Consider the following 54,464-nt stretch of genomic DNA (forward strand, 5'->3'; position numbering starts at 1 on the left):
CGCTGCGGCTAAGTTTCTGCGTTCTTCGATTAGCATAAGGTCTGACCGTCTTTCCGCATCATTGTCTTCTGGTTGAGTCAAGACCCTTGGTGAGGGTAGACCAATTTCGACCGGGACCATGGCTTCAGTGCCATAGGTGAGGCTGAACGGGGTTTCTCCCGTACTTGCATTTTTTAGCGTTCTGTTTGCCCAAAAAACGTGTGGAACTTCGTCCACTCAGCCGGATCTATGTTCCAAGAGACTTTTCTTTATGCCGTCGACGATGCTCTTATTTGCTCTTTCCACCTCACCATTACCCTGCGGGTGTGCCACTGAGGTAAAGGTGTGGGTGATTTGAAGTTCTTCCAGCCACTTTTGTAGCTTCTTGTCAGCAAAGTTGGTGCCGTTATCACTCACCAAATTCTGTGGAAGTCCAAAACGACAAATAATAAATTCCCAAATAAATTTTTTGATATGTTTTGCGGTTGTTTGGGCTAAGGGTTTTGCTTCTATCCACTTGGTAAAGTAATCGATAGCTACCACTAGGAACTGAACGTTCCCTGCTGCTGTGGGAAATGGGCCCGTCACATCGATGGCCCACTTCTGAAATGGCCATGAAGAAGTGACTGGAACGAGTTCATTTTTCGGGCGATGCGTGTTGGGTGCGTAGAGCTGACAGGACCTACATTTTCTGATGTATGCCAGCGCATCTGTATGCATCCCCGGCCAAAAGTATCCGGCGTTGTTTAGCTTAGCTACAACAGCGCGTGGGCCTGCGTGTACTCCACAGATGCCTTCGTGTACTTCCCTTAGGAGGTAATCAGCATCTTGGTCGTCCACGCATCTTAGGAGTGGGCCAAGAAAATTACGCCTGTAAAGTATGTCATCAACGAGTTGATAGTTCAGTGCTTTACAGCGTATCTTTCTGGCATGTGCTTTTGACTCTGGTAGTATACTCGCCGCAAGGTAATTTATGATTGGTGTCATCCACGTTTCCGTACCGGTTTGGATGACACAAATTTCCTTGTGCGGGACTGACGGTGCTCCAAGGAGTTCAACGCGGATGTCCTTTCCCAAGTGGGTGAAGGCTAACGATGCAAGCTTGCTTAACGCGTCCGCAGATTTGTTTTCGCTTCGCTTGATGTGCATGACTTTGCAATCATTGAAATCGCGCATAAGGATTTTTGCTTGTGCGAGGTACAGGGCCATTGTGTCGTTAACGGCCGTGTACGTCCCGTTTATCTGGTTGGCTACTAACATGGAATCCACGTGGGCTTCCAGGTTTTTCACCCCCATCTTCCGCGCAATTCTCAACCCGGCCAGGAATGCTTCGTACTCCGCTTCGTTATTCATACTTGGAAAATCCAGCCGAATAGCGTAAGTGTACTCTTGGCCTGCTGGGTTGGTTAGTTTCAACCCTGCGCCTGAACCCTCGTTGTTGGCTGCTTCATCAGTGTAGAGTCGCCAGACATCATCAATGTCCTGTGCTGGAGAGGGTTGAGCCTCTTCCTGGCACTCTTTCTCCCGCGAAGCGGGGACTTATGCAATAAAGTCGGCCAAGACCTGGCCTTTTATGGCTGGTCTTGGCTTGTACTTTATCGCATATTCTCCCAATTCTATTGCCCATTTGGCTAGGCGTCCTGACAACTCGGGTTTGCCTAGAACGTTTGCAAGTTTGAAGTTGGTGAGAATGGTGATTGGGTGACCTTGGAAATACCGTCTTAGCCTGCGTGAAGCCTGTACGAGCGCTAAGACTATTTTTCCAAAGTAGAGTACCGGGTTTCTATGTCTGTTAAGACACGGCTAACATAGTAGATGGGCATCTGGATGCCTTTTCGTTCTACTAGCAGAACTGCCCCGGTTGCTCTATCTGTGGAGGAGAGGTATATGATTAACTCCTCCCCCGCTTCTGGTGCTGTGAGCTTTGGGAGTTCGATCAAGCGTGACCGGATCTCTTGAAAAGCTGCTTCCGCTTCTGGTGTCCAGCGGAAGTGCGTTTTCTTTAAACAATTTCTCAATGTTGATACGAATGGGACGACCTATCCGCATGATTCGCCAAAAAGCGGTTAAGTGCAACTAGTCGTCCATTCAGTGTCTGAGCTTGTTTGATGGTAGTAGGTGATTCCATTTTGATAATGGCTTCGACCTTTTCAGGGTTCGCTCTGAAGCCATCTTTGGTAACGATGACTCCTAAGAACTTCCCTTCTTCCATTCCAAATGAACACTTGCTCGGGTTGAGCTTCATGTTTATCTTTCTGAGCGTGTTGAAAGTTTCCTTGATGTCTTTCAACATCGCTTCTGGCTCAAGGCTTTTGATGACTAGGTCATCCATGTAAACTTCCAAGTTCCTCCCAATTTGGGCATGAAACTCATTGTCCATCAGGTGTTGTGTCACACCCGGCCCTGAGCGGCGGAAACAGCCGGGCGCGCGCGAGTGGGGATTGATAATTAAGCACGGGCCATTGCAAAGTTTCAAAGATTTTCATTGCGCATGAAAAGTTTAATACAAATACCTTACATTGTTTAAAAATTACATAAAAACATCCAAGTATAAAAACTGTTGAGGATTTCCACGCCATATCCCCTTGCGCGGCGGGAACAACCACGCGCATCGAAGGGATAGAACTAAAATCTTCCAAAAAGCTAGTTTTAGATGTTCAGCGTGAGGTGCTCTAAGTGTGACTCCATGCGCTACATAGTTATCTCCTGAAAGACACGTAAAAACATTTGAATCAGTATAAACTGAGTGAGTTCACAAGTTTTAGTAACTTGATAAATCGCATTGCATCATAGTCTTGATAAAATCATATTGAAACACATTTATGATTTCATATCTAAACATATACTTGATAATCCGTATGAAAACATAGATCTGACACATATTTCTGATAAAAGTCGTTCCGCGGGCTACGCGCGATCATTACTGGAAGTGTGCTCGTCCATGCAAAGTGGCGCTGCCACTACGAGCTAAATAATATAATGCCGTCCAGCGGTTTACGCGTGGACATTTCTGAAAAACCGTGCTCGTCTATGCAAAGAGGCGCTGCCCCTACGAGCTAATCAATAATTCCGTCCCGCGGGTTACGCGCGGACGTTGTGCCGGAAAACAAGGCGCTCGTCCATGCAAAGAGGTGCGACCCCTACGAGCGGGCTCAAACCCATAGTACTGCCCCATGACCATACTAGGCACTCGTCCATGCAAAGAGGTGCGACCCCTACGAGTGGGTGGATCAAACCAGCAGTCCCTACCCTTAGAGTTCCAATGGTAAAGTGATCACTTACTCGAATCTGGTGCACTAACATCGAAAAACCATAGATAACCGTTCGCATTACTCATCATGAAACATAAACACATAATCGCTTGCATAGCTTGTAAGTATACCATGATAAAACATTATTTAAGTACGTGTCCCTCGCCCCGAAAGCAGTTTAAAAATAGTGAAAACAGTGAAAATAGGGGCTATGAGACTCACCTGTGGTTCTTGTTAAGGGATTAAATCGAGATTCGGGTTTTCTTGGTGTTGGCCTCGGAATTGAAGGTCTAGAATACGATTAAATAACAAGAAGTATATATATTAAGATCAAGAAATAGGAGAATATAAGGGTTGGAAAGTAGATCTCAAGGTTATATTCTCGGCTTACCTAGTAACAGGATCGGAAATGAAAACAACGGATGCTTGGGAGAGGATTAGTGCAAGTTTGCAGTTCTTTGAAGTGTGTTTTGGGTGATAATTTAGGTTACATATTTATAGGCAAACTCAAGGGAACACAATCCCTTGCTTTAGGGGATTGTAATCTTTTCATATCTAGGGGTAATGATGATAAAGTATGGAAATTATTATTATTTATTTAAGAGTGGAGTAGTGGATAAAAGATTTTGATTTGATTTGGTCAGGACATGCAGGTCTGGGGTTGGTGAGAATAGGGTGGCTGACAGTTGACTTTTCATGTTACAGTGTGCTTTTTCAGGTACTTTTGTTAGTGTACAGTAAAAAGTGGAAAAATCTCTGAAACACGCTACTGTTTCCTTTTGGGCGGGAGTAATCTCCTTACGTCTGGAGAATAGACTAAGTGTTCTGTGCGTATCACTTTGTGCGCATAGCTTTCTGCGTGTAGGACATTACTTTGCTGCGGGTAGGCACGTAACCTTCTCGCAGTTAGGGACATTGAGTTTCATTTGTAGATTCTCCAGGTGGTCTTGGTATTTCAACATAGTGATCAGTTATGTTGAAGTCAATTCCATCTTGGAGCTTCAGACAAACTAGCTCTCAATGTTCCCGCCATGCGGGGAGGTTAGTTCCCTTCCGCACGCGCATAAACGATTTAGGATGCACCCGCCTTAGCATCATGCGGGATGGTCAGCCCATTAGACAACATAACGTTAAGGTACATAAAACCAATACACTCGCGCATGGCGCATATAACATATGCCCACGCAGGTTCTTAACATGGCGCGCTCGCGCAGGGCGCACATAACAAATGCACGCGCTGACTAACATGGCGCGCTCGCGCAGGGCGCACATAACAAATGCACGCGCTGACTAACATGGCGCGCTCGCGCAGGGCGCACATAACATAATTACCTAATATTTAGGTTGATTACTTGGTTTAAGGGATTGGGAATTTACCGGGTGTCACATTCTCCCCCTGTTAAACTAATTTCGTCCCGAAATTTAGGAGACGTTGCTGGCAGAAGCCATGTTCTGAAAGAGGTGTGGGTATTTCTGGCGCATCTGGTCTTCTCTTTCCCAAGTGAATTCAGGCCCACGCCTCGAGTTCCATTGAACCTTTACTAACTTGATTCTGCTTCTGCGTAACTTTTGTTCTTTCCAATCGGTTACTGCTATCGGTTCTTCTACGAAGTGCAGCTGTTTGTCGATGTGAATCTCTTCCAACGGCAAAATCAACGTTTCGTCAGATAAACACTTTTTGAGGTTGGACACATGAAACGTATCATGAACTCCACTGAGTTCGGCGGGTAAACGGAGTTTATAAGCAACCGGACCGATCCTTTCCAGGATCTCAAATGGTCCAATGTAGCGCGGATTCAACTTTCCTCGCTTGCCGAAACGGGGGACTCCTTTCCATGGAGAGACTTTCAAAAGTACTCTATCCCCTACCTGAAACTCCAATGGTTTCCTTCGCACATCTGCGTAGCTCTTCTGTCTATCGCGCGCTGTCTTAAGGCGATCCCTTATCTGAAAAATCTTGTCTGTTGTTTCTTGGATCAATTCTGGACCAGTCATTTGCTTGTCACCCACTTCAGCCCAGCACAGTGGGGATCTACACTTGCGCCCATACAAAGCTTCGAACGGCGCAGCCTTGATGCTTGTGTGATAACTGTTGTTGTAAGAAAATTCAACCAATGGGAGATGAGTATCCCAGCTACCACCGAAATCGATTGCGCACGCGCGTAGCATGTCTTCCAATGTCTGGATTGTTCGCTCGCTTTGCCCATCCGTTTGGGGATGATATGCCGTACTCATGTCAAGACGAGTACCTAAAGCCCCTTGTAACGATCTCCAAAACCTTGATGTGAACCGACTATCTCTATCAGAAATGATGGACACTGGGACTCCATGTTTTGAAACTACTTCTCGAATATACAATCGGGCTAACTTTTCCATCTTATCGGTTTCTTTGATCGGCAGGAAGTGTGCTGACTTAGTTAGCCGATCCACAATAACCCAGATCGTGTCGTAACCCCCAGGTGTCCTAGGCAGTTTGGTGATGAAGTCCATAGAGATTTGTTCCCACTTCCACATGGGAATTTCTGGCTGTTGAAGCAACCCTGATGGTTTCTGGTATTCAGCCTTTACCTTCGAACACGTCAGGCATTTACTGACATACGTCGCGATGGCGCCTTTAAGATTGGGCCACCAATACAGCGTTTTAACATCTTGGTACATCTTGTCTGCGCCAGGATGTACGGAGTACCTTGTCTTGTGAGCTTCGTTTAATACTTGCTCGCGCAGTCCTCCCTTGAGAGGGACCCATATGCGGTTAGCAAAATATAGATTGCCGTTCTCTTTAAGTTCCAAACTCTTAATCATACCCCCAAGGCATTCGTTTTTAACAAACTCTGGTTTCAAGGCTTCTTGCTGAGCGTCTCGGATGCGGGTAGAGAGATCTGCGTGAATGGTCAACCTTAGAGCCTTGACTCGTAGCGTTTTTATTCGCTCCTTCCTACTTAGCGCGTCTGCTACCACATTCGCCTTTCCAGGGTGGTACTTAATTTCACAATCATAATCATTCAACAACTCCACCCATCTTCGTTGCCTCATGTTTAAATCCTTTTGATCAAATATATGTTGAAGGCTCTTGTGATCCGTAAAGATTATACACTTTGTACCATAGAGGTAATGGCGCCAAATCTTTAGCGCGAAGACAACCGCTCCAAGTTCCAGATCATGCGTTGTGTAGTTCTTTTCATTGGTCTTGAGTTGGCGCGAGGCATACGCTATGACTTTGTCTCGCTGCATAAGGACACATCCAAGTCCCTGATGTTAAGCGTCGCAGTAAACGACGATGTCATCCGTCCCCTCGGGCAGAGATAAAATTGGCGCACTACATAACTTCTGTTTCAACATGTGAAATGCTGTTTCCTGATTTTCGCCCCAAACAAACTTCTTGTCTTTCTGAGTTAGCGCGGTCAGAGGTAGAGCTATCTTGGAGAAGTTCTCAATGAAGCGTCGATAGTAGCCAGCTAGTCCTAGGAATTGCCTCACCTCAGTTGGGGTTTTTGGCGCTTCCCAGTTTTCGATGGCCTTGACTTTGGAAGGATCAACGTGTATTCCTTTCTCGTTTACAACGTGACCGAGAAAGTGAACTTCTCTAAGCCAAAACTCGCACTTGGAAAACTTCGCATACAACTTTTCTTTCCTCAACAGTTCCAAAATCAATCTCAGGTGTTGCTCATGCTCGGCCTTGGTCCGTGAGTAAATCAGAATATCATCTATAAACACAATCACAAACTTGTCCAAGTATGATCTGCACACGCGGTTCATCAGATCCATGAATACAGCCGGCGCATTAGTTAGCCCGAAGGGCATCACTAAGAACTCATAATGGCCGTATCTAGTTCGGAAGGCTGTTTTCGGCACATCTTCCTCATGGACCCTAAGTTGGTGGTATCCTGACCGTAGATCTATCTTCGAATAAAAACTGGATCCCTGCAACTGGTCAAATAAGTCGTCAATCCTCGGTAAGGGGTACCGATTCTTGACTGTCAGCTTATTCAGCTCCCTGTAGTCAATACACATTCTGAACGAACCATCCTTCTTCCTAACAAACAGTACTGGAGCTCCCCAAGGTGAAAAGCTTGGGCGTATGAAACCCTTATCCAATAGTTCCTGTAACTGATTGGATAGCTCTTGCATCTCAGATGGAGCTAATCGATAAGGCGCTCGAGCTACTGGCGCAGCTCCTGGGACTAAATCAATACGAAATTCGACTTGTCGCGGCGGCGGTAATCCGGGCAAATCTTCAGGAAAAACTTCTGGAAATTCGCGCACTACTGGTAAGTCTTCAATTCTTCGCTCATCTCCTTTCTTCTCTACTACATGCGCCAGGAAGGCGTAGCACCCTTTCCTTAGGCACTTGCGCGCTTTTAGGCACGAAATTAGTTTCGTCGCAACTCCCCTTCTTTCTCCTTGAATCACCAAGGTTTCTCCGTTCAACAGTGGGACCCGAACCTGCTTCTCATGGCAAATAACTTCCGCGTGGTTCTCGACTAACCAATCCATACCTATCACAATGTCAAAACTTCCCAAGTCTATTGGCAACAAGTTAATATTGAACCCGTGACCTCCCATGACTATTACACATTGTTCAGTTCTTTCGCTTGCGCATAACTGCCTACCATTGGCTAGTTCTATAGTATAAGGTGTGTCTAGCCTACTGGTTGCTAGGCCTAGGGAGTCTTTAAACTCAGCGGATATAAAACTCAGGTCAGCGCCAGTATCAAATAAGACAGATGCAAAATGTCCGTTAAGCAAAAACGTACCGGTTACCACATTCGGCTCTTCTTTAGCTTCGCCTGCGCTGATCACAAAAGCTCTCCCGCGAGCTTGGTTTCCCTTTTGCGGGCAATCCCGGCTAAAATGCCCTGGCTTCCCGCATGCGTAGCAGTTGTCGCTCGCTCCAGCTTCTCTGACACGGCAATTCATCGTCTTGTGCCCTGGTCTGCCACATTTGGCACAATCGATTCTTGCGCATTCACCCTCGTGGTGATACTTGCATTTGTTGCACCATGGGCGAGGCCCGCTGTATCCTTTTCGTGGTGGCTCCGCGGCCTGAATCGCGTAAGTCCTTGCGCTCTCCTGCTTCTTGAACGGTGGCTGCTTGGAGTCGGACCCTCGGTGGTGAGAGTTCCACTTCCTCTTGGGATCAGAGGTTCGCTGCTCGATTCCGCGCGTAGTTAACATACCCGCACGGACCGTATCCCTTGTAAGAGTGATGGCCCGCTCTACCGCCTCATCAAAGGTTGGAGGCGCTGCGGCGTTGAGCGGAACCCTAACAACAGGAGGTAACCCAAAGATATACCTCTCGATCTTCTTTTCCTCCGTGTTTGCCATGTCTGGCACCAACTGGCAAAGCTCGTTGAACCGGTTGTTGTAGGCGTCGATATCCGTTCCTACCATGGTGTGGTTCCAGAATTCCTGTTGTAGACTCTGGATTTCTGCGCGAGAGCAGAACTTTCTCATCATCATCTCCTTCAGCTCCTCCCAGGTTTTGTGAAGAGCAACTTCTCGCCCCAAGGTCTTCATTTGAAGCTTCCACCAAGATGAAGCTGCTTCTTGGAACATGCAGGTCGCGTAAAGGACCTTCTGGTTCTCACTACATCCGCTAATGGAGAGAACTGTCTCCATCTTGTCAATCCAGTTGTAGAGCCCAATGGCCCCTTCGGTACCCTTGAATGGCCAAGGCTTACAGGCCATGAATGTCTTGTAGGAGCATCCTTTATCCAAGGCTCCTGATTCGGGTTCTGGGGTCTCATTCTGACGACCCTGACTTGATTCGGCCTTGCTGGCCTCATGTGTCGCAATCGCCTGCGCGATTATTTCCGCGAGTTCCTCGGGTGTCATGGTAATTCCTTTGGCTTTAGTTGGAGGCATTCTCGCTTTAAAAGAGAATGAAAATATATTAATCTTAGCGCATTTACTCTGAGCACATAATGTTATCATTATTTACTAGACACTGTGTGACCCGTGTTTCTAAGTGTGTGTATAGTTTCTTTTGAAAATATTTTCTTTGAAAAATATTTCATGTGATTCCCCAACGGTTATAGTCTAGGTTAAAACTTCTTTTCCTAGTTCGCTATAACCAGTGCTCTGATACCAATCTGTCACACCCGGCCCTGAGCGGCGGAAACAGCCGGGCGCGCGCGAGTGGGGATTGATAATTAAGCACGGGCCATTGCAAAGTTTCAAAGATTTTCATTGCGCATGAAAAGTTTAATACAAATACCTTACATTGTTTAAAAATTACATAAAAACATCCAAGTATAAAAACTGTTGAAGATTTCCACGCCATATCCCCTTGCGCGGCGGGAACAACCACGCGCATCGAAGGGATAGAACTAAAATCTTCCAAAAAGCTAGTTTAGATGTTCAGCGTGAGGTGCTCTAAGTGTGACTCCATGCGCTACCTAGTTATCTCCTGAAAGACACGTAAAAACATTTGAATCAGTATAAACTGAGTGAGTTCACAAGTTTTAGTAACTTGATAAATCGCATTGCATCATAGTCTTGATAAAATCATATTGAAACACATTTATGATTTCATATCTAAACATATACTTGATAATCCGTATGAAAACATAGATCTGACACATATTTCTGATAAAAGTCGTTCCGCGGGCTACGCGCGATCATTACTGGAAGTGTGCTCGTCCATGCAAAGTGGCGCTGCCACTACGAGCTAAATAATATAATGCCGTCCCGCGGTTTACGCGTGGACATTTCTGAAAAACCGTGCTCGTCTATGCAAAGAGGCGCTGCCCCTACGAGCTAATCAATAATTCCGTCCCGCGGGTTACGCGCGGACGTTGTGCCGGAAAACAAGGCGCTCGTCCATGCAAAGAGGTGCGACCCCTACGAGCGGGCTCAAACCCATAGTACTGCCCCATGACCATACTAGGCACTCGTCCATGCAAAGAGGTGCGACCCCTACGAGTGGGTGGATCAAACCAGCAGTCCCTACCCTTAGAGTTCCAATGGTAAAGTGATCACTTACTCGAATCTGGTGCACTAACATCGAAAAACCATAGATAACCGTTCGCATTACTCATCATGAAACATAAACACATAATCGCTTGCATAGCTTGTAAGTATACCATGATAAAACATTATTTAAGTACGTGTCCCTCGCCCCGAAAGCAGTTTAAAAATAGTGAAAACAGTGAAAATAGGGGCTGTGAGACTCACCTGTGGTTCTTGTTAAGGGATTAAATCGAGATTCGGGTTTTCTTGGTGTTGGCCTCGGAATTGAAGGTCTAGAATACGATTAAATAACAAGAAGTATATATATTAAGATCAAGAAATAGGAGAATATAAGGGTTGGAAAGTAGATCTCAAGGTTATATTCTCGGCTTACCTAGTAACAGGATCGGAAATGAAAACAACGGATGCTTGGGAGAGGATTAGTGCAAGTTTGCAGTTCTTAGAAGTGTGTTTTGGGTGATAATTTAGGTTACATATTTATAGGCAAACTCAAGGGAACACAATCCCTTGCTTTAGGGGATTGTAATCTTTTCATATCTAGGGGTAATGATGATAAAGTATGGAAATTATTATTATTTATTTAAGAGTGGAGTAGTGGATAAAAGATTTTGATTTGATTTGTTCAGGACATGCAGGTCTGGGGTTGGTGAGAATAGGGTGGCTGACAGTTGACTTTTCATGTTACAGTGTGCTTTTTCAGGTACTTTTGTTAGTGTACAGTAAAAAGTGGAAAAATCTCTGAAACACGCTACTGTTTCCTTTTGGGCGGGAGTAATCTCCTTACGTCTGGAGAATAGACTAAGTGTTCTGTGCGTATCACTTTGTGCGCATAGCTTTCTGCGTGTAGGACATTACTTTGCTGCGGGTAGGCACGTAACCTTCTCGCAGTTAGGGACATTGAGTTTCATTTGTAGATTCTCCAGGTGGTCTTGGTATTTCAACATAGTGATCAGTTATGTTGAAGTCAATTCCATCTTGGAGCTTCAGACAAACTAGCTCTCAATGTTCCCGCCATGCGGGGAGGTTAGTTCCCTTCCGCACGCGCATAAACGATTTAGGATGCACCCGCCTTAGCATCATGCGGGATGGTCAGCCCATTAGACAACATAACGTTAAGGTACATAAAACCAATACACTCGCGCATGGCGCATATAACATATGCCCACGCAGGTTCTTAACATGGCGCGCTCGCGCAGGGCGCACATAACAAATGCACGCGCTGACTAACATGGCGCGCTCGCGCAGGGCGCACATAACAAATGCACGCGCTGACTAACATGGCGCGCTCGCGCAGGGCGCACATAACATAATTACCTAATATTTAGGTTGATTACTTGGTTTAAGGGATTGGGAATTTTCCGGGTGTCACATGTTGGTATGTGGACCCGGCATTCTTAAGTCCGAATGGCATCATTTGATAACAAAACGTGCCATCGGGCGTCAAAAATGCGGTTTTGTCCTGATCGTCAACGGCCATGTGGATTTGATGGTATCCCTTATACGCATCAAGGAAGCATTTAAGGCGAAACGGTGCTAACGAATCTACCTTAAGGTCAATTTCGGGTAACGGGTAACAATCTTTGGGGCATGCTTTGTTTAGGTCTTTGAAATCTATGCACATGCGCCATTGTTTGTTCGATTTCGGTACCATGACGGGATTTGCAACCCATGTTTGATATTTACTAACGCGTACGATGCCTGCGTCAAGGAGTTCCTTGACTTGGGTTCTACACGCGTTAGCCTGTTCCGCTCCCATTACTCGACGCTTTTGTATGACCGGCGTAAAAGCCGGGTCACACTTGAGCTTATGCTCTGCCTTACTTCGAGGTACACCGGTCATGTCAACTGGTGTCCACGCGAAGATGTCAGCGTTATTCTGCAGTAAGCGTTTGAGTAAGGTGCGTGTGGGATCGGTGATTGTTGGACCAATGGTAACAGCCTGGTCAGGGTATTTGCCATTGAAGGCCCATTCTTCTGGTTCGGTAATGGTTGGTTTAGCTATCTTTGGTTTGGGTTTAGATAAGACAGATGCGATGCATACCTGGGGAATACCGGTGATCATCGCTACACCCTCAGTTGTTAGCCACCCCATCATGTCGTGGACTGAAGACACCACGGCATTGAATCTTGCCATCCCATCTCTTCCGAAGAGAATATCGTATGTGTGGTGTGGCTTCCTCATTACGACGAAGTCCACGTCTTCTGTGCGGGAGTGTTTCCCGTCCGTGAGAGTGACAGGGAAAGATAGGATACCCAGGGGGTGTTTGTGCTGCCATCGAACCCTTCCATCGAGGCGTAGACCATTTCCAGGCGTTCTTTGTCTTCGTCGTCTAGCTTGTCGAAGAACTGCCTGTACATGACCGTTGACGAAGCGCCGTTATCAGCAAGAGTGCGGGAAGTGATGTAGTGCCCCAGCTGGCTTTTGATGACTATAGGGCCTTCTTTGTTGGGCCCTCCTGGCACTCGCGGGAAGCGCACTTCAGCTTCTTTCCACGCACATGGTTCTGTCATTCGTCGTTTTCTTCCTCTGACGTTGCCATGAACCATGTGGATGCTGATGTCGACGGGCTTTCGTCCGTTGCCCTTGTACCGATTATCATTCCTCCCTCCATTCTTGATTGATGCCACAAGGTGTGTAAGTTTTCCATCTTTGACGAATGTTTCGACAATATCCTTCAAAGATGTACACTCCTCAGTGGTGTGGCCCTTTGTCCCGTGGAAGTCACAGGATTTGCTCTGATCAGCGTTATGGCGCTGTCGGATCATTGGAGCTTTTGGCCATGGGAGTTTCTCGGTGGCAAATATCTCTGTGACGCTTTTGGTGAGTGGCGTCCATCTAGGGTTCCGGTTTGATGGGTGCGTGTTATCCCTTCCGCCTAATAGAGGGCGAGAGCTGGATGAGGTGTCAAAGTTTACCCTTGACTGCCAAATACCAAGCTTCCTCTTTTATTTTGCCGGGCGGTACGGACGTTGTTTTCTCTGGTCCTCTGCGTTTAGAGGTTTGTACTCTGGGTAAGATTCCTACCCAGTTGTTTCTCCGTTTCGGCAAAGCGCTTGGCTGCCGTCATGATGGCATCCCATGTGGATGGCATGCCGTCTTTACCCGTCAGCGTGCGGATAAGCTCTGGGTATTCGGCGCCCTGGATGAAAGCGGCGCGAACAAGATCTTCACTTATGGTGCCCAGACTCAGCTTCTTTGAGTTGAAGCGAGTGATGAAGTCTAGCAAAGATTCATCATCCTCTCTAACGCAGTTGAGGATCGTCCACTGCTCTTCAGTATATTTTCTCTGTTGACTAAAGTGTTGGCTGAACTTGTGTTGGAAGTCCGTCCAATCGTAGATGTGGTGGACCGGTAGACGATCAAACCACGCCCTGGCCGCTCCGACCAGCGTCATCTGGAACATATAACACCACGTGGGTTCTGTCCAGTTACTGACGGTTGCCCCGCTATGAATCTGTTCAAGTGATCGTCTGGGTCGGATATGCCATCATAAGTGCCGATGTTGGACATCTGTTTGACACTCTTCGGGGCGATTGCTTCCGCAATGTCCCTTGCAAACTTGGACGTTCCCGCATTTGCAACAGTTGGCCTGAAAGTTTTGGAGAAGTCACGTGGGTTTCCCCCCGCGTTCCTTGGTTTAAAGGTTTCTCCAAAATTTCTTTTCGGCTGGAAGTCCGTTTCTTTACGCTTCCCTTTCGCCCTATGACGAGGGTTTGCGTCGCTGTCGGACTCCTCCCAATCATCATCTAAGTACTCGCAATCATTGCTCATGTTGAGTTGTTGTCGAGTGCTTCCGAATTCGTCATTAGCCTGTTGGAGTGAACGTAAACGTTCATCCAACTCAGCTTGGAATTCTTTCTGACGTGCTTCTACCCACGCTTTAACTTGATCAAGTGTTTGGCGGGGGAGCCTCGTCTGTTGTTTCTCCAACTGGGTATCAATGAATCCCAGGGGAGGATTGTTTACTGCACTTGCCCCGGCTTGGGTAACCGGGGTAGTGTTCGTAAAAATTGTGTACTCGCCGGTGTTCTTCCCCAGTAGCTGGGGTTGTGGTTACCGGAGTTTCTTGGTCACTCGCTGGCCTTGGCATCGGAGTAACCTTAACCATCTTTCGAGAGGTTTTGAAAAAACTGAGAAAAAGAATTAGTTCTAGCTTTTATGCACGGATGGCACCAATGAAGAAACATTAAATGGCCCCGGCAGATTAAGGATAATCTTAGGGTTAAGTAGATGTTTTCCATGAGGGTTAGGTCCGGCAAAGATGGTTATTCTTCTTGACCTGCAAAACAGACACCGTGAGCTCGTCACTGAGAAGGGGGGGTTCCTCCTTGTGACCACCCTCCGGCGTGAGAATCAGACTAGATTGCTCTGAATATAAGTGTATATTGAGAGAAGATAAGATAAGATGATGATACCGTTCCAAGGTGTTGGAGTATTATAGCCGAAGGTAGGTTTCCAAACAGGTACGGCCAGCTGTATAATATTCCTTTTCCACCAACTACGGGCTATGTACGTGCCACGATGGGAGTTGGTGGGTAGGCAGCGGCTGATAGTGACATGGCCGGCTGTATACTATTCCTTTTCCACCAACTACGGGCTATGTGCGTGCCACGATGGGAGTTGGTGGGTAAGCAGCGGCTGATAGTGACATTTTGTACTAGAGCGTGCTCCTTCTCGTACTATTGTCGGTGAGCTGTCACCCTGTGATTGGTTCATGGGCTGCTTTGGTCAGATCTTGTCTATTTTGTCCATACCTTGGCAGGTATAGTACAAAAGTTCTTCCAGAAGCGTACGGACTGGCTCTTTTGGGCGGGAATATTCCCGCCTTGCTCATTCCTTCAGGTGACATTGCTGAAGTATGAGTTAGTGCCTTATGCGTGTAGCCTTTCCGTTAGTGCGGGTAGCCTTCCTTCTTGGATTGTACCCATAGCTGCGGGAACAGGCAAGGTACTGTACCAAGGGAGGCTTTCCTGCGGGAACAGCTGGCTTACTGCGTATAAGGTCTTCATCTCTGAGCATGGTGGGTCCTGCGGGACCAGTTAGTCTTTGCGCAGACGTACCTCTTCAAGGTGTCTTGCGAGTCCAACTGGGCTTTGAGGGGACCTACCTCTTCACAACTGTTCTTGAAAACATGGCATATACAGTACTAGAGATGGTATACAACACCTCAAGCTCGACCTAAAAGGATGTATAAATCTTTTTATAATATTATATTTAATGTAAAATATATATGACTTCGTTTATGAGAATTTTATATATATATATATATATATATATATATATATCTTTTTCTCTATCACGTATATTCTTTATTCAGCATGTGTATTACACGGGTAATAAATATAATAAACCGTTTTGAATTGACGTGCATATCTAACATTTAAATATCAACAAAAACACTAAAAAACTTGAATGCATGTTAGGTAGTTGAGTTACCATGGATTATTTTATTATGTTTCGAGAATATGTTGTTTTTTTTTCTTCTTTTTGTTGTTGTTGTTAGGATAAGCACACACCCATAATTAAGGCAGCGACTATGACGTGACATCCTATGTGGTAGTGAGTTGAGATCACATCATGTAAGTATGTAACTTTCTTAAAATTGTGTTAATAATGTAAATTTTTAAAGTGAATGAGCTAAATAGTCATTAAGCCAACGGTCCTCTCAGGGCTTACTCAACGGGTCGCTGAGGGTGGGGGAGTTCGGCTATAAATAGAGGTCGTGGGCTGCTCATTTGTAGCATCCAGATTCCCATACTCTCATTCGATTTTTGTTCCCGACACCCGATTTTCAAACCCCGAGCCCTGTTATCGAGATTTGAAGTATGTGTCGTGTTTCCGAAATCCCATATATTATTCAAGCCGAAGTTATGTCTGGTCCAGTGGCGAAGCCAGGAATTTTTTCTTATTGGTTCGGAGTTTTTCAGTGTTCGATTATTTTCGTCGTCAAAGTTTTCGGGCCCGTATGGGCCAAGCCCGTCATTCGGCCAAATAAATAACATGCAATATCACAACCATAACCAAAGTAAATCGTAAACATTATATATTATAATTGTTTCATACGCGTTTTCATGTATTGAAAACGAATCATAAAATCTTCGACCGCGACTATTAGAAAGAACTTATTTTCAATATAAAAAATGCAATCATTGTTCATATAACCGCTACACATACGATTAGTTCATATATATTTTTTTTAAATGATGATGGAGGAAATCAAAATTAAAGGAGTATATTCTTATGGATAAAACTAGGGGAGACGAGAGAAACTTGATTGGTCGAGCTTGTGTAAATTTAGAAAAAGTGAAGTTTGGTGTTGTACATTCATTCATTTCTAGCTTTTTGCTAGGCATTGGAGTTTTTAATAATATTTAGCCGTTAAAAATAATAAAAATAAATATAGATCAATGATGACGACCATTAAACTGAATACGGTGCTACATATATTATTTTAACAAAGACAATGAAGACAATATTTGTCTAGAGTTCTAGACATATATTTTGTGAGCGCAAAGAAATTGACAAGACTTCCCTCATACCATCTTCTACTCCATGGATTCCTTAAAATTAAATGACATGTACTCAAAGCTGAAGAAAACGACATCGTTGTCTCTCTCTAAAATTCAAGTTTTTGTTTTTTCAAGGCGAACAGTGAAATGTTTCCAGAGATTTCGTGACACCGGGTTTGTTCGTCGAAAAAGAATGGGTTCGCTCATTAAATCGTACCTATAAGTTATATATAAAACCGAAAATGAACCGGGTTCGGCCGAACCCGGTGGTTTGAATGTGGCTCCGCCACTGCTCTAGTCACTGGAATCTTATAACCCCTCATATAGCAGTTGTTAAGTTATTGGTTATCGCTTAAGTAACGCAGTATTTAGCTTAGGGCCCAGTCTGAAGTATAGTCCAACTTTGTAAAATTTTAGTAGACTAAACTACAAAAGCAATTAGTATCTTTAATGCTCACACACCTAAAATACAAAAGCAAGCTTGAAGTATCACAGTTCACACTAAAAACTTAACAAAACTAAACAATTAACGCACGAAAATACACGACTTAGACCCAACCATCAATAACTTTCAACGTAAAAAGTAAAAAACGTTGTGGTGGTGGACCGATCAATTCCGGGACCGAACGAGGAGTCGATATCCCCGAATTGAACGAGGAGTCGGGAATTGCATGTTATAACGAGCAGTCGGCTCTACCAAATTTGAATCATGTATTGCCGATCTTTATTTAATTTAAGAGTCGTTAGTTAATTTTAAATAAGACATGTTAACCATGCTGTTTGTTAGGAGTATTTCGTACACGACACTCACCCTTCGTGGTTGGAGGGAAGCAACACATCGAATGCGCACAAGGGTCACCGTCGTACTGATCACAGCCAGAACAGCCTTACGGTCAGCCCTTGTATCAGTTACTAGAAAATTTGTATTCTCGTAGTCAGCCTTCGTACCACTTACCAGTAAAAGAGTCGCATTAGTCACAAGCAGAACCGGACCACGTTCGTGATACTGTTCAAGAGACTGGTCACAACAAGTACGCCGTACATCTGTCTAGGAACGAAGCTGATGATAATTACATACGTGCGGCGACGGTTTCGTATAAAACGGATAATGTATGAAACCATACGTTTTGTTTAAATATAATAATAATTATTATTATTATTTTGAACACGTTTTAAATATGATTTTATAATTGTTTCAGCTTTTTGGTTCTCGTGAGAAGTTGGAGGAATGGCTAAAGAAAAGAGGACGGGGACATGGGTGTGTTATTATGCTCCAACGGTCTAGAGAAAACGGTGTGGACCTTGAATACGATCGTGGTGGGAACCCAAACTCAAGGCTTGCAACATAAAACATAATTAATTTCATTTTTCGTTGTTACATAGTAACCAAACAAAACAACTGAATAATATTGATTCATCATTCATTTGTCCATATAATTCCCAGTGATGGTGGACCGTGGAAGGTGAGTACGAGACTAGAATTAAATTAAGCATGGGTGGCATTAAAACCTAATTGAAGAATATTGTGTATGTTTAACGAGATATATATCAAAAAGAAAAACTATAGATATGATATTTGATACGTATCACTAAAAGCATCCACAACAATTAACTTATACAAACCGTCACTTCAGATTTCAAACTTTTTCTCAAAAACCTCACTTTTTTCCACAACAACAAACCTCTACAAACCGTCACATCACCACCTACCTCTACAATTAATTTAATCAAATAACTTTTATAACAATTTTATTTTTTATATTTTCTATATAATTAAATACTTTTGATATAAATTTCTTTTATTGAAATCTATAATTAAAGGGAAAAAAACTGCATGGCCCAAGCTTATGGCATCACATAGTGGGTTGTCAAAAACTCCAGCTTAAAACTCAAATTTTTTAGTTGTCTTAGAAGCCATTTTTCTTCCCATTCTAATATTGAATACAAGTGTTATACAATTACAATGAATACAAAGTAATTTCATGATGTTGTTGCAGTAACATTTTTATTAACACACCAAAAACACAACTATTTGGATGGAAGGAAGATAGCTATGGCCCACCAATCAAGTTTGTCTTCCATCTGCTTTCACAAACTTTGCAAACAAACTTCATCGGGATTTATTGCCTGTTATAGATGCTCTAATCTCATACTCACGTTTTTTCATAATGCCCACGTTGCTTTAGTTTATTCATGCAAGTGTTGATGGTTAAACTATTCTCATTTCCTGGTTTCATGTTTACTTATTAGTAGTTTTTTATTTATTTGTTTATTTGTTTCATTTCATTAAACGCCGTACACATTGGTATAGATAAGAAAACAGAAGTAAAATTACATGCCCCATTCTCTATTTCTTTGAAGTTTAATAATCCACTTAAATAATCCATCAATTAGGACATCTCGAATCGGCTTATTATTAATAAACAATAATAGTGTAGAGATAACTAGAAGTAGAACTCACGCATTTAAGAGAAGTAACAACCATGCAACACATTAGAATGTATCACATTACAAACACAAATATGTTAATACTATTTATGCAACTCTTAAATGGACAAAAATCATGTAATTAATACACAACAAACACTATAACATAATGCACAAATACTCACTCCACCTAAATCTGCCTCACATCTTTCCTCTCTTCTTCCTTCACTTTCGGAACCCGAATTTTCAACACACCATTCTTGAGCTCCGCCTTTATCTCATCAAACTTGTATGCATTCCCAGGCAGATCAATCCGGCTCGAGTATCTCCGTGGTGGCTCGTCATCATTCACTTCCTTCTCGGCCTCTGCTAGAATCACTAGAGTGTTATCTTCAACAGAGATCTTAATGTTATCTTTGTCTATACCAGGCATGTCGAACCGAAAGCTCAAAGACTCCTCATCTTCATTTGCATCCCATCTCCTTCGTGTAGCGAATCCTCCTCCTAGTGGATTTGCGATTAACCGGTCCATTGTGTTCAACACTTGGCTTAAGCTTCTTATGGAAAACGATCAAACATGTCTGTATTAAATGAATTTAAGTAAAATTGATGAGCCTAGGGTTTTAAAGTTTGTCATAACAATGATGATCGACAAGAGCAATCAAAGCTTTGCTAGAAATTGAAATCAATGACAACAATAAACTCTTAATGACTAAATTCAAATCAGAAATTAAACGTTCAGTGAACAGTTTATATACCGTTCAGCGAGAAATTTGTCCACGTTCATTCATTTAGTTAAAAGAATGAACATGAATATAACGATATATTTATGTTCATTTATTTAATAAACAAATAAACATCAACAATAATAAATATTGTTCATGTAGTTAAACAAACAGCATAAACGTATGTCTCTTTGTTCATTTACGTTCATTTATGTTCGTGTCTGCTTTATTTCTTTTGAATTTGTTATGTTCCTTCATTTATCCCATTAATGAATAAAAACATAAAAAACACAAACATTATATGTTTATTTTCTTAACGAAAAAACACAAAAAACAAACAACATAAATGTATATCTCATTTGTTCATTTATGTTTGTGTTTGCTTTATTTCTTTTGTATTCGTTATGTTCCTTCATTTATACCATTAATTAATAAATAAACGAACATAAACAACCACAAACATGTTTATTTTCTTAACGGAAAAAACACAAAACCCGTTCGTATAATTTTCCATGTTCAGTATTCAACTAAAATAAACAAACACGAACATGGCTCAATTACGGATAATAAACACTTAAATAGTTAAACTAAAAAGTGATGATTACATCAAACGAGCAACAAGCTGTGTCGCTACCCCTTTTTAAGTTGCAACGAATTGAAAAATACGAAATTCATCAGCACCGAATACTTACTAGTGAATAAGTTGCGGTCACGAATGCGAGAAACGGACGAATGCGAGCTACGATCCACGTCGATATCGCGATTATCCTCATCATAAACACCCGGTTGAGATGAGCTAGTATTGAAACAACGTCGGACACAAGGGATAGTTGAAACTGACCGGACAGGGTTTAATAACTTATTAAACAAAGTTGAAGTTGCAACACTAGTAGAGCCTCTCTTAACAGCTCGTACACTAGTAGCCATTGGATTATAGTTTGTAGATTACTTATTATTATTCGTTATTCGTTACTTGATGAGAAAGATTGAAGGCCACCTTGCATGATATATATTTATATAGGTGCATGGAGTGTGAAAATGAGAAGGTTGTAGAGATAGGTTGATTGTTCTAGAGACACACAAGATGTTTCAGGAATTGTCAAGTGTAGCTGGTTTTTTGTTTATTATATCCCGTTATTTAAGTTCAAATTATTCTTACAATGGTGTTCACATATTTCAAAGCATGCACATGAGTTCGCGATTCGGATTATCTGGCGTGAGACCCTCTAAAATGAAACCTTAAGAAAAACCTACTGGACTACCCATCTAAGTGATGATGGCATAACTAGTAATTTTCTGATACGAGGTAAACACAAAATGAAGATAATAATGTTTTGGATTAAAATATCAAGAGTAAAGTGTCATTTCGTCCTTGTGGTTTGGCAAGTAATGCGAATTTAGTCCAAAATGTTTATTTTTTTTCATATGGACCATCCATGTTTCCTAGTTATTGTCAATTACATCCAAATCACTAACCACGCAAATTTAATCGTTAAGTCAGTGGTAAATATGTCTTTTCATTCTACAATACTTATTTCATTGAACTGCGATTTTCATCCCTGTGGTTTGTCCGAATCTGCGGTTTAGTCCAGTAGTTTCAAATTTGCAATTTTCTTCCCTATGGTTTCATTTCACTTGCAATTAAACCCGAATTCACTAATCTTTTAAGTCCGGTTGTTAAACCCATAAGTGTGTCCTTCACGTGAGGGACGGTTTCGTTCCTTCTTTTTTTCCTTTTTCCCCAAATACACCCTAGCCCCTCATGTGAGGGGGCTTGCGAATTAGGATTGTGTTTTATCTGGGGGAGAAAAACGATAAAATTGGTCGTCACGTGAAAAGCATACAGATAGATTAACGATCAGGCTTACCGATGTTAACAACAAAATGTGGGTTGAGCGGATTAATATTGAAAAGATGTAAATCAAAATATCAAATGAGTGATAGATCAAGCCCAAAAAGGGAATGAAAATAAAAAGATATGGGCTCAAAGAAAGCGACATAATGGTTTTTAGATATTTAAGTTCAATAGTTCATATGGAATTGGGCCAGAAGTTAATCATATAGACTGGTAAGAGATACACTAATATCCAATGGATGTACTAAAGCTGTAAAGCATTCCTATTAGATGATTGGCACTCCCCTAACGCCAACTACACCGCACCGTGCTTGTTAAGGGGGCGGCGTTATAGAGGAAGTAGCAACCCATTAAGGAGCATGATAACAAATACATGGTGGGTCCACCTCACTAACAACCAATCAATTTTTTTTGTATTTTCGTTTCTTATTTCTTCCACCATCATAACTAGCTAGTTAAAGTTTGTTTGTCCACAATGCCCTTGTTACAAGTGAGCTAGTTAAAGCTTCGCTGCCTACGTGGCACTTTAGCCAACAAGTTAAACAACACATCGTAGGAATATCATTATAATTGTGCTAGTGTTTTGTTAGTGGGTTTGTTTGTCACTGATTGGTGACTTGTTGTGGAAAAAACTATTTTGATATAGTGTATGTTATTTAGTTTTTCAGAGACTATACACCATCTTGATATAGTGTATTGAAGAAAGTGATCAATAATTTAGTTTAGTTAGACGTAGTAGTGATCTCTGTCATTTTGGAAAACGACTATTGAAGAAAACTCTCAGTTAAATTATTTCAAGTGATTTGTTTACATCTGATCGTTCAAGTGCTTCATAACATGTCAATATATCAGAAGGAAATCATGAATTTGATTAAAATTTAAGAGTAACCAAATAAGACATCTCTAATGTATATTATAAAGTTGACATAAACTTTAGTGTAAAAGTATAAAAATAATATTTTACGTCCCATTCTTTTAGAACTTATTAATTTATTTTTACAATGTGTTTAATTAAACAATTTTATTAATAAAACTTGATGTACACTACTTCATAAAAGCAAATATTGTGTTTACAATTTAAACTTATAAATTATAAAATTATTGTGATTAATAATTACATACATATGAACCAAAAAATCTTTCGCCAGCAGCATCAAAGAAAAGACTTTATTTTTCTATATCATGAGGGTGCAGTGTAATAAAATTGAAAGTTTGAAGTAAAGTTATAAATTATACATTTGCTTATATATCTACTTAACTTTTAATAAGAAATGAATTATTATGTATATACATCATACATAACTTGAAGCAGGGCCGGCTCCGAGAAGGTGAAAAATTTTTTGGACCAAAGGCGAAATTTTTTTCGGGTCTTAAGTAAAAGAAACATTTTGTTGGGTTTAAACAATTTAATTTTAAGTGGGCTTACTTGATTATGATTTGAGTTGCGTAAAAAAATTTTGTATAAAAATAAGCTTAAATCGTCTTAAATAAGATTAGAATCCACAAACTTTTGGTTAGATGTCATATTCATTTACCACTAAACCAAGCTAGTGGTTATATAATTGTGTTGAAATATTGATTATACATATATTTTTTTGATAAAAATACATATAATTATTTTTTTAAAAAAATATTTTGGGCCTAGCGGGGTGTCGGGCCTGTGGCCGTCGACTACCCCGTCATGCCTCAAAGACGGCCCTGACTTGAAGACAAACTTGAACTCAGTTTCAAAATTTTAGTAATTAAAAATTATTAGTGCTGTCCTAACATGTCAGACACGACACGATAAGACGCGATAACATGTTGTGCTAAACACGAACACGACACGATAACTAATCGTGTCATTTCTTCTAAACATGAACACGAACCTGTTTAGTAACAGGTTGACCTATTAAGACATGTTAAAGGACATCTTTAAAGACACAATGAATAATACATGTGTTAACACAACCAAAATTTTCAAAGTGAGCATAGAAATCTTAATTAATAGATAATCCATAACATATTTGAAACAAAAGACCACATATCCATAACATACTAGAAACAAAAGACGACAAATACATAACATATTTAAACAAAAAACCATTTATGCAAATCATAACATCCATAAAAAATATAATATCGGGTTCTGACGGGCATTAGTGAAATATTGTTCATAACTCATAAGTATGACTTTAGTTTTAAAAATTTAGGAGCGTGTGTGTGTGTGTATTAAAATAAAAATTTACACAGGTTACCACCAGGTTAACATGTCTTTAACATGTAAGGACATTAATTTAAACATGCGTTAAACATGTCGATCTATTTAAGACACGAAACATGTTAAACTAAAAACTAAATTTGCTAAAACCCGTGTCGTGTTAACAGGCTGGTATCATAAATTGACAGCCCTAAATATTATATATTTGAATTATTGTTTCAGAACAATAGCAAATGAGCAAATATATTTCTTTTTTCCAAAAAGTACATACTTTATTAATTTTATACTTATGAGGTTGAATAATGGCGTACGGGTCCACAGGAAAAAAATTAATGAAACATTACGTAAGGCTGAGGGGTGTGGGGGGCGCGAGAGGGGGCGCGGGTGGGGGCGCCAGCCAATAATATTGTGACGTGTGGCAGAGAGAGAAACTTGATAAGATAGGTGTTGGTAGTGGTGCTCGCGCCCCGGGGCATGGTGTGGAGGGGCGCGAGAGGGGGCGCGAGTGGTTTTTTTTTTATTTTTTTATAAATGTATTAAAAAAACGTATTATTAAAAAAACTCATAAATTATTTAAAAAAACACACATTAATTAAAAAAACACATTAATATCTAAAAAAAATTAAAGTACTAAAAAAAACATTATTCTTATTCTTCGGCTTGGTCTTCTTCGATCAACCTCTTCCGGATACGTTCCTTTTGTTTTTCCATCAGCATTTGGTCGACCGGATTTAGGTTACTGAAGTCTCTTGTAAGGAATTCCAAATCTCTCATTCTTTTTTTTTCCTTTTTGTCATTAGAGACCGCCTCCATGGTTTTGTTGAATTTATTGAGGGATTCAACAAGATCGTTGATGTTTACGGCTTCCCCCTCAGCCGGTTTTTTGCCCCTGGCGTCCCTTCCCAATGGCCGCCTTCTCGGCGGTGAAGACGTTTCCTCCCCCGCAACGTTTAGGTCGAATCCGACCCGGCAATCCAACCCGGCGGAAGTGCTGTATGCTCCAGACGAACTAGTTTTAGTCCGTTTCGGCCCTACTTCCACATCAACGTCCGGCGCCACCAGCTCAACCCACTTAGAACACCTTCTCAACCTCTCCCACACCTTTACATCGTCCCACGTCTTCACCGTCCCATACCTCCGCAGGCACTCCTGCCTCCACTCTTCGACAGTGAAATTATAAACCGACAAATCGTCACTGCCACTTGGTCTCATACGACCGGCGTTCCTGTTGAACAGATTAGTAAACAAGCAGACAAATTTTCTGATTTCGGTCCACCGACCCGAAATCATATCGGCGGTCCGCTCTGTACTCCCAACGAGCGAATAGAACGTCTCCCTAACCTTTGTCCAAAAGACCTTGCTCTTTTGGTAGTCCGCTGCAAAATGCATAAATAAATTTGTAAGTCATTTAACTTTTTTATTAAAAATCATTTTTAAAAACGTTAAAACAATTACCGCAATGCCGATCCTCAGAAGTGACTATCCAAGCCCGACACAGGGCTTCCTTCTCATCCGATGACCACGGAGTGATTTTCCGTTTCGTCCTTCCGGTCGAAGCCGAACCCGACCCGTCCGTTGCAATTTGTTTTTTTCGGTGGACGCGTCTTCTTTGTCCCGCAGCTTCACCTTCTGGTTCTTGTGTCTCCGGAACTACAAAGTTAGGAGACGGTTGTATGTTGGATGGTTGAAAGCCGGATGGTTGTTGCGACCCCGAATAAAACATCGCTTGGTCCGGTGCCGACCATAAATCCTCGTAACTGTAATCTGAATCTAGGTTTGGGTACCAATTTCCAGCCATGTTTTTAAAAAAAGGTTTGGAAGATGGGGTGATTTTGGGTTTTGGGTGTGGTATGTGATATTGGTATGTGATATTGGTGTTGGTTTGGGTTTGATATAGGTTGAATATAGAGAAAAAATCGGGTTTGATTTTGGTTTGATATTGGTTGCAATGTATGTTATTATATAGAGTAAATAAATTTTTTTTTTTAATAAAAAACGAGCCCAACGGCTCTTTTCACGCATTCCCAGACCTCTTTCACGCTCCCCCCAGCCGCTACCCCCACCCGCGCCTGCCTCTTTTTCCGCGCTCGCGCCCCTTTCGCGCCCCTCTCGCGCCTCGGTGGTGTGGTCCTCGCGCCCCGGGGCGCGAGCGTCTCGCCTCTTGCGCCCTTTCTCGCGCTCCGCACCCCTCAGCCTAAGAAAAGATTTTGGAGGTTGTCTCCAATACAATTGACAGCTGTTTATTGGGCTTTTCAGCTCAGCCCATACCTCCCCATAAATCTCTCACGTCATACTTTTAGATAACTTTTTTTCTTTCATTATGATTTATATTTATATTTCTTGAGCTTCTAGTACATTCCTAAATTCTTAGTAAACGGGAAAAATAGTTAGAAAATAAATCCATATCACAACCCCGTCCCATTCGCTATTGGGAAGTGGGGTTGTGACATTTTATCGGTAATATCATTGGTTGTTAAAAAGACCGTGAAAGTAGATTTGTCATCTCAACTTGACGTCTTTCTCTTTGATTAAAACACACGTACATGTTATGCCCCTCTACTTTATATTCAGGTGAACACATATGCCTATACGTTGTGCTTTTTTTCCTCCGAAACTACCTTATCGGCCTTTGTGTATCCCTCTCTCAATATCACATGGTCATCTTTGTTCTTGTACCTTAAAAGTTTGTTACTTGTCCCAATTTTGATTTACACATTCTCACACCACCACCAAGACTCATCATGCTCATTAGTGCTTCTTATTGTGACCCCAAAAGTCCAATTCGCTATCTTGGTAACGTCATCGAATCCTGCGTATAGTTTTGTTTCCCAATCATGTCGAACAAATGTCGTCGAATTGACCTCATCTTTGAACATTGTAACCTTCTTGTCCTTCAGAATTTCCTAATCAAATCCTGAGTCTACTTTCCTCACCTCCTTGGTTACCTTTTCTCATGCTTATATCTACCACCAGCAACCAATACGCTTTCCAGGGTATAATTGTGCAGTCTTTTCACCAGTAGCGATCTCCTTTTCTCAACAAGAGATATCCGATCCTTGTGTTACGTCCCTTCTCTTCTAATCATGATTAAAAGTTACTCATTCTTTTCAAAGCATGATATAATTCCCAAGTAATGGACCTCCGCAAGGTCCAAAAGATTCGCATCAATATTCTCATTCCTATCACCAAAGCCCCCATGTAGCCCTCCTTATCAATGTGGCCATCAAAATCACTTAATAAAACAATTCTTTATTCTCTAGGTAGAACCCTCACAACTACGTCTATATAGTCTCAAAATTCTTGTTTCTCCTAACCCTAGTCTTACTTTTAGTGTTATCTATACCCATTAGCCTACTAAGCACATCTCAGAACTATAACAACAACTTGCTATTAAGGGTTCTACACTCCAAGAAGCAACACACAAACTATACCTCTTTCTTTCCCCTTGCATTCGACCCTCGTATTGTGTGACACGATCTCAAGGAATGACTCCGAGCTTCTATGATTGCAACTAAACACAAGTAAACAATAAGTTAGTGAACACGCTAAGACAATAGTTGATGGATACTGATATGGGCCAAATTATATATAAATATTATAAATATTTCTTTCACTTTTAAGTACTTTTGAGCTAGGGTTTTAATGAATTTTATTCATAGTTGGCTCATATGTGAGTTATTAAGGTTCGAAGAGATACTAAGTTAAAAGTGGGTATTTTTATTAAAAGCCAACAAGTGAAACAGTAACAAATTAAATGCATATATAATTTTTTGCATATTTTACGTGGGTTGAATTGCAAATTTATGTAAACCAATATTTTACTTGTTTATATTTTTATTTTGTAGGTTACGAAGGAATTGTGTTGAAATTATACCAAACATGAGATAAAAGGGTTTTAAACAGCCAACTAGTATTCGTACCCGCGCGTTGCGGCGGGGCACGTTAAATGCATTAGAAGTATTGCCAACAAATTCCAAGTTGTAATCTGACTTGTTACCAATAAAATACAAACTCCAAGTTGTAATCCGACCCGTTACCAACAAAATACAAATGCAAATCCAGATTCTTTACACCGTTAACAAAATGATAAAAAAAAAAGGTCAACGCCCAGAACCTTGAAACTTTATATAGCAAACGAAACTGGACCATCAAATCTAAATTTACCACTTACAGTTTGCACTATGTGACCTCCATTACTTTTAACCCGTACGCTCGTTCTGGTTAAAAAAATTGAACCCGAAAACAAATCCGATCCCTTCTAACTCACTGAACCTGCAAGCAAGTGTTTGGTACACCCATATAAATAAATCAGACTTAAGCAGCAGGTTTGAGTGATTGTGAGTCAAACTGTGAATATGCACTTTTAAAAAATGATCAAGTACTCGAAAGGACCAAACTACCCCTAGTTGTAAAGGGGACCCGTTACAAATTTGATGAATACCTTTAACAAAGCTATGTAAAATATAAAGCATTGACCAAAAGAGAATAAAAAATTCCTGTTGTATCCAAATTGACCGAAATGTCCATGCTATATCAAACATTTTTTATAATTTAGGTAAATGAACGAACATGAACACCATGTTTAGTTCGTTCATTTATGTTCATGAACGCTTGCTTACGTTTGTTCATTTGTGTTTCTTTGTTTAAACCGTTTAACCATGTAAATTTCTAAAACAAAATTAATTCGTTCATTTACATTCATGAATGCTTGCTTATGTTTGTTCGTTTATTTTCGCATTGCATCATCAGTCAACATGGAACAAACATAACAACATATCTCATAATAACTACAGGTCATTTTTTGCAATAATGCATAAACACTAACACAATCATTTTAATATGTAAATGAAATTACCACAAAGAAATAGAACAAATGCCAGTAGATGAATATGAAAAATTACCTAATCATCCATGATCATAAGAGGCTGCAGTAAACCTATACAAATTAAATGGATCAAATTTTATTCCATTCCTAATTTAATAAAGTTAATCGACCAAATAGGTGGGAGAGGAAACAGGGGTTGGCTAATACAAATGCCGATCAAGATTGTTCAGACTGCTAAACTATCGCATGCAACAAATTATAAGAAGATGAAATGAAGAGGATTTGACTTACGTGAGTACGGACCGGTTAGCCAAACACCACACCAGAGACTTCGCGAAGGAAGGAAGAATCGAACAGAAATCTGATGATGATGTTAGAGAGAAAACATGTCAAGCATTATTATAGCTACTCATGAATTAGAGAAAGGAAATATAAATAAAAAGAAAAAAAATGTCTAGTTGCTACAAGCCTACGTCATCAAACGACATTCAAGAACCAAGATACCATTTTATATATTACTTAACTAGGTTAGAACCCGTATAACACACACGGGTTAGATTAAATAAAAAAACAAATTTAAAGCAAACAAATGTTTTGATAATTTAAAAACAAATATAACAAAATTAATTATTGCAAACCATAAAGCATTATTCTTAAACCATAATTAGAACTTGTCAAATGTCAAACCAACTAACCAATCAAACATAATAATAACTACCAACGTAAATGCGTTTACCCGTAAAACAAAACTGGAAACCTCAAACTAAAACAAACTCAAATTTTGTGTTGTTATTGCAAACCATAAACTATTATTACTCATAAACCATTAAAACTTTTGTACTGTCAAACCAACCAAACAAACAATCATCAACGTCACACGAAACCTATTTTTCCTTAGATTTATAACTTGAATTTGCAACAACATCATAATCAATGTCATACATATCTCCAACTTTCCTTTTTTAATTGGATGGCGGAGAACTTTGACAGTTTGTGTCACCATTTGAATGTATGTAATTTTTACATGTTTTATAAAACCTTTATATGTTAATTACAAATATGTTAATTAGTTCTTTTGAAGTAACACACCATACAAAAATTATGAAGTAACACACCGTCATATGTTAATTCGTTCTTTTGAAGTCAACATTGAGAAGTTTACTAAGGTATAATTCAAATAAACTAACTATTTTATGTAATTAGCAACTAATAGTTTTAATTAACCAAACAAAACCATTGAACTTTAAAACTAATAATCGTATGGAACCATTAATCGATCAAACAGATGAAGACAAAAATAAGTTTGTCTATCCTGCAATACAACATCTTTGCCATTTGAGTTACAGTCCCACTTTATGCCAATTTCTTTATATACCAGCAATACAGTATATTATAGATTTAGATTAATACCGAAAAGCATCGGTTTCAAACAAACATATAGCTAAAGAGATAACTTAATTAGAAAGAAACTCCATAAGAAAGTTTACCTATTTAATGCAGTATATTACCCTTTTTGCTTGATTAGTTTTCTGAGTTTCTAAACCTTATCTTCACCTTAATATACCGAACATACCTTATCTTCAAATTGAGAAGATCTAATCATCAACTCGCAATTCAAATATTATGACCCGAAACCAAATTTCTAAAATTGCACATAACAGAAATCCCGAATTATCAGTTTTACCATAAACAATCTGTAAAAAAAATTCCCTTACTAACATTTGACCAAAATGGCCCTGGTGCAAAATAATCCTTTTTGCAGTCTATTGATCCTTTACCTGATGCCAAACAATGTCTATATATGCATTATGCCATTCCTGTACCCTAAAACATTAAAAAAAAAGGTAAAAGCATATTAAACATACATAAATATTAAGAATACAAAATAAGACAAAATGGAAAAAAAACTATCAAAAGAAAATAAACTACTTGCTCATTAGCGACAATCATTTCAATAGAAAATGCATAATTTAGATTCTCACATGTATGATAAAAAATAAAAAATTGTATGTGATGCATAATCACCAGTTTATGAAAATCATCCTAACATTAGTTTAAATACAATATGTAGAAGCATTATCAAGTTCTATCTTTGCTATTAAGTTAAGTTGTATTCGTTCTAGAAAATCTTCATTATCCGTCGGTTTTCCTTACATATATCTAAAAGTAAAAAAAAATCAATATAATAATGATTCTAACAACATGGCCAATATTAATAAAAAGGTGAATATATAAAACTAAGCTTACAATTTTTTGTCAATCTTCATTGTGTAATGTGTTGTGTAGAGGCGAAATTCTCATTGGTGATACCTATATTAAGAAAACGAAAGATGATAATTTTACCGAATAAATAAACATTCGGAGGTAATCAATATCAATAATGAATAATAAGAAATAGAGTTTAGAGAAATTTACCATCATTACTATGAGTATTGATAGATGTTGAAGACATCATAGTGTCACCATTGAAGGACATCATCCCCTTAAAAACAACAAAGTCCTAAATATTCATTAAAAATTCTGTAAAAATAAAATAAATACAAACTTGATTTACGTCTTTGTTTGTTGTTAAGTCAGAGGGTGTTATGTTCCGAATTTCATCATTGACATTGCCTATCCGAAGACATTTATTGGATAATTTACAACACAATTAGTCCTATATTATTAACCAGAGAAGTGATGATAGAACTATTGTATATAAGGCTTTTTGGAACCGATATTACCCGGATGAAGAATACATAATCTGATTGGTAACTGCGTTAAATTTGTTAAAGAAAACTAAAAAACAGAAATAAAGTAACACTAAATGCTTTTAAGGTTAACATAAACATAATAAAAAAATACAATTGAAACAAATCTCTAATGTATATTAAGATCCCAATCAACTATAAATGTTTCAACTTGATTGAATGAAATATACACACACTTTATGCCTCATGTGGGATAAGGTGCCACACCTCACAAAATCACATGACATCATATAACTGACCTATTGCAATTGGCGTTCTACCTCTTCCAAATTATAATGTTGTCGGAAAACTCACCGAACACCGTTAAAAAAATAGGTTAGAAAACTTACTGGGCGCGACAATATCTTGTAATCAACTAAAACAACATATAAGTATTTGACATATCATATATTTGACATTTGAATTTAAGGTTGATATTTGTGGTGTGTGATTGATTTATTATGAATAAAAAAATAAAAAATAGCTACAATCAGAAATCCAGAATATTTTGTTTGATAGCACAAATTGATCAAATTCTAGGGATCACTGAAATTAACTATACATACAATCAAGTCACAAAAGATGAACATATCATTATACAACACCTAATCAATCTAACGCATATCAATATTACGATTACAATCAAAATCATCCATATAATTATAACAATAACCTAAATCAAAATCATTCATCTAATAACTCAATCGCAAGCTCTATTTGATTCAAATTACAATAACCTTACCTTTATAAAATATGTTTTTTAATAGAATATGCGTTTTAATTATTTACCGATTAATACAATTACAAAGATTGATCGATTGAACCTGTAAATAGAATTATAAAGATTGATCGATTGAACCTGATTTAACCTGTGATGTGAAGGTGAATCGTTCGAATCCGATTGAACCTGCAAATCAGATTGAATATGATTAGGTAACACGATTGAATATGAGAATTGTATTACAAATATTTGATAGTTACCTGTTTAGTTGTTTGCTAGGGTTAGAAGGAATTGGATCTGAAACAGCGAGAGAATTTGAAATAGTCATGCGAATGTGAAGAATACTGGTTAATTAATTCGAATAAAATGATAGGAATAATATTATTACTCAAACGAATAAAAGGGTGTTACTAATCTAGAAAGCTGTAAGGTAATAGGTTATTGCTAGATCTTTGTTGATTGAGATTGCTAGATTTAGCTTTTCGTAAGGAGTCCGTCTAGGTTTGATTAATTAATATTGTCTAGCGAGTCAATTAAGTTCGTCAAATTACCTTTGATTTCCGCTCTGTAAGGTAGGATTTCACTATAAAGGTACTCTATCATAATTAATTAGATCACTGTAAGGAAGTCTAATATTAAAATTGGTGTTTTTAAGAACTTAATAGAAATCTATAGGTGTCTTCTTGAAAGGTCAGGGGTCTTGTTCAGGTTTTCTTTTAAGTGATTATTTTATGATCTCAATTCCATAACAAGTATTTTCCTAATAATTGATAACTGAAACTTTGGGGATTCTAGCCTAGGTGGTTTTTCATCGTCATCTGATTTAAATCAATTAAAACTGTCTCTTGTTCATTTTACTTATTTTTTCTTAATTAGTTTAAATTTAGTTTTTTTAGTAAACCCCCCCCCCCCTTAATAATAATAAATAAATAGTCGTGTCAATAGTTAAGTCAAAGTTAGCTAGTTAACGTAATTTAAAGAGTCTCGTGGGTTCGATATCCGGATTTACTTAGCTGTACTAGAGTCGACCAGTTTACTTGCCGGTTAGTAGTTTTAGTTAAGTTAAGAGTCTAGAATTATTACTTAGTGTCTAGATTAACTTATTTTTAATTAATAATATTATAACTACTTTTAACACATCAGATACCCAAGCACGCTAAGTCAATGTATCCCCAAACACGACAATAAAACAATAACAAGCACACAAAATTCAAGGATTCATAAATTGATGGGGCAAAATCACACATATGACATAGATAAAAGCCACATCATGTATATGTATATGTGTGTATTATATAAGTAAACAATCCCCCCTATGTAATAAAAGAACAACTTTAAGCCAAGTGTCATTCATACAATGCCTCTGCACACGTGTCACTCATTGGAGTCATTTGCTTGTGTGGCGTTCATAGGGGGCTATCACATGTGTCATTTACAAAAACTTCCTCTGTAGATTTATCGTTTTTCAAGGCTTCAATTTTACACCATATTCAAATTTCAGCAACTTCCAAGAAAACCGATCCACTTCATCATCTCTCTTTATACAATCCTCCAGAAGAAATCAAATGTGTCCAATTAACTTGATATTTTCAGTTCATCACTAACTTCTATCAAATTCTCAAGGACACTACTGCTACTTACACCGTTTTGGAGTTCTTCGCCCACCGGTAGGGTATTAAAACACTTTTCTGCTTATTTCTAGGGTTGGTTAAGTTAGATCTTTTGTCATTGAGGAATCTGATGATATTTTGTCTACATATTTATATTAAGTGTGAATTTGGATATGTTAAGTAGATTAAAATCTAAAACCTAGATATTAGAAAGATACAATTACATAGTTGTGGTAAGTGCCATTCAGATGAATTTATCTAATTTTCGTAAAACATACTCAATTCATATCAAATTTTATATGAACAATTGCATGAAACCTCACTACTGCAAGAGTGCAAGTCTTTTTGTTGGAGAACAACTTTGTCCACTGAAGTCAACATGTGTTTATTTATGTACTTGTGTTTTAAGGACAGTTTGTTCGCCACCAAATATAATATCAGTTAATTGTATGAGCTTTACCGACATTCATAATTTTACTTCTCACATTGAAATTTGAATGTTTTGATATAAAATGTGTTTATTATCTTTGTTTTTTGTCAGCAGTTTGATAGAGTATGTGATATGATTGAAGAATTGGAGAATTTTATTTTAATCCTACAACTATCATGTACAATGCTATTATAGGTGGATATATTTGACAGGTAATTTTTCACAAACTAATTTCACGTTTTTTTCTATTTTGTTAGTTAGGATTTGTTTTAGTTTGGTCCTGTTTGATTGTGTTTGTTTTCAGGTTCTTTTGGATTTACCGATAGCTATGTTTGTGTTTGTTACCGGATAGTATTGCTTCATTTTTTTATTCAGGTTTGTGCATGGTTTTACTTTTAGGGGCGTTTTATTTCCTGTTTGTTGGAGTGTATATCTTTTGCTTTGATTGAGTGATTGTGTTTGTTGAAAGGTTAGTTTGGATTTTCCAATGGTTGTGCAGGGTTTTTCTTGGATAGTTTTACTTCGTTCTTTGATTCAGATATCTAACACTTTCTTCTTAGAATTTTACGAACCTGTTTGTGTATGTTGATTTCTGTACGTATTCTGTATCAGTTACATGAAATTTCTTTATGGGGTTTGACTATTTTTAAGGTGTCATACCCATGGAATTTGTATATGAAATGGAACTATGGAATTTAACTTTATTTGTAAATATGACGACCGCCAAAATTGATGAATTGGACAACAAACAAGATCTTACAAAAATGTTCCTCATCATTAATAAAGATTAAGACGTAACCTTCTATGTTGTTCAATTTTCACTCATTTTTAAATTAGAAGATGCACACTTATTATAGGTTTGTATTGTTATAGAGGAAACACATCCTTAATGGCCGTAAAGATGTTTGCAGTCAAAGCTTATTATAGTTGAGCTCGGATCATTGTTCATTGTTGCGATCCTAATAAAAATAATTATATTGTTATATGAGGCTTTAAAAACTTGGCATATTAATTGTATTGCCTCATTTATGTTATGATTATATCATAATCCAACTTTGATTCCATAAGTAAATGTGTTTTGTTTTTAATTTTTTTCAAACCCGTGTAATACACGAGCCTTTAGCCTAGTGCAAACAATGCATTTCAGTTGTGATTTAAAAGAGATGCTTATTGTCCCAGCCAGTTGGTGTGGCAAGAAGTAGAAAAACCTATTGATTTGTCACGAATCCTTAAGCCGGATGTCACTTAAGAGAGAGAACAAGCCTTAAATAATAACATTTAAAGGTGTAAAATTTAATGCTTATTTATTTTTATCGTTTATCTTTACTTGACATAGTATATAAGACCTGTTTAAATCGTAAAATATTTATATTTTTAATAAAACTTTATAAAAATAACAACTTAAAAGGGTAAAACTTGACCACCATTTAGCTAAAAGTATTCACACCCCACGATTTTGATGTTATGTATATTACTATTTCTGTATCTTTAAATGTTCACACAAAAAACTTATATCGTCCAAAATACTATTTTATGGTACAAATACCACTTACTCTTATCCATTTCATTTGAAACATTGAATCTTGAATGAATTTACTTTTATTCCAAACTACTTTTCACTAAATTCACACCACAAAACCCAACTAAACCCTTATTATTTCTCTACACAAAGTGGTGTGCCAATAGCAAAAAAAACATATAACCCAACCCATACTATACAATGTACAACGTTCTCTGTCCACACTTGCCAACATATATTTGCACCTTCATTAACACCCCTCACGTGTGGTCAACCTCACTCACCAACCAAATGTATACAAAAGTCAACCTCAACTTAACGTATCCCACAAAGATGCACACTTCCTCCTAGCAAACCCGACCCGTTTCTTCAACAAATCATACACCACTTCCAACCCTTGTTGTTGGTAGTTCCCTAATAACCCGGCCGGCCCACCCGAATCCGGAAAATACCCGCCGTTCATCAATGTCATACACCCGACATTCCTTTTCCTTTTCATTTTCGTTGCAGTTTTCGTTTCGGTTTTGGTTTTTGTTTCCCCATCATCACCACTATCCACAAACTCGTAAAAATAATTCCTCGTGGGCATCACCACACTGGAATTCCCCCCAAAGTGGAACACCAGTCGCGGTACAGATACACCCCCTTTTGTACCGCGCTGGCCCACATAATAACACGGGCTAAGCCCAGTCCTATCCTCAACTGGCCCAGCCCGTTTCAACTTCAACCTTTTCCCAAACTCGGACACAATCATATTATAAAACCCTTCGGGTAACATCGTGTAAGTCGTGCCCGAATCCACCACCATCCCACCTTCCCCTCTCCGGTCTATCCTCTTCATATTTTCCGGAGCGGGTAACTTTCGGTCACCCACCGTGACCGCTTCCAACCCGACGTAATAATAATAAGGGTGCTTCGGGTTCTCCAGCATCGCAGTATACGCAAAGTCATCGTGTATTGTAAACCCGACCCGTTTTTGTTTGTTATCATTTTCATTTTCATTTTCATTTTCACCCGAATCAACCCGACCCAAAATGAGTGGACTCGGAATTCGAACCCTGTCCTTGTCAAAAGAGTGAGACACCAAACAATACGAAAACTGCGAGCCGAGACGTGGCGAAAACTTAGCCAGCTGAGCTGGCAATGACAGCTCGCCACGCCCAAACCCCGCCACGCCAATCGGCTCGCCAAGCGCTTGATGAGCGCATCCAAAGGTAAAATTCTCAACCTCCAAAGCCGGAGGAGCCGACATGGGGATTTCGAGCCGGTCTTTATAAAGCCGAGCCACGAAACTCCCATCGCCGTAGGCATAATAAAAATCTGGACACAAATACTTCTCACACTCCGACATCTCAATCGACTCAAGCGGGCAACGAGCTGCGGCGCATAAGTCAGAAGTCGGCGTGCCAGAGTGTGCAGCAGAGCAGGCACGTGACTGGCACGTGACAGGTGATACAGAATTAGAGGTGTTAGTAGTATGTACTTGAGGCGTTGTTTTGGGGTCGTATTTACCCTCACACATAATACATGTGAAGGGTTTACATGGGAGCCAGACAGTGTCGCTCCCGGTGTCCATATAAACCGTTACTTTTGCTATGGGTGATCCTAAGTTGAACGACATGGTGTAGTCTGTTCCCGGGGAGAGTGGGACGGAGACGCGGCGGTGACGGTGGAAACGGGCGGTGGAGCGGGTGGTGGTGGACTTAAGGAGGTGGTGGGTGGTGGTGGTGGTGGTGAGGTGGGAGGTTGAGAGGTAGTGGGTGAGTGGGAAAATAAGGGGTTTGGAAGATGTGAAGGAAAAAGATGATGATAATAATATTAATAAGAGGAAGGTGATAATAATAATATTATTATTAGAGGAAGCCATTGATGGTTTTGGAGGGAGGGAGGAAGGAGGGGGGGTTTAAAGGAGTGAAGAAAGGCTACAAAGGGTAGGTTTATGTGGAACATTTGGTTTGGGAAATGGAATACAAGAAATTTGTTTTGTTTAATTAAAAGATGGAAGTATAGGTGAATTGTATTATTTTAAGCTTGGTTTTAGGTGATTTAGAGAGGCATTATTTGGTCAAAAGTTAGCATGTTGTTTAAGACTGCTTATAATTATTATAAGACCTTCCATTACGGGCGCGTGGAAGGTGATGGTGGCCGTTTTTGGACGCAGAACACCATCATGGAGCGCATTTAGTTGTGTGGGTGATGGAGGAGGATGGTTTTTGTGGGACCTCTCTTTCTCTCACACACAGATACATACATATGCATATATATATATATATATAAATAATGAAGCGTCCAAGGGGCATTAAATCCTAACGAGTCATTATAGGTTGGGGCTTTGATGCCCCCGAGGCTGATGTGACAATGTGGAGGGGCATCGATGCCCCTCACCACATAGGATAGTCTAAGAAAATTAACATTTAGAGTAATGATTACTTAATTAGATTTCCATCTTCATCTTAGGCTGAGGGGTGTGGGGGGCGCGAGAGGGGGCGCGAGTGGGGGCGCCAGCCAATAATATTGTGACGTGCGGCAGAGAGAGAAACTTGATAAGATGGGTGTTGGTAGTGGTGCTCGCGCCCCGGGGCATGGTGTGGAGGGGCGCGAGAGGGGGCGCGAGCGGTTTCTTTTTTATTGTTTTATAAATGTATTAAAAAAACGTATTATTAAAAAAAGTCATAAATTATTTAAAAAAACACATATTAATTAAAAAAACACATTAATATCTAAAAAAAAATTTAAAGTACTAAAAAAAAACATTATTCTTATTCTTCGGCTTGGTCTTCTTCGATCAACCTCTTCCGGATACGTTCCTTTTGTTTTTCCATCAGCATTTGGTCGACCGGATTTAGGTTACTGAAGTCTCTTGTAAGGAATTCCAAATCTCTCATTCTTTTTTTTTCCTTTTTGTCATTAGAGACCACCTCCATGGTTTTGTTGAATTTATTGAGGGATTCAACAAGATCGTTAATGTTTACGGCTTCCCCCTCAGCCGGTTTTTTGTTGAAATATTGTATGGAAAAAATTTTTTTTTTTTAATAAAAAACGAGCCCAAACGGCTCTATTCACGCAACCCAAGAAACCTTCACGCCATTCTCAGCCGCTAGCCCATCCTCGCCTGCCTCTTTTTCCGCGCTCACGCCCCTCTCACGCCCCTCTCGCGCCTCGGTGGTGTGGTGCTCGCGCCCCGGGGCGCGAACGGCTGTCCTCTTGCGCTCTTTCTCGCGCTCCACACCCCTCAGCCTTAATTAGTTAGGACTTAGGAGAAGGTATTTATCTTTCACATCTATCCTTCAAATCAGCTTTCACAATCATTCTAAAACCTTTTGTAATTCATCTTTATCCTTAAGCACTTGTTAACTAAATAATTAAAATAAATAAAACTAATACAAAAGACACATATAACTAATTTAAAATATAAAAGTTGTAAATAAAAATAATATTTCATTGAATTAAAACATATTTCAAAGTAATGTCTTAATAAAAAAATTAAAAAGTATTGTTGCATTTTCATCCATGTGTTGTGATATCTCATATATTCAAGCTAGCACCGTATTCAATGACGCTTCGTCCAAGTGATCGTGCGGCTTAAGGAAGAAATACATGTATTCTTCAAGAACACAATATGTTCTTGTTGCACCATGCGCGCCTTCTCATTGTAGCGAGGGATTTTATATTCTAGTTACTCGAAGGGAAATTTCTTTACCAAATCCTATTTATATTCACGTAATCTTTTTTTTTTTAATTACTAAATTCAGAAGTGATCTCAATTAGTTTTTGTTCTTTGTTGACAGTGGCGAAGTATAGTGAGGGCTAGAGATGACCTCCCCCCCCCCTCTTTTTGTGCAACAGTATAAATGTACTCGTTTTCACCCGAAATTTGTTATACGTAGTAAGAATTCAACCGTTTTTTTATCAAAATCTTGACACCCCCCCCCCAATCATTTATGATTTGTTATAATACATTTTAAACCCCCCCCCCCCAACCCACCCCCAGTGTCTTTGTCAAAACTTCACCACTATATGTTGATGTTGTTGGCTTAGTCCTTTTTCATCGAGGCCTTGACAACTTCACATGCGAAACCCGCATCCTCATCTTGAGATAAATTGAAAAGTCTATGTAGGTTGTATACACGTTTAAAGTATATGTTTACATGCTTCTTGTTGATTAGCTGGTAAACTTTTAATACACATGAGAGGGATAACCGCCCATTCTCAGGCTATCTTTAACAATTTACCATGTCGCTCGATGAACAAAACCTCTGATTGTATAATTCTTTTATACTCCTTAATTGTTGTTGTCGATATATGTATATCATTAAGTTCATAATGTGTTACCTTAAGCTGAGTTGATGGCCAATCCATTCAGTGTTATGCAATTGTTCTCCAAAATGTACAAGGATCCATTCCCAAAATGACTCATATCATCGTTGATTCTTAGTTTTTTTGCTTTTCAAAAATATCAACCCATGGTTTGGCCCCGGGGCGGATCCAGTGCTTGGTTAGGGGGAGTGTTTGCACCCACTCAAGTCCATAGTTTATTTTATAAATTTGTAATATATTAGGTCCAAAGACCCAAATGATCCATCCAAAAAAAATTTAGCGACCCATCCAAAAACAATTTAGTGACCCATCCAAAGATATTTTGAATGTTGGTGTAATTTGTAGTGTTAAAAAGAAACACTTTTAAGTGCTACGAATTAAAATATAATTGACTTTTTCAAAAGATTAAATCACGTAGAGGTCAGTTGTTATATATATTTTGTTTATCTTTAATGAAATTTATTGTTTGCATTTCTATACGTAGTTTGTTTAATTTAAATTTTTTACTCGACCCGTTCCGGTTTGACTTTACCCATTTTTGTTTTACTTGTTTTTGTTTGAATTGACGAGTTCTAGGTACCTTTTTTTACACCCACTGATTAAATTTCTGGATCCGCTACTAGTTTGACCAACGTCTATTCTACGTTGGGTGTCCATGTTTTTCTTCTTCTTCTTCCTTGTATGTGTTACACTTAACATGAATTAAACCAACCTCTTATTTTATCTAATCATATTACCATCCATCAAAGTACGAACATGAAGAACTTTCAAGCTTCAACTAAAAAATAAAATATTATTAATTAGAACATGTATGTATATTTTAATTTTGAAATAAAGCGTACTAACTAAAAAAAACACTAACTTATTTAATACGTGTGAACTTTATTCTCACTGTTTTTAATGTTGAGGTGTTATGCATTAGACTTAATAATTAAAAAAATAAATATTTATTAAGTCAAATACATTCCTTAATCCTTAGGTGATCTAACACACATCCCTATATTAACATACGAAAGTGAATCTTATGAGAAGAAGACAAGGCTTCAATCTCAATATAAACTCAAGAATTCTTCTTTGACTTTGTTTATTAGGCTAATTACTTAATTGCATTAGATAATAGTTTTATAAAATGTTATATATTAACCACATTGCTAGAAGTCATATGATTGGGCATCATATATTTGTCAGTTTCCTAAGTTTTACTACCATCACAATTTCATCCGGACCTCGGGTTGTTTAAAACCGCTCGATGCTCGTTCAAAAAATGTTCGCTTGATTATGGCTCAGTTTGTAAACGATTGCAACAACGAGCAAAGTTACGCCCAGTTCAGTTCGATTGCCTTCAATTTATTAATTGCACACACGCACGTAATATAGATATACAATTTTTAAACACTTAAATTTTCTCTCATTCCGTCAGTTTCATAATTTTATTTGTTCGCTTCAAGTTTTCAGGTTTTTAGAAGTTTGTTTACATGTGCATTGCATTTCACTTTAAACTTGTTTCTTATTGAAATTTATAATTTATTACACGTTTGTCTAAAACTACGTTTGTTTACAAATATATTATTTACAATTTCAAACTTGTTTTCTTATTAAAAATTTTAAAGTGAAAAAGAAACAAGTAATGCTCGAAAGTCGCTCGTTGTTAAATCAAGAAATGCTTGGTTCAATTTGGCTCGGTTTGATTTTCGCTTGATTTGTAAATAAGTTGTTCGTCTCGTGAACAACCCTATCCAGGCCAATTTGTTTTAAAAAAATATATGCAAGAACTAAAACCTAACCTAGAATCTCTTAACCTCCAAATCCCAAAATTCTCCATGTTCATATATAAAAAAAATGTTATATTTTAAGGTTTAGTTAACTAATGTACTAGTACAACGTAAGTAAGCGTTCATAACACTAATATGTATGTTCTTCAATAAATTGGATAGGCGGTCACTACAATAAAACTACCAAATACTAAAATATACTCTCTCCATCCCGGTCAAAGTGTCTTAGTTTGAAAAACACAAAGTTTAAGGTAGATTAAATTATTGTTTTTTTTTCTTACCAAATGACAATAATAACATTAGAAATTAAGTCCATAAATATTATTTATTAATGTTAGTTGTGTGCGTTTAAGAGTAAACTTGGATATTGGCTAATAAATTTTGAAAATAGACATTTATATTGTGACAAAATAAAAAATGAAATGTAGACATTTTTAATGGGACGAGGGGAGTATATCGGTGCCATATTTATCAGAGCTTGTATTGACGTCTTATAAAGATGTGTAAAATGTTTATATAGCTGTACGTTTTATTCACACTTCACCATAGATATTTTTACTCACATCTTTTTTTTTTCAAGTAAAACACTAGATCATCTTTTCTGATTGGATATTTGGATTATTTACTTACCAAAAACTTTTTAACTTTAGTAATTTTTCTGTCAGTGTCACTAAAGGTTAAATCTTTTATAGAAGATTTTTCAATATTATTATCATATAATATTAGGTACTGTATTTGTGTCATTTTGTTATATTTAGCACCTTTTTTTTTCAATTTATTTTGTCTTCAAATTATTTTTGTTTACAAAATGATTTCCTTTTAATTTTTTATCATGAAGAAGGTACATACCTTAGGGTCCCAAAAAAAACTTTTTATAGATGTGTGGATGGATCCCTGATTTTCTAAGGAAACTCTTGTTTTTTTATACTTTATGTTTGTGGATTTATAGATGAGTAATGAGTTTAATAAATATTTTTTGTTTCTATATAATTACATAGATTAACCTCAAATGTCAATTTTTAGTTTAAAAAAAAATGGTTTTTATAACTAAACAAGTATATGAGTAATGTCATAACATATACCAAAATCTAGTTACCGAAGAGCCTTTACGGAAGGTTATGTTGAAGATTGTTGATACGTCTATGATAGTTCTCGTGAAGAATCTCGTTTTTCACAGTCGGACGGTTTCACTTTATTCGGGATTGTGTTGAAGATGATGAGATCAAAGTCGAACATGTTAGTGGTAAAGTTTAGAAAGCCGGCATACTCACGAAATCACTTGCACGAATCAAATTTAAGGAGATGTGCGAACTGTTTGGACTTAAAGACCTAGCTCCCTAATCATGACTCTAAATTATAGGGAGGTGAATGAATGCCTGTAACTCCCAAAATAAGAGGAAACATATTTATCTTTTTTAAAAGGCCAAATTTATAAGAAAATACGAATTACGAACCAACAACGAACATGAAACTTACAAAGGAAATTTAATAAAATAAAATTTGCACCGAGAATCTAAATCAATGTTTGTCCTTTGCTACTATTTTTCACCCATAAGAAATAATAAACTTTTGCATTGCTCACCATGTATGCAAACGAACACCTTTTGAGTTTCTTGAATAGCAACAAACCCTAAGTTATGCTTCCTCTTATATGACCGAACATGTTCCACACTTAAGAATGGATGGTCGCCCGTTATGTGATATATATATTTAGGGTTTTTAGTTTTCTTGTTTACCAAGTTTGGATTCTTATAGTTATAGGTTACAATCAAGAAGTAGGGTTTAATCATAAAATTTATTGTATTATAGTTTTAAATTATATTTCTTTTGCTATAATAAAAGTGATTTTTTTTAACATTATTTGTTCATTTATGTGTTTCATGTTCTTGATATCGAAATCATCTTTGACATCTCACCTACTCTAAAGATGACAACTTAACGTTCATGATTCATGAATCAAGCACCACCCAAGTCCACTTCCTACATTCGATATCTCTACTATATGTCTATATATATTAAAGAAACTTTCAAAGTCAACTCTCATAGTAGTTATTATAATGGTTGTACGTCAAAGTCAATTAATTAGCTGACCAGTCATTCACTCACTCACTCTCCAGAGTCCAATAATTGAGTTGGACTCGTGTTCGGGTCGGGTTACCTTTAGTCAGTGGAGACCGTATACGTAGTACCCGGCGTTACTTAGTTGATTGTTAGAAAAAAAGGAAGTTCATTAACAAATTTAAGATTCCATTATTATAAGAAAAAAAAAGGACTTGTACTATTTATTTATTAATAAAGTTCAAACCACGTACTCATACTTTCAACGATAAGGCTATGAGATGTGGTTAAAGAAGAATGGTAAACAATATCCTGCGTGGACAAAAATAATGAGAACGATCTCACTCAACACCACCACCCTCTCATTCACTTCACTAGTAACGTGATGGACCTGACCACCGTCACACACATCACGGAGACTCCCCTTCTTTTTGCGTAATCCCTTTTTTTCTTTTATTTCCCCCCTTTTTTTTCTCATTATTTTGGTTTTAAAGTAATATAAATAAATAGAATGGTGGAGAATGATGAATAATGATGTATAACATGAGTTGAACGATATGGTTGAGTGATGGAGAAAACACTGATGTTGCGAATGATGGAGAATGAAAGAAGTGAACCATATCATATAGCCTAACATGTCATCAAGTCTATTTGTCTTTAGAATTAGAAAAGAAACCGGTTAAGACTGATAAAAAGAACAAAAGTTAAGTCAGGTCTCGCACAATCAGCCACAAGCCAATCCAAACATACATTTTTCACAATTTCATCACCTTTACAAAATCAACCCCAGTTCCACTAATTTTTGATGTAACAATCACACTTTCTCGCATCAATGGCGGCTATGAAGAGGGGGGGCGGGGGGCGGGGGGGGGGGGGGGATGTAGACCATCCCTGGCCCGATCACTCTTATAGGCCTGAATGTTTATTGAAAAAAACATATTCTTAATGTTCAAACCTGATTCTTCAACTCATTTAAGCCCATTTTTATATTTATATAAAATAATAATTATATAATTGCACAACCCAAATCATAACCCATATGCTCATTTAAAAATGTAATTGTTTAAATAAAATTAATACTTAAGGCCCACATTTGTTTTTTCATCTTCAGGCCAAAAGTTTTTAATGATTTTCAAAGACGGACATGTCTAACATAACAAGCGTGCAATGACTTTTGTCTCCCGCATGAGCAAATTAATCATCTTACTCATATTTAGGGTTCCTAAAACTAAAATCAGGATCAAGAGATATTTGCATGGACAAGGTATCTTATATTCCTATGTACATGTTGTAGCTAGATTAAGTGATTGTATTAGCTAAAACCTCAATACCAAAAACAAAATAAATGAAAGGATTGTGCTTTTTAAACTGTGATATTATGGTTATTGGTTACTTTATTTTTTATTAAAAGGGTTTTTATTTTATTCAAATATATAGAACGAAATTTAATATAGAAAGATTATTCATGAATAATAATAATAATAATAACAATAACATCGACTAATATAATATACTGAAATGACACCTACCAAAGTAAAGAAATGCATGTCACGTATTTTCATGTCATACAAAAAACACAGCTGTATATGACCTCCTAAAAAAACAAAAGAAACAAAAAACAAATATATTGTAGGAACAGTTAAAAAGAAAAATACAATTCCGCTTTTTAAAAAATTAAAATAATTCATAGATATTGAGTTGGTTTATGAGCCTCTAAAAGTGTGTTCCCTTCCTTTTACGCCTCTTATTTATCACAACACATTTTTTTTAAATTTAAATAATGTTTAATTAAAATTTATAATATGGATTAGTTCTATTAATCGGGTCAATTAGTTCGGGTTCTAGGTATTTAGAACAGTCAGATTGTTGCTTGACCTTCATTAGATTTTAATCGAAACGGATTTCCGAAATAGTCTCCCCCCCCCCCTTTTATCTTAGGCCATGTGCTACAACTAGGGGCATAGTCGCATAGAACACCGCCACATAGGGGCGCGAGGGCGCTGTTGTTGACGAAATTAATTGAACGTAACACATAGCGTTACGTGGGTTCTGCTTTTGGTTTCTTTGACAAGTAGTGGATTCTTACATTCTATCGGTTCAGCTTAAAAATAAGCAAACTAAAGAAAATATGAAAAACCAACAAAAAAAATCAATAGGCCTTTAGGTAATTAATAGCCATGCACAAAAAAAAAAACAAAAAATGAGCAAGAGTATGTATGGTTCGAACCACTAACACCTCCTCAAAGAATGTTAGGTGAAGGTGCGTAGGAACATATTAGCAATCACGGAGGCTTGAAGGGTGTGCGAGCCGCACTATCGGCCGAGGCACATAAGTTTTGAGGACATAAACTTTTTATACATATTACATATATATGTTTTTCGGTGTTAAAAATAAGTTTATTTACAATAGTTTATGAGATCATTAAATGCTCAGGATGGTTTCTACTTATATATAATAAATCGGTCGATAAAAGTTTTATCAATATACATTAACAAATAAAAAAATTTTGTTAAGGTCGACGGACCCTTTTATTTTGACTTGATCGAGGTATTTAAATTCTCTAAGATGACCTGAACATACATAAATTGTTGTTTTATTCTCATTTAAATATTTATGTGTGCTAAATAAAAAAATATCCGTAGGTGATCAAGGGTTCAATTTATATAATAATAAAAGTGGGAAACTTATGCAATAATCTATTGTACATTATGTATTCAAATTTGTATATGTAATATTCTTTTTTTATCTAACTTTCATTTTTTTACCTTCGGTCTCTACACTTTTCACAGTTTATAAATATGTCATAAAATAATTTTTAGTATTAGTTGTCAACATTTTTCCACTTTTAACTTTGGCCCCCTATACTTTTCATGTTTTACAATTTTTTTTGTTTGACGCTTACATTTGAATTTAACGAGTTAACGAGCTGCAACGCATGTGTGTGGTTGAATGTTTTTATGTCTGTTTTCCCGTTTAATAGCCTCATTGCAACGCATAGATGCTAAGTTGACTTAGTTATTTTTTTCTATATTTTATGTTATGGTCAACTTTTTGTGTGTTAACACAATGCAACGAGTGCGTGCGGTCCAATGTTTTTACGTCTACTTTTTGTTCAGTTTTCTTAATGGTTAAGATTAGTTACTGGCTGCGGGGGAGAGAAGGCGGTGGTGGTGGTAGTAACTTCATGCTTTCGAGTTGAATGGATATGTAAATATATGGTTTTACACCTCCGCCGCAACACGGAAGGTGTAAATACTAGTTACATATAATTCTGGCACTCCACCAAACTCGAATTTATATTTTAAAAACCAATCAACTATAAAGAACTCATCACCAATTATAAAGTCTATCCTAGAGACATTAGATTAATCATAAAGTAATTTTAAGAGTTTTATAGGAATGCATTGACGAATTTGAAAGCACTGATATGTTAAGTGTTTATGACTTTATTCCAATGATTGAACATACTTTCAATTATTTTAATCTTATTTGACCAAACAAATAGAGTAGTTTTGTTTAGGAGCGGCGTTGTGATACAATATGAAACGACATTCAAGATCTTCTGTTTGTTTTTATTAATCACAACTATTATCTTTTAATCGCTGTCTGTTTTAACTAATGAATTGACTGATAGCAATCCCACATTTTGATATAATTATTCTCAACAGTCCGTGACTAACAAAATGCTAATGTCTTTAGTTGCAGGTCGTCGGAAAAAAAACACTTTTAGCTGGGAAACTCAACCTGAACACCACCACCAACTGACTCACCACCAACCGACCACAACAACTTAAAAACCACCAACGGATTCCAACGATGGTTCTAGGGTTCCCGCAACCTCAATAGTTAGACCTTTTAGTAGAAAAGGGTGCATAAAGGTCTGATATAAGGTTACAAAGATTTTTGGAATGAAAATGTTAAATTTTTTGAAAAAAAATACGTGAGTTTTCTGACAAAAAACGTTCATTCGGCGACCTACAACTAACGACGTTAGCATTCTGTTAGTCGCAGACTATTAGAAATTAATATGAAATAAGGCGGGATTGTTATCAACTAATTTATTAATTAGAACCGACAACGATTAAAAGAAGATAATTGAGATTAATAATACGAATGGTGAATACACCTTTCAAAATTGAAAACTCTTTTAACACCTTTTATGTTTGTAGATACCATATACTAGACTCATAAAAGTAGTATCTAAGCCTAACAAATATCCAAAACAAAGGACTTAATAAATGGTATGACATTGATTGATTCCAAAATATGGGCTGCCTAGTGGGCCATATATCTGAAGTTGTTAGGGGTCTCCATGCAATTAAAGCCGATCCTTTTCATGCCTTGCTGGAAAACCACCCCAACTCCTCCCAAACAATCATTTGGTGGTACGTTTCTCTATATATCTATATAATATATATGTACATATATATACTTTTTCCACCTAACCATTATTCACCTAACGCAAAATACAATACATTGTAGTATATAATTGTATTATACACCCATCCCTTTTATATAGTTACTTTATATATTTTTGTTATGAATGATATAAAATAGTAGCGAAGCTTGGACTAAGACATCTGGGGACTGGATTCAAAATGTATAAAGAATTTGAAAAATGGAGGGGGGCGAGCTCAAATTTTTGGCATAAAACGGCTAAATTTACATCACGTATAAAAAATTTCGGACATAAACAGGTAAATTTAACTATTACGCAAAAAAAAAACCGGGGGGGGGGGGGGGGGAGAGAACCCCCGGCCCTCACTAGCCTTCGCCCCTGATATGAAAGGCACATACCATATATGTTAGGACCAAGGTATATGAGCTTGTAAAATGACAAGTAATTTTTTGATGAGCCATTACAACTAGTTTTATACTTGTTTGATAGATAGACAGTTATTTTATTATCACAATGACAACTTTTTTTCTAGTATTTGTTTTGAATCAAAGTACACCTTGTTCAACTTATTAGAAAAACATTGCTGACTACACTAAAAGAAACCACAAAGCAATCTTTTTTTTTTGAACGGTCAACTAAGTAACGCTGGGTACTCCGTACGCGGCCCCCATTGGCTAAAGGAAGCCCGAGCGGGCCACTAGTCCGGACGGACGGAGCCCCTAGCGGTCCACCTATTGAGGGATTCACCGGATAAAACCCGACCCCCACGCCCGCCAAACGGCACGACAGCGAGGAGCCGGTAAAACCGGGTGAGATCAGGACTCGAATCCTGGCAAGCCAGGATAAGTTGGTGATAGTGAGGTTTGAACCCCTTACCTCTCACTTATAGAGCAATCTACATAAGTACATATAGAGCAATGTAAAAAAAACAACATTGTACATATAGTGCAATCTACATGAGTACATATAGAGCAATGTAAAAAAAACAACATTGTACATATAGAGCAATCTACATGAGTACATATAGAGCAATGTAAAAAAAAAGAAACATTGTGGCCTAAGAGCTACAACATTTTACTTGCCATTCTTATCCGTTTGTCAACATCACTTGTTTTTGTTAAGTTCTAACCCGTTACCTGAATAATTTCGACATGCTAATAATAAAAAATAATCTAAAAGATGGTGTTCAACCGTCGTGAACCCTAGAAGAATTTATATAACTTTCGATAGTCCGGATTAAAAGATGAGGACTTTTAACAATCAAGATCATCCAAAACGATAGTTTATGTCATAACAATATAATATATAATGGTTTGAACGTCTCATTATACCAACACTTTTTACATGTAAAAACATACACGTACAGTTAATATGATGGGGGTATTAAAGTCGTTTTCCTCCGTCCTAATGGTGGCGACTTCATCTCTAGTAGTTTCTACAAAGGCCTACGTCTAATGATAACACATAATACAAAGTGACAAACTCTATACCCCTCCTGCAACGACATTCTTCTACACTGCCAAATTTTAGTTGGACCATAAATTCTATTTGTCTTTTGAATCAAGTCCACATACATAAACAAATATGTTGCAATTAGTCATTTACCATACTTTGATATTCTATCATCTCTTTGTATAATCAACGAGTTAAATCGTGTATCGAAGATTAAGAAATGCGTGTTCAAGTGTTGACGATACATCAACCGAATGCCACAACAATCAAGGGATGTTTATGAGTATTTGCAACTCTAGAAGTGCTTTTATAATTTACTTGGTACATTGATGAACTTATTGTTTGTGGTTATGTTTTAGGAATTTGAAACATTTGTTATTATTAATACTAGAGTAAACTGCGGTTTTCGTCCATGTGTTTTGTCCAAATATGCGGTTTTAGTTCAATAGTTTTAAATTTGCGATTTTTGTCCATGTGGTTTCATTTTACCTGCAATTAAACTCGTATTCACTATTCTCGTTAAGTCTGGTCGTTAAACCCATCAGCGTGCTCTTCACGTGAGGGGCAGTTTTGTCCTTTTTCTCCCCAAATAAACCCCAATACCAATTCTCAAGCCCCCTCACGTGAGGGGTTGGGGTGTATTTGGGGGGAAAAAGACAAAACTGTCCCTCACGTGAAGAACACGCTGATGGGTTTAATTACCAGACTTAACGGGATTAGTGAATACAGGTTTAATTGCAAGTGAAATGAAACCATAGGGACGAAAATCGCAAATTTAAAACTATTTGACCAAAACCATAGATTTGGACAAACCACATGCACGAAAACTGCAGTTCATTCTTAATACTACTTCAAAAGTATTTAGTTTTGTAGTTTTTAAGAAGCCTATACATATCCTTAGGTATTTAGCTTCATAATTTCTTTAAATGACTTGTTTTAGTATTGGTAGAGGAACTTTTGATCAATGTCCTAGCTCATAGACAATATAAATTGTTGAATCATTGATTTAGTATGTTTTTTTAACATGCAAGTAATGATGCATTTGTTTTTATCTCTCTCAACGGAACGAATGAAGGAAGCTTTGAAAGAAACAATCTGATACCAAGCCGTCTTATTGGAAATGAATGTTCCTATTATGCGGTTCTGATATCACCACGAAAAGAAAACGAAACAATGGATGATAAGACATCGTTTTTAAATACAGTGTGGGTAGTAGAAACGAAATGGAATTTGAAAAGTTATTAAAAACAAAGACCTTTTCGACGTTTTGTCAATTTACTTTTGTGAACGTTTTACATCATACTCCTTTTGGACCGCATCGAAAGAAATCAATGGATACATTGCTTTTTGAGAAAATGTTTTAACGTTTAATGTTATATAACATCTTCGTTGTAAATATATAATTATAGAGTAAATATATATAAAAAGATGTTTGAATCAAACAAATAATATAACCCATGAGCATGCGAATTGTGTTTAGTTTCATGGTCTAACTCGATTCTTGGAGGTTCTGTAAGGAACGTTTAACATCCGTTAGCAATGTCGTGACGGAAACAGTGATGGTGTGACGGCCAGAAGGGGTGATTGCGATTCTATTTCCTTTAGTTGAGTCCTCTTACTATTGAATTTCTTTATTAGAAGCATTCGTTGGACTTAATTCCCGTCCTCAAGTCAATGTGGCAGGTTGGGCTGACCCATCGAGCCTATGATGGACTGGTGTTTCGTTTATCAAGTTAAACCCATAACTTGGTTTTTACCAAACCTATATAAATTCCAAGTTTCCTATCTAATATAATACCAACTCTTTGTGACCAAACAATAGCTTGCATATCCATATCAGACTATATGAGCTGTATTTAGGTGCAATTAGCAATTCCACACCATACATGTGATATTGTGACACATTAACGCTAGAAGTACACAACCCTACCACATATTATACGCGTGTACATATAAACAAAAGTTCCAAAAACGTAAAATGGTCGCACTCAAATAACTCGATAAAACAAAGGATGTGTGCTATATATGGTAAGTTGGTAACCCATTGGTGTTAACATCAATAAAAGCTAGATAAAACATCATTTTGTGTAGTACAACATCAAGCTCATCATGAGCTGTCATTAGATATGCAGCACATATTCTACATGTGAAACTTTATGGTGTTTGGGTTGGATTAACCTAAGTTTAGCATCAAATATAGTAATATGTGACATCTGGATATAGCTTATAATGAGAGTGAGTTGGTTATTATTTATGGCTTTAATTTTTCCAATAGTTTATTGGCTTCAATAAATCCGCCAAACGGTCCCAAAGACGAGTATTTCACCCTTTTCCACCTGATTTTAGTGTTTTAAAGATTAAAAAGATATGCTAGGAATTTGAAACATTTGTTGTTATTATTATTATTATTATTATTACTATGCACACCTGGGTATATACGGAAGTGCCAAACAGTGAAGGTGGAGATGGTTTACGCTGTTGAAAGGAGGCTGATGAAACCCGAATCTGAATCAATGGAAAAATATTACTTGTAATGATCAGCAAGAATTCGTATGGAGAAAAACATTCTAATTATGCTCCTAAGGTTTAAACTTTAAACCTACATGGCATTCAGACAGTCGGTTCATATGTAAGCCCAAACTGACCCGTTATATGATTTAGCCCGAATCAACGATTGCCACCTATGATTTGAAGTGAATCAGATGTATTCGTTTGTGAAATAACTACCTGTACTGGGTGGAATCGGGTGCGTCTCGACTTAGCAGCGTCTGCCCAACGTTTAACATGTGACTGACTGGAAAAAGAAGATAATAATTAAAAATTATCTTGGATATTGGGTAAAAAAATTTAATTAGAAAACTAATACCCAAAGAATAGTCTTGTGTACTCCTTTGGAGGTTTTTGACTGTTGCAACGTGCTCGACCGGAATCACCAAGTAATGCCTATAAAAAAGTATCCAGATAAATAAATAAAATCAACGGTCTATCACGTTGGGTGTGCAAATACAGCCCCACTTCAGTGAAAAACAGCAATTAATACGCCAAAAGCATTAAGGTGGTTTTCTAAGGATACAAATATTTATCGTAAGAGTAAAAAAACGAAGCTTTGGCAATTGACAACAACAGATATAAAAACAAGCATGATAATATGGTATCCATCATACATAACTACTTAAGTTAATTGCCACTTTCACCCGCTTTCACCAAAAAGTGATTAATTTGACTCCTAATAAACATCTATGTTCAAGGTGTTGGAAAGACTACATGGTAAAGATAATCACAAGTATCCTAGATAATTTCCTTAAAACGCGTATAACTCCACTTTCAAAAAAAGGTATTTCGACCCTATATTGCCTTAGGTTGCACAAAATCAACTTTGGGATAAACAAAGACTGATATTCTAGTTCAAGGCACAAAACTTTGAGCAAAACATAAAGAATATGTAAGTAATATTTATATATGAGTTTGGTCGCGCAGAATTTAAAACTGTTGTTCATCCTCTCTTGCCAAGTTCATAGCTTCATTATATATACTCATACATGCTAATTGACATCTTTTTCATGAAAGCGTTTGCAGTGGTCCATGAAAAGTCAGTTGCCTATACATTGTAAAACGGGCGGTTTGGATGAGTAGAGTAACGGGTCAAAATGGGTTCCGAGCAAAGTATGTTTGCGTCAAAACAGGCGGCTTTTTTTTTTTTTAAAAAAAAATGTCAATTTGGTTCTGACCAAATTTGGCTTGTGTTGAAATGAGACGTTTTAGAAAAACTTTTTGGATCAGATGAAGTGCAAACTACTTACGGTAGCACTTGATGAACAACTCCTCTAGGTAATAATTAACTGGTTAATTTGACACCAAGCATGCGTAAAACACATGTTGATAACTAGTAACTCCTACCGAGTGAGTACAAAAAGCATCACCAGAATTGCTTCTCGTCGAAAGTGAGTGCAGGTGCAACACAACTTCTAAGCATCGGTGCAGGCAACAGTGGTGATGACGGCAACGATAAGGGCAAAGACAGAGGCAACAGTGGTGGTGCTGGTGCTTTCGATGGTGGCAACTATGAGGATAGGCGCAGAGACTGAGGCGACGATGGTGGTGCCATTAGTGATGATGGTGTCGTTGGCTGGTGGCGATGCTGGCGTCAACGATGTCAATGGCAGCGATGGTATCATGGGGTGGTGGTAGTGTCAATAATGGCAGAGGCCGTGGAAGCATGGTGATGTCAGTGATGAGGAGTAGGTGGCTGAGACAAACAATGGTCGTGGGTGATGCTAATCCATTTGGGACCGTTTTGAACCATTGTCAAATTTAAGGAGGCTCGTTGACCTGTTTCCGATACGAGGTGACCCAAATGAACCCATATACAAATTTATTTTGCCCAAATCAACCCATTCGTTGAAGAACGGGTCATAGTCGCCATCAACTGCTCATCTTCCAGCTAATCTAACGTTTTACCAAGTTTAAATGAAAATTCCATCTCAACCCGCACCGACTATGAACTATGAAGAGGGTGAACATTAAATCTTCGGTCGTTTATGAAGGTTTCAAAAGACTCTAAAATAACCGTGACTAACATAGTAGATTTGGTTCAGGTCAAAATGTCCAGCAAAATGAGTTTCAATCATTTTTTTAATATTTTTATTTTTCGGGTTAATAATCGAGGACTTTGATACGTTAAAATGTATTCGAGTTATAACGGGATGTAAGCC

General features: G+C 38.0%; 1 long non-coding RNA gene and 2 pseudogenes across 1 annotated transcript; all 3 read right to left on the reverse strand.

The window, feature by feature from the left end:
• Positions 1-19,329: 19,329 nt before the first annotated feature.
• LOC143613690 (small heat shock protein, chloroplastic-like) lies at positions 19,330-20,791 on the reverse strand (annotated as a pseudogene).
• Positions 20,792-30,545: 9,754 nt separating this feature from the next.
• LOC143613686 (uncharacterized) lies at positions 30,546-31,524 on the reverse strand. Its single transcript, XR_013150164.1, has 3 exons — positions 31,160-31,524; positions 30,992-31,054; positions 30,546-30,568 (listed from the first exon to the last, which is right to left on the reverse strand). It is a non-coding gene; the product is annotated as an uncharacterized LOC143613686 (long non-coding RNA).
• A 4,259-nt stretch (positions 31,525-35,783) lies between these two features.
• Positions 35,784-37,644, reverse strand: LOC143613687 (putative aspartyl protease At4g16563 pseudogene; annotated as a pseudogene).
• Between the last annotated feature and the right edge of the window lie 16,820 nt (positions 37,645-54,464).

Source organism: Bidens hawaiensis, unplaced genomic scaffold (assembly GCF_021521415.1).
Source record: "Bidens hawaiensis isolate Kalapana, Puna unplaced genomic scaffold, B.hawaiensis_p1.1 tig00038016_1, whole genome shotgun sequence".
In the NCBI taxonomy this organism is placed as follows: Eukaryota; Viridiplantae; Streptophyta; class Magnoliopsida; order Asterales; family Asteraceae; genus Bidens; species Bidens hawaiensis.